Source organism: Ranitomeya variabilis, chromosome 4 (assembly GCF_051348905.1).
Source record: "Ranitomeya variabilis isolate aRanVar5 chromosome 4, aRanVar5.hap1, whole genome shotgun sequence".
In the NCBI taxonomy this organism is placed as follows: Eukaryota; Metazoa; Chordata; class Amphibia; order Anura; family Dendrobatidae; genus Ranitomeya; species Ranitomeya variabilis.
Window position 1 is genome coordinate 82,234,832 of NC_135235.1, and position 59,723 is coordinate 82,294,554.

The 59,723-nt window shown below is 45.7% G+C and overlaps 1 protein-coding gene across 1 annotated transcript; it reads left to right on the forward strand.

Annotated features, from left to right (window-relative positions):
* Window positions 1-12,535: 12,535 nt before the first annotated feature.
* On the forward strand, window positions 12,536-49,378 carry UBE2D1 (ubiquitin conjugating enzyme E2 D1). The gene is made up of 7 exons (XM_077258865.1): window positions 12,536-12,795; window positions 28,811-28,874; window positions 28,970-29,001; window positions 29,720-29,797; window positions 40,358-40,463; window positions 43,429-43,522; window positions 47,014-49,378. Exons 1-7 carry the CDS (start codon window positions 12,772-12,774, stop codon window positions 47,060-47,062), a joined length of 447 nt encoding a protein of 148 aa, XP_077114980.1. The 5' UTR covers window positions 12,536-12,771; the 3' UTR covers window positions 47,063-49,378.
* Window positions 49,379-59,723: the final 10,345 nt, after the last annotated feature.

Consider the following 59,723-nt stretch of genomic DNA (forward strand, 5'->3'; position numbering starts at 1 on the left):
ACACGGATGACATCCCTGTGTGTCATCCGTGTGTGGGACCTTTTGCGGACGTTTCAGCATGTTTTGCCCACAGACACACGGTCTGTGGAAACAGACTGACATGCACAGATTTACGTGTAAGGCCGGTGTCACACTTGCGAGTGCAATACGAGAAACTAGCGCGAGTCTCTCGCATCAATTCCCGGCACTGCCGCCGGCACTCAGGACCGGAGTGTGCGGCTGCATGTATTTCTATGCAGAAATGTAGACCCGCCAGCCCCCTTTACCCTAGTGCACCTTATCGGACTGGACACAGACGTGCCGCTACTCCAGGACACCACAGGCCCAGGAAACGTGATACAACTCTACCTCTGGCAGCCTACAAATTCACCATCTACCCCCAACTTAGCACACTACTTCTTACTGGGCACTGGAACATCACCTCTTTAGGATTTCCAGGATACCACAGTGACAGGATTTATACTAAAGGGATGGTCCTCCTGCCTTCCTTCCTTGCCATTTAGACTTTTGGAAACCAAGTAACCCCGTGAATAAGACCCTGGTGGGTCGAAACGTTGGGTTTGGTTTCGATTTACACGTACTGCTCGTACTATCCTGTGGCAACCTTTTTTTGTTATGACAATAAATTTGTTGAATACTTTTGCATCACATCTAGTCTGAGTGTGCGGTATTTTTTGGTATATGACGTTTTGGGCCACTTGGTCTGTCTTACCAGCACCTCTATTGTTTTGACCTGAGTGCATACCATTATTTTCCCTACCACACGTTCCATTAACACTGATGTCTGAAAGAGGCCTTAAAAGAGAGCTTGAAAACACCTGACATGTCGCGGCTTTGAGGTGGGCTCCGGCGGGAAGTGAAGAAGCGAAGCGCAGCAGTACTGCCAGGACAGGTATAGAACGTATACTTTATTTATTTATATCAAGCACCTTAATTTTATGACTCTTTGTAGTCACAGTATTATAGGTATGTTAGTAGTGTTTTTTTGAGGGCTCATTATAAAACTATAGAGTCATTACCTGTCAGGCGGTTTTCGGATTCTCCTATTCAGATTCCTGGGTTACTAACCCTATAGCACTAATGCACTTTCTATTGCTAGTTGGAGACATCTCTTTAGTTTAATCTGAGCAGATGAGGAATATCAGTTGTCTTACTGCTATTGGATTTTGTTGCACACTTTGGAATTAGATCCCTCTTTTTTGTCCTAGCACCTTTTCTTAGTTTAATTTTGTTGAATAAATTGTATTTTAATATTAATTTTTTGTACTTCACTTAATTTACCGGAGATTCATTGTGGGTAAATAGGGTTGGTATAACGCTAATAATAATAGCTTCTCCTCACTGCTGGAGACATATCTCCCAACCCTGGACCCCCACAGCTCATACCTCCCACTACTACCCCCTCCTATCGCTCCCTATCTGATACGAACTACCGCAATCTTTCCAACATAAAACCCGTGCCCCTGACGCCTACCCCCCTGCTCCCTCTCTCTGGAGCACTCTGGAATGCCCGCTCAATCTGCAATAAGCTTCATGTGATTCATGACCTTTTTCTCTCTCACAATCTTGCCTTCCTTGGCCTCACAGAAACATGGCTAACACCCTGCTGTGTTACGGCGGCCTCCACTTCACCCACACCCCTAGTCCCGGCAACAGACATGGTGGAGGAGTGGGTCTTCTTTCTTCTAACTGCACCTTTAACCAAATCCCGCCTCTACCCTCCCTTATCCTCCCCTCTTTTAAAATCCACTCTGTCTGCATCTACTCTCCCTCCAACCTACAAGTGGCCGTCATATACCGACCTCCGGGCCCGGCCACTGCCTTTATTGACCAATTCTCCACCTGGCTTCTTCACTTTCTCTCTGTTGACATTACCGCCATCATCATGGGTGACTTCAACATCCCCACTGATATCCCTCAGTCAACAGCATCCAAACTTCTGTCCCTTACATCTTTTGGACTTACTCAGTGGTCCTCCTCAGGCACCCACACAGACGGACATACACTAGACCTGGTCTTCACCCGTCTCTGCTCTCTATCTAACTTCACCACCTCCCCTCTCCCTCTATCCAACCACCATCTGCTCACTTTCTCATCCCTGTCCTCCTCACCGGTCACCCATGTCCAGCAACATGCGCACCCCCGCAGAAACCTTGCACACCTAGACTCCCACACGCTCTCTGACTCTATCCTACCACTGGCATCCATTTCCTCAGTCCACGACACAGACAGTGCCACTGCTTTCTACAATGCCACTCTTGCATCAGCTATTGACACGGTCACCCCTCTCTTTCATGGCAGAGTGCGACGTATCAATAGACAACTGTCATGGTTCTCAATGGCGAGAGAACATAGCCCAGCATATATGAGAACTAGCTCTTGGAAGATGGAAACTATACTGACCATGAACTAAACCTGCCGCACAACTAGAAGTGGCCGGGTAGCATGCCTACGTTTTTTATTCCTAGATGCCCAGCGCCAGCCGGAGGACTACCTAATCCTAGCAGAGGAAAATACAGTCCTGGCTCACCTCTAGAGGAATTTTCCCAAAAGGCAGACAGAGGCCCCCACATATATTGGCGGTGATTTTAGATGAAATGACAAACGTAGTATGAAAATAGGTTTAGCAAAATCGAGGTCCGCTTACTAGATAGCAGGAAGACAGAAAGGGCACTTTCATGGTCAGCAGAAAACCCTATCAAAACACCATCCAGAAATTACTTTAAGACTCTAGCATTAACTCATAACACCAGAGTGGCAATTTCCGATCACAAGAGCTTTCCAGACACAGTAACGAAACAGCAGCTGTGAACAGGAACAAAATGCAAAAACACACAAGGACAAAAGTCCAACTTAGCTGGGAGTTGTCTGGTAGCAGGAACATGCACAGAAAGGCTTCTGATTACATTGTTGACCGGCATGAAACTGACAGAGGAGCAAGGTTATATAGCGACTCCCACCTCCTGATAGGAGCAGGTGAACAGAGGGGATGATGCACACAAGTTCAATTCCACAAGTGGCCACCGGGGGAGCCCAGAATCCAATTTCACAACAGTACCCCCCCCTCAAGGAGGGGGCACCGAACCCTCACCAGAACCACCAGGGCGATCAGGATGAGCCCTATGAAAGGCACGGACAAGATCGGAGGCATGAACATCAGAGGCAGTGACCCAAGAATTATCCTCCTGACCGTATCCCTTCCATTTGACCAGATACTGGAGTTTCCGTCTGGAAACACGAGAGTCTAAGATCTTTTCCACAACGTACTCCAACTCACCCTCAACCAACACCGGAGCAGGAGGCTCAACGGAAGGCACAACCGGTACCTCATACCTGCGCAACAATGACCGATGAAAAACATTATGAATCGAAAAGGATGCAGGGAGGTCCAAACGGAAGGACACAGGGTTAAGAATCTCCAATATCTTGTACGGGCCGATGAACCGAGGCTTAAACTTAGGAGAAGAAACCCTCATAGGGACAAAACGAGAAGACAACCACACCAAGTCCCCAACACAAAGCCGAGGACCAACACGACGACGGCGGTTGGCAAAAAGCTGAGTCTTCTCCTGGGACAACTTCAAATTGTCCACCACCTGCCCCCAAATCTGATGCAACCTCTCCACCACAGCATCCACTCCAGGACAATCCGAAGATTCCACTTGACCGGAGGAAAATCGAGGATGAAACCCCGAATTACAGAAAAACGGGGACACCAAGGTGGCAGAGCTGGCCCGATTATTGAGGGCGAACTCCGCCAAAGGCAAAAAAGCAACCCAATCATCCTGATCCGCAGACACAAAACACCTCAAATATGTCTCCAAGGTCTGATTAGTCCGCTCGGTCTGGCCATTAGTCTGAGGATGGAAAGCAGACGAAAAAGACAAATCTATGCCCATCCTAGCACAGAATGCCCGCCAAAATCTAGACACGAATTGGGTCCCTCTGTCAGAAACGATATTCTCCGGAATACCATGCAAACGAACAACATTTTGAAAAAACAGAGGAACCAACTCGGAAGAAGAAGGCAACTTAGGCAAGGGAACCAGATGGACCATCTTAGAGAAACGGTCACACACCACCCAGATGACAGACATCTTCTGAGAAACAGGCAGATCCGAAATAAAATCCATCGAGATGTGCGTCCAAGGCCTCTTCGGGATAGGCAAGGGTAACAACAATCCACTAGCCCGAGAACAACAAGGCTTGGCCCGAGCACAAACGTCACAAGACTGCACAAAGCCTCGCACATCTCGTGACAGGGAAGGCCACCAGAAGGACCTTGCCACCAAATCCCTGGTACCAAAGATTCCAGGATGACCTGCCAACGCAGAAGAATGAACCTCAGAGATGACTCTACTGGTCCAATCATCAGGAACAAACAGTCTACCAGGTGGGCAACGATCAGGTCTATCCGCCTGAAACTCCTGCAAGGCCCGCCGCAGGTCTGGAGAAACGGCAGACAATATCACTCCATCTTTAAGGATACCTGTGGGCTCAGAATTACCAGGGGAGTCAGGCTCAAAACTCCTAGAAAGGGCATCCGCCTTAACATTCTTAGAACCCGGTAGGTACGACACCACAAAATTAAACCGAGAGAAAAACAACGACCAGCGCGCCTGTCTAGGATTCAGGCGCCTGGCAGACTCAAGGTAAATTAAATTTTTGTGGTCAGTCAATACCACCACCTGATGTCTGGCCCCCTCAAGCCAGTGACGCCACTCCTCAAAAGCCCACTTCATGGCCAAAAGCTCCCGATTCCCAATATCATAATTCCGCTCGGCGGGCGAAAATTTACGGGAAAAAAAAGCACAAGGACTCATCACGGAGCAGTCGGAACTTCTCTGCGACAACACCGCCCCAGCTCCGATTTCAGAAGCGTCGACCTCAACCTGAAAAGGAAGAGCACCATCAGGCTGACGCAACACTGGGGCGGAAGAAAAGCGGCGCTTGAGCTCCCGAAAGGCCTCCACAGCATCAGGGGACCAATCAGCAACATCAGCACCCTTCTTAGTCAAATCAGTCAATGGTTTAACAACATCAGAAAAACCAGCAATAAATCGACGATAAAAGTTAGCAAAGCCCAAAAATTTCTGAAGACTCTTAAGAGAAGAGGGTTGAGTCCAATCACGAATAGCCTGAACCTTGACAGGATCCATCTCGATGGAAGAGGGGGAAAAAATGTATCCCAAGAAGGAAATCTTTTGAACCCCAAAAACACACTTAGAACCCTTCACAAACAAGGAATTAGACCGCAAAACCTGAAAAACCCTCCTGACCTGCTGGACATGAGAGTCCCAGTCATCCGAAAAAATCAGAATATCATCCAGATACACAATCATAAATTTATCCAAATAATCGCGGAAAATGTCATGCATAAAGGACTGGAAGACTGAAGGGGCATTTGAAAGACCAAAAGGCATCACCAAATACTCAAAATGGCCCTCGGGCGTATTAAATGCGGTTTTCCACTCATCCCCCTGCTTGATTCGCACCAAATTGTACGCCCCACGGAGATCAATCTTAGAGAACCACTTGGCCCCCTTTATACGAGCAAACAAATCAGTAAGCAGTGGTAACGGATATTGATATTTAACCGTGATTTTATTCAAAAGTCGATAATCAATACACGGCCTCAAAGAGCCATCTTTCTTAGACACAAAGAAAAACCCGGCTCCTAAGGGAGATGACGAAGGACGAATATGTCCCTTTTCCAAGGACTCCTTTATATATTCTCGCATAGCAGCGTGTTCAGGCACAGACAGATTAAATAAACGACCCTTAGGGTATTTACTACCCGGAATCAAGTCTATGGCACAATCGCACTCCCGGTGCGGAGGTAGTGAACCAAGCTTGGGTTCTTCAAAAACGTCACGAAAGTCAGACAAGAAATCAGGAATCTCAGAGGGAATAGATGATGAAATGGAAACCAAAGGTACGTCCCCATGAGTTCCCTTACATCCCCAGCTTAACACAGACATAGCTTTCCAGTCGAGGACTGGGTTATGAGATTGCAGCCATGGCAATCCCAGCACCAAAACATCATGTAGATTATACAGCACCAGAAAGCGAATAACCTCCTGGTGATCCGGATTAACACGCATAGTCACTTGTGTCCAGTATTGTGGTTTATTACTAGCCAATGGGGTGGAGTCAATCCCTTTCAGAGGTATCGGAGCCTCCAATGGCTCCAAATCATACCCGCAGCGTTTGGCAAAGGACCAATCCATAAGACTCAAAGCAGCGCCAGAGTTGACATAGGCGTCCGCGGTAATAGATGACAAAGAACAAATCAGGGTCACAGATAGAATAAACTTAGACTGTAAAGTGCTAATTGAAACAGACTTGTCAGGCTTCTTAGTACGCTTAAAGCATGCTGATATAACATGAGTAGAATCACCACAATAGAAGCACAACCCATTTTTTCGTCTAAAATTCTGCCGCTCGCTTCTGGACAGAATTCTATCACATTGCATATTTTCTGGCGTTTTCTCAGTAGACACCGCCAAATGGTGCACAGGTTTGCGCTCCCGCAGACGCCTATCGATCTGAATAGCCATCGTCATAGACTCATTCAGACCCGCAGGCACAGGGAACCCCACCATAACATCCTTAATGGCATCAGAGAGACCTTCTCTGAAAATCGCCGCCAGGGCGCACTCATTCCACTGAGTAAGCACAGACCATTTGCGGAATTTTTGGCAGTATATTTCAGCTTCATCTTGCCCCTGAGACAAGGACATCAAGGCCTTTTCCGCCTGAAGCTCTAAATGAGGTTCCTCATAAAGCAACCCCAAGGCCAGAAAAAACGCATCCACATTGAGCAACGCAGGATCCCCTGGTGCCAATGCAAAAGCCCAGTCTTGAGGGTCGCCCCGGAGCAAGGAAATTACAATCCTGACCTGCTGTGCAGGGTCTCCGGCAGAGAGAGACTTCAGGGACAAAAACAATTTGCAATTATTTTTAAAATTTTGAAAGTGAGATCTATTCCCCGAGAAGAATTCAGGCAAAGGAATTCTAGGCTCAGACATAGGTGCATGAACAACAAAATCTTGCAAATTTTGTACCTTTGTGGCGAGATTATTCAAACCTGTAGCTACACTCTGAAGATCCATTTCAAACAGGTGAACACAGATCCATTCAAGGATTAGAAGGAGAGAAAGAGAGGAAGGCTGCAGTATAGGCAGACTATCAAGTGATTCAATTAAGAGCACACTCAGAACTAGAGGAAAAAAAAAAAAAAAATTGTAGCAGACTTCTTTTTTCTCTCCTTTCTCAGCCAGTAATTTAACCCTTTTTTGGGCCGGTCAAACTGTCATGGTTCTCAATGGCGAGAGAACATAGCCCAGCATATATGAGAACTAGCTCTTGGAAGATGGAAACTATACTGACCATGAACTAAACCTGCCGCACAACTAGAAGTGGCCGGGTAGCATGCCTACGTTTTTTATTCCTAGATGCCCAGCGCCAGCCGGAGGACTACCTAATCCTAGCAGAGGAAAATACAGTCCTGGCTCACCTCTAGAGGAATTTTCCCAAAAGGCAGACAGAGGCCCCCACATATATTGGCGGTGATTTTAGATGAAATGACAAACGTAGTATGAAAATAGGTTTAGCAAAATCGAGGTCCGCTTACTAGATAGCAGGAAGACAGAAAAGGCACTTTCATGGTCAGCAGAAAACCCTATCAAAACACCATCCAGAAATTACTTTAAGACTCTAGCATTAACTCATAACACCAGAGTGGCAATTTCCGATCACAAGAGCTTTCCAGACACAGTAACGAAACAGCAGCTGTGAACAGGAACAAAATGCAAAAACACACAAAGACAAAAGTCCAACTTAGCTGGGAGTTGTCTGGTAGCAGGAACATGCACAGAAAGGCTTCTGATTACATTGTTGACCGGCATGAAACTGACAGAGGAGCAAGGTTATATAGCGACTCCCACCTCCTGATAGGAGCAGGTGAACAGAGGGGATGATGCACACAAGTTCAATTCCACAAGTGGCCACCGGGGGAGCCCAGAATCCAATTTCACAACAGACAACCCTGGCACAATAACACCACTAAAAAGCTCCGGCAACTGTCCAGGGTTGCAGAGCGGCATTGGAAGAAAACACATTCGCAAGACGACTTCACTGCATTCAAACAGGCAACACTCGCTTTTAAATCTGCTCTCACCTCTGCTAAACAGGCCTACTTCACAACCCTCGTATCTTCCCTATCCTACAACCCCAAACAGTTATTCAAAACCTTTAACTTCCTCCTCCGCCCTCCACTGCCCCCTCCAATCTCCCTCATCTCTGCTGAGGACTTTGCAACACTTTAAAAATAAGATCGACCAAACAAGGCAAGTCTTCATTGTTCAACCACCACAACCACTTTGTATACCAGACCAATGCCCAAACCCCATAACCTCCCTCTCCAAGATCACTGAAGGGGGCTTAATTGTCTCCTCTCCAAATCGCACCTCACCACCTGTGCGCTTGACCCGAGACCTTCTCTGAAAATCGCCGCCAGGGCGCACTCATTCCACTGAGTAAGCACAGACCATTTGCGGAATTTTTGGCAGTATATTTCAGCTTCATCTTGCCCCTGAGACAAGGACATCAAGGCCTTTTCCGCCTGAAGCTCTAAATGAGGTTCCTCATAAAGCAACCCCAAGGCCAGAAAAAACGCATCCACATTGAGCAACGCAGGATCCCCTGGTGCCAATGCAAAAGCCCAGTCTTGAGGGTCGCCCCGGAGCAAGGAAATTACAATCCTGACCTGCTGTGCAGGGTCTCCGGCAGAGAGAGACTTCAGGGACAAAAACAATTTGCAATTATTTTTAAAATTTTGAAAGTGAGATCTATTCCCCGAGAAGAATTCAGGCAAAGGAATTCTAGGCTCAGACATAGGTGCATGAACAACAAAATCTTGCAAATTTTGTACCTTTGTGGCGAGATTATTCAAACCTGTAGCTACACTCTGAAGATCCATTTCAAACAGGTGAACACAGATCCATTCAAGGATTAGAAGGAGAGAAAGAGAGGAAGGCTGCAGTATAGGCAGACTATCAAGTGATTCAATTAAGAGCACACTCAGAACTAGAGGAAAAAAAAAAAAAAAAATTGTAGCAGACTTCTTTTTTCTCTCCTTTCTCAGCCAGTAATTTAACCCTTTTTTGGGCCGGTCAAACTGTCATGGTTCTCAATGGCGAGAGAACATAGCCCAGCATATATGAGAACTAGCTCTTGGAAGATGGAAACTATACTGACCATGAACTAAACCTGCCGCACAACTAGAAGTGGCCGGGTAGCATGCCTACGTTTTTTATTCCTAGATGCCCAGCGCCAGCCGGAGGACTACCTAATCCTAGCAGAGGAAAATACAGTCCTGGCTCACCTCTAGAGGAATTTTCCCAAAAGGCAGACAGAGGCCCCCACATATATTGGCGGTGATTTTAGATGAAATGACAAACGTAGTATGAAAATAGGTTTAGCAAAATCGAGGTCCGCTTACTAGATAGCAGGAAGACAGAAAAGGCACTTTCATGGTCAGCAGAAAACCCTATCAAAACACCATCCAGAAATTACTTTAAGACTCTAGCATTAACTCATAACACCAGAGTGGCAATTTCCGATCACAAGAGCTTTCCAGACACAGTAACGAAACAGCAGCTGTGAACAGGAACAAAATGCAAAAACACACAAAGACAAAAGTCCAACTTAGCTGGGAGTTGTCTGGTAGCAGGAACATGCACAGAAAGGCTTCTGATTACATTGTTGACCGGCATGAAACTGACAGAGGAGCAAGGTTATATAGCGACTCCCACCTCCTGATAGGAGCAGGTGAACAGAGGGGATGATGCACACAAGTTCAATTCCACAAGTGGCCACCGGGGGAGCCCAGAATCCAATTTCACAACAGACAACCCTGGCACAATAACACCACTAAAAAGCTCCGGCAACTGTCCAGGGTTGCAGAGCGGCATTGGAAGAAAACACATTCGCAAGACGACTTCACTGCATTCAAACAGGCAACACTCGCTTTTAAATCTGCTCTCACCTCTGCTAAACAGGCCTACTTCACAACCCTCGTATCTTCCCTATCCTACAACCCCAAACAGTTATTCAAAACCTTTAACTTCCTCCTCCGCCCTCCACTGCCCCCTCCAATCTCCCTCATCTCTGCTGAGGACTTTGCAACACTTTAAAAATAAGATCGACCAAACAAGGCAAGTCTTCATTGTTCAACCACCACAACCACTTTGTATACCAGACCAATGCCCAAACCCCATAACCTCCCTCTCCAAGATCACTGAAGGGGGCTTAATTGTCTCCTCTCCAAATCGCACCTCACCACCTGTGCGCTTGACCCCATCCCATCCCACCTCCTCCCCAACCTCACCACCACACTTATCCCATCCCTAACCCACCTCTTCAACCTATCACTAACTTCTGGCACCTTCCCTTCTGCTTTCAAACATGCCACAATCACGCCTATCCTTAAAAAGCCAACCCTCGACCCAACAGCTATGTCCAGCTATCGCCCAATATCGCTGCTTCTAAAATCCTGGAGCAGCACGTCCACGCTGAACTTTCCTCCCACCTCTCATCTAACTTGCTCTTTGACAATCTACAGTCTGGTTTCCGCCCCCATCACTCAACTGAGACAGCCCTGACCAAAATCACTAATGACCTACTTACAGCCAAAGCTAACAGATAATACTCCATACTCCACCTAGACCTGTCCTCTGCTTTTGACACAGTTGACTACCGCCTCCTACTACAGATCCTCTACTCCTTTGGTATCAAAGACCTCGCCCTATCCTGGATCTCCTCATACCTTTCCAACCGCACATTCAGCGTCTCCCACTCCCACACTACCTCCTAATCCCACCCTCTCTCTGTTGGAGTCCCCCAAGGCTCTGTTCTAGGACCCCTACTCTTCTCAATCTATACACTTGGCCTGGGACAACTCATAAAGTCCCATGGATTCCAGTACCACCTTTATGCTGATGACACTCAGTTCTACTTTTCTGGCCCTCTTTGCTGTCCATAATACCGGAGTGTCTATCAGCCATATCTTCCTTCTTCTCCTTTCGCTTCCTCAAACTCAATGTGGACAAATCTGAACTCATCATCTTTCCTCCATCTCATAGATCTTCCTTATCTGACCTATTGCAATTAAGGCTTTTTCCCGTACCGGAAGTCCGCTGCCTTGGAGTAACCCTTGACTCTGCCCTGTCCTTCAAACCGCATATCCAAGCTCTTTCCACCACCTGTCGCCTCCAGCTCAAAAATATCTCCAGAATCCGTCCTTTCCTCAACCGTCAATCTACTAGAATGCTTGTGCATGCCCTCATCATCTCCCGCCTTGACTACTGCAGTATCGTGTTCTGTGGCCTCCCTGCTAACACCCTTGCATCTCCCCAGTCCATAATTAACTCTGCTACTCGACTAATTCATCTCTCTCCTCGCTACTCCTCTGCAAATCTCTTCACTGGCTCCCTTTCCCTCAGCGTGTCCAGTTCAAATTACTAATACTGACCTACAAAGCCATCCATAACCTGTCTCCTCCATATATCTCTGAACTGATCTCCCGATATCTTCCCTCACGTAATCTCCGGTCCTCCCAAGACCTCCTTCTCTCCTCCACACTTATCCGGTCCTCACCCAAGACTTCTCCAGAATATCCCCCATCCTCTGGAATTCTTTGCCCCAACACATCCGACTATCAACCACATTCGGATCTTTCAGACGGAACCTGAAAACCCATCTCTTCAGGAAAGCCTACAGCCTGTACTGACCCCGCTGCCTCCTCATCACTACCAGAGCTACCGCTCACCAACACCGGAGCTCCCGCAACCCCCAACCTACTGTCTCCTTCCCCATAATCCTGCAGAATGTAAGCCCACAAGGGCAGGGTCCTCGCCCCTCTGTATCAGTCATGGTTAGTTTGCTTACTGTAAGTGATATCTGTATTTTGATGTAACCCCTTCTCATGTACAGCACCATGGAATCAATGGTGCTATATAACTAAATAATAATCTTTATTTTTATATAGCGCTAACATTTTTCGCAGCGCTTTACAGGTTGCACACATTATCATCGCTGTCCCCGATGGGGCTCACAAGCTATATTCCCTATCAGTCTGTCTTTGAAAATTTGTGAGGAAATTGGAGAACCCGGAGGAAACCCGCGCAAACACGGGGAGAACATACAAACTCCTAACACTAATAAAAATCTATTAACCCTCCACTCTTGAGACCAGGCAGGATTTTCAGTAGGAGTATATTGGATAGTTGCTGGTTGTTATTAGCACTTTGCAGTTGTGGCCGTTTGAGAACTTGAGGTAAAGGCGCGTTTCGTTACTCAGGGAAACACATTTCCGACGCCGTCTAGATATTTATTTACACTTTCATGTGCTGACAAAGAAATGGCAGCAACAACTATGCTTTGTTCCTTTGTCGTATTCCAATAAAGTTTCGTTAGTGAAAAAAAAAACCCCGCCGCAGACTACAATTCCCGAGATGCCGCCTCTGACGTCATCCATTGAAAGCGGAAAGAAAAACGTCGTAAAAAGCCCCGCCTTCTGACGCCAAGCTCCGCCCACAGTGAATCAGGATACGCGCCGGCAGCTCTCGTGAGTGAGTCGCTTCCTCCTGAGAGAGCAGAGCCGCAGTGACAGGCCCGCGTCACCCCGGTCACCAGCACTCCCGTGCCGTCCCTCCCGTAGCAGCCCGCCGTCCAGTCTGAGCTGCCGCTCTCCAGCTGAACTTCTCCATGGCGCTGAAGAGGATACAGAAAGTAAGTGCGACTGGGGGGGAAACAATGGAGGCCGCCTGTGCTGGTGCTCTGTCATCTCCATCCATCTCCAGTCAATCACTTCACTGTTGGAGCGCCCCCTTGTGGTGGCGTAGTGTAATTACTACCCTCCAGCACGTCATTTGTTTGCAGTCCTCTATAATGACGTCACTGCTGTCATCCAGCATGGCCCCTTCCTATATATATCTATGGGGGGATACTGATGACCATCATGTCTGCTGGGTCTGAACACTGTAAATCCGGCTGGTCTCTCAGGTCATTTGTTTTGGGCCTTGGTCCTCTATTTGATATACTCTGAGCGGTTCCCTCGTGACATAGTCCGGGTTACACACTCTGGGCCATTGCCCACGGAGATCTGGGCCCACCGGGAGCTTCCTACTGCCGGCCATATGCGTGTTCTCTCCGCCATAAGCATGTATGCCCAGTTAGGCTGAGCGTGCATGTGGTTTCTGCAGTATGCGCTGTTGGCCGGACTCCTCTGATGGCGGCTTATCTCACCAAGTGGAACAAAAGAATTGGGTGTTTAATTCAATGTGATCCTTTTATCTTCTTGGAAAAATGAAGATGGACGTGGTCGATTCTGCTGAGATCAGTGGCGTCACAGGACCTTCCTCTAATGTGCGTTGGGGCCTGGAGGGCGATACTGTGAAAGGGTTTCCCACTACATTGTAAGCAGTGTTATGGCTGGTCCAGGGGGTATAATGCAAGAAAAGCCCTGTGCTCTCCTCCCCGAGGTGTGCCGCACCTCTGTGCCCACAGCCGTCACCCCTCCACACTGGTGGCATCAACATCCGGTGGGGACCCCGGTACGGGACTGCTGCGGCCAATCGGTGGCCTCGGAGGGTCTACAGCCTCCTTGTCCCATCCACATTATGCCCCAGTCATGTATGGTCTCTGCACATGGTTCAGATCAGGAGGACTTGGAGCGGCACTGGTGTAATGACTTGGTATAAAGCTGGCGCTACGCGGTGACTGTCCCCCACGGGTGTCACAGCCTTAGATCACTGCGTGTTACTGCTATGTCACATAGTACACTGCTGCTCACACACCAAGGCAATAGAAGGTACATTTTGTGGGTCTTGCTAATTAATCAATGAATTTATAGGGGACGTCCACGTGTGCCGTAAACTGAGTGCAAAACATCTGTGGTGATTCTGTGGCAAAATCTGTATGAGTTTCATGCTGATTTGTTATGGATTTTTCCGCTGATTTCCCTCTTTACATTGCAAAATGTAAACGCCAGAGGGACTGTACCTCAGGTCGGTCCCGGCATGGATTCCACTCTTGTTTTTATGCAGCCTATAGATTTGGCAAAACATTTTCCACCCATGTATAAGGTACTTGGTCAAAAAACTTTGCCAAAATCCTGAACAGGACGGTAGAGATCAGCCAGTCCATAAAATACAAGGAATGAAGTAACTTTCCAATCATTTGTTTTATACCACAAATTTATGGGTCGAACCTAGCGATGAGCGAATGTGCTTTGGGCAAGGGGTTATCTGAGCATGCTCAGGGGTTAACAACAGAGTTTTCAGCGTGCTCGAATAATGTTAGTCCCCACACCTGCATGTCTTGGGGCTGTTCAATAGCCACAACACGTGTGTGGACTGCCTGTTTGTTAGGTGGCAGCAGCAACACATGCGGGGACTGCCTGTTAGGCGGCGACAGCAGTAACGCATGCGGGGACTGCCTGTTTGCTAGGCGGCGGCAGCAGCAACACATGCAGAGACTGCCTGTTAGGCGGCGGCAGCAGTAACACATGCGGGGACTGTCTGTTAGGCGGCGGCAGCAGTAACACATGCGGGGACTGTCTGTTAGGCGGTGGCAGCAGTAACACATGCGGGGACTGTCTGTTAGGCGGTGGCAGCAGTAACACATGCGGGGACTGTCTGTTAGGCGGTGGCAGCAGTAACACATGCGGGGACTGTCTGTTAGGCGGTGGCAGCAGTAACACATGCGGGGACTGTCTGTTAGGCGGTGGCAGCAGTAACACATGCGGGGACTGTCTGTTAGGCGGTGGCAGCAGTAACACATGCGGGGACTGTCTGTTAGGCGGTGGCAGCAGTAACACATGCGGGGACTGTCTGTTAGGCGGTGGCAGCAGTAACACATGCGGGGACTGCCTGTTAGGCGGCGGCAGCAGTAACACATGCGGGGACTGCCTGTTTGCTAGGCGGCGGCAGCAGTAACACATGCAGAGACTGCCTGTTTGTCAGGTGGCGGCAGCAGTAACACATGCGGGGACTGCCTGTTTGTCAGGCGGCGGCGGCAGCAGCAACACATGCGGGGACTGCCTGTTTGTCAGGCGGCGGCGGCAGCAGTAACACATGCGGGGACTGCCTGTTTGCTAGGCGGCGGCAGCAGTAACACATGCGGGGACTGCCTGTTTGTCAGGCGGCGGCGGCAGCAGCAACACATGCGGGGACTGCCTGTTTGTCAGGCGGCGGCGGCAGCAGCAACACATGCGGGGACTGCCTGTTTGTCAGGCGGCGGCGGCAGCAGTAACACATGCGGGGACTGCCTGTTTGCTAGGCGGCGGCAGCAGTAACACATGCGGGGACTGCCTGTTTGTCAGGCGGCGGCGGCAGCAGCAACACATGCGGGGACTGCCTGTTTGTCAGGCGGCGGCGGCAGCAGCAACACATGCGGGGACTGCCTGTTTGTCAGGCGGCGGCGGCAGCAGCAACACATGCGGGGACTGCCTGTTTGTCAGGCGGCGGCGGCAGCAGCAACACATGCGGGGACTGCCTGTTTGTCAGGCGGCGGCGGCAGCAGCAACACATGCGGGGACTGCCTGTTTGTCAGGCGGCGGCGGCAGCAGCAACACATGCGGGGACTGCCTGTTTGTCAGGCGGCGGCGGCAGCAGCAACACATGCGGGGACTGCCTGTTTGTCAGGCGGCGGCGGCAGCAGCAACACATGCGGGGACTGCCTGTTTGTCAGGCGGCGGCGGCAGCAGCAACACATGCGGGGACTGCCTGTTTGTCAGGCGGCGGCGGCAGCAGCAACACATGCGGGGACTGCCTGTCTGTCAGGCGGCGGCGGCAGCAGCAACACGTGGAATTGCCTAACTACCACAAGACATGCAGCCACAGGGACTTGAACATATTTTTCGAGCACGCCGAAGACACTTGGTTGGCACCTGAGCATGCTCACTCATCATTAGTCAAACCTAATACATTGAAGGGGTGTTCCGCTCTATATAAATGATCACCTATTCACTGGAGGGCCGCTCATTGTTTGGTCGATGTAGGTCAAGTGATCAGCATGGAATGACCATTCACAACAATAGTTCTGTTTAAAAGACCTGAAGGTTTATACACATAGTGAAGTTAGTGACTAGAAGACACGGTTTAGTTCTATAAAAGAGCATTGCACACAGTGATGCCACAAAAAGGAATTATTGCACAGAGAGATAATGTAAGGTAATGACTTGCGGTAACCAATGAATTCGATTTTAAAGAATTTCTCCATTACTAAACAAAGTAATTTTAGAGCCGTTTTCTGTTTTAAAGGTAACCCCTATTTGTAGGATAGAGGATAACTATATAATTGCTGGGAGTCTGACCTTTGCGGCCCCCACCATTCCTTAGTCCTGGGGCTGTGAAGAGGCTGGCTGAATGAAGCTGTTGATTGATCATGCTGCCGCTCCTTTCATTCCAATGGGATCCACGAAGACCAGCCGAGCGCTGCACTAGGCAATCTCCAGTGCTCCCATTAATGAAGCAGTGCTGTGCAGGATTGACTAATGTCCCATTCAGTCACGGCACTAAAGAGCACTGGTTTTCAGGATTGGAGGGGGCCACAGTGGCTAGAACCCGAACGATCAAAAATGATATTTCCTCTCCCATGGATAGAGGATGACTTTCAAACTGGGGACCATCCCTTTAATAACCCCAGGGCAGTTTAATACATAAATAAGCCTGTACTCCCCTCCTAGTCCTGAACCACTCCTCCACACCCTGTACTGTCCCCCATCTCTGCACCTGGTGGTGGTCACCACATGGCCTCTGGTGGGCTCTCACATTTTGTCCTCAGATGGAATATGATGGCTGCAGCGCTCATGTCACTCCCTCTGCCGGATGGTAATGTTGGTGGGCAGAGGAGCTGCACCCTGTGTCCATTAAAGTTTAATAGTGGAGAAACCCTTTAATATCGACAGATCATGTCATAGTTACACACCGCCATTTTACAGCATGTTGCCAAATACAGTAGGCGGCAGTCGCATTGCTGATACAGACCTATAATGTTATCACGGCGTCAACGCCAAAAGTAATAAAACTATTGTCTGTCATGTTCTATGATGCAAGGAAATAAAGTATAGGCGTACAAATGGGATGGAAGCAATGGGCCATTAGTCACACGATGCCTACGTAAGGGTTTATGGTGCCACGACCAGTAGTGGATACAGTCATCAGGATGACGTGCAGCAGCCTGTGAGTCGGCCCTCACTCCTGTGTTGGAGTAATCTGTTGCTCTGTACTGTCTGTAAGGGATGTGCAGATGATCAGGAATTGGCAGCGCTTTGGACACAGTGAATGTTCGGTGTATGCAAAGTTCTGCCGGCTATTGACCGCAGGTGAATCCGCATGTGGTCACCGTGCGGATTCACCGCTTCCACTACATTGTACCTCCGGCTCCAGCATATTGCCCCCAGTCAGACAGTGTCACTGACTGTCCAGCATTCTGGCCCGCCCGGATCGCCGTTAGGTTAGCAAAAAACAAAAAAAAAACCGTTCTCCTCACCTGACCAGCGCTCCAGGCAGCGAGCTCCCTCCAGCAGCGCGCACTCGCCAGCGACTGACAATGACACGACGGCGACGTGTGCGCTGCGCCTGCGGCCGACTTCAGCTGCCAGCCTCCAATTGGCTGGCGGCTGTTGTTAACTATTGACGTGCGGGCGCAGCGTGGGAAGGGGCCCGGTGAGCAGATGAGACGGGGCCCGATGCGGGTCCCCTCTCTCTGCCCACCGGGCCCATAAATGATACGCCAGCATGCTGAGGTCTGGAAAGACACGCCGCATGTCCGTCTCCGTGGGCGTCTCTGGACTCATAGTGGACATAGGATTTCTTGAAATCCCATCCTCTATGCTGTAACATCTGGACGCTGTGGGTCGGATGCAGCACAAGAACAGTGTCCAACCCTCAGCGTTTATTAATCGTGTACACGAACCCTAAGGCTATGTGCACACGTTGCGGAATGGGGTGCAGAATATTCTGCACAAAATCCGCGTCTCTTGGCAGAAACCGCAGGTGCAGATTTGCCGTGGATTTTATGCGGAATTGATGCGGATTTTCTGCGGTTTTTACCACTGCGGACTTCTATAATGGAGGGGTGCAGAAACGCTGCAGATCCGCACAAAAGTGACATGCACTTCTTTTAAATCCGCAGCGTTTCCACACGGATTTTTCCACACCATGTGCACAGCTTTTTTTTTCACTATTAATTTACATTGTACTGTAAATCACAGTGCGCATCTGCGTGGAAAGATCCGCACTAAATCCGCATCGTGTGACAGTGCACATAGCCTTAAAGTCCCCTCTGAAGTTTAAAGTGCTTCAGCATATGTTGGTGCTATAGATACAAAAATTATAAGTAGTGCATGCCACAAAATTATGAATTGAGTAAGCTATATGTGGCATGGCTGGAACTTGTAGTCCTCAATTCTGTATACAGCATACAACAGTGCAAAACTGGCAATAAAAAAACCAATGACTGAATGGAAGACCAGTGATTGTGTCCACCCCAATGTACATGTTGGCTGACAAGCCTTTGTCTGGGGGATGCAACTTTGTTAAATATAATAATAGTAGTAATAAAAAAAAAAAGTGGTGAAAGTGTCAATTTTTAAATCCCTCTGCATGAATCCCATGTGGGTGCAATAACTGCCTGTGTAGCTAACGAGGGCGCTTGGCTTCCTGAGAATACATTATACCCCTGCACTGAGCTCACCAGTGACTTTCTATAGCTTTACCTCCTGATAATTTGGACGTGAGCTTTTTATGGACAGTGTCCATAGTTTGACTTTTCTTCTGTAATTTAGGGTTTGGTGCTTGCCTGAGGATATGCTAAATCGTGTCCATAGGCATAACTTTAGCCAATAAAGACCAAAACAATGTCTATGCCTTGACTCCTCAAGCCCAACAAAATCCACACTTTTTTTTCTCTTTTTTTTCTAAGGTTACGTGTCCACGTTCAGGATGGCCGGCGGTTTGGACGGTGCGGCAAACAGCTCCGCCCCCTTCTGTAGACGCGATGATGCCGTGTGTGTTCATTGTACACATCCGGAATCATCGCACCCCACACATAGGGCCCTGTGTTTTACCTTGCGGCGGCGCAGCGTCGCTGCAAGGTAAACGGACATGCTGCGATCTAAAAAGACGCGCCGCATGTCCGGAATCGCAGGGCTGCCGGGTGCGTGTTACCACGCATAGTGGAGACAGGATTTCATAAAATCCCCTCCATTATGCTGTAACATCTGGACGCTGCGGCTCTACGCAGTGTCAAATACGCAGCGTTTCCTGAACGTGGAAACATACCCTAACAAGATTTTAAAACCCCTTAAGCTGATTAGCCTCAGGTCAATACTTTGAAGATTGCGTGGAATCTGCATCAAACTTGACATTGAAGTCAAAAGGCTACAAATAAAACCGAGTGGGGAGACAAAGCTTCAGAACTGCGAGATCTGGTATGAATGTATCCTTGGGCCACACAAAGTGCAGTTTTTCTGCTACTGATCTAACTGCTATTCTGTGATGTTTCCCAGTCTAAACGTGCGTGTGTTGTGTGGGGGTCTCGCTGTGGATTTGCTTTGGATTTCAATCCTATATTTCGACATCTGCGGTGAGATTTTGTTATTTCTCAGCCTTAGGTAACCACATTGTAAGGTCATTTTAAAGAATCTCCCCCAAATGTATTGTACTGTTATCTACTGCAGGTTTTCAGCACCGAATCTGTCACATCTGAACATGGCCTAATAACGTCAGCCGTGTAGGGAGTGGTTTCTTTATTCCTGACTGCTAGTCTATGTAGTGTATATAGTCTTTATCTGCCAGAGCTGCTCTGACTCCATTCTTTGCCTGTGATTCACTGTCATGAGTAACCCCTGACTGGCCAGGAATCTGCCCCGAGTCATCAGTCTGTAGATATGCAGGCTATTATGTTGGATCATCACCATCTTGGATAAAGAAGGCTGTTTCCTGGTTGAAGGGTTTTCAGAATTTATTGAACAGCTTGCGAGTCAATGAGCCGTGAGGAACGTTCTTGAGCTGCAGGTAGGGGATGTGAGGTGAGGGCTCATGAAACTTCTCATTTTTTAAAGGGAACCTGTCACCCCCAAAATGGAAGGTGAGCTAAGCTCACCAGCATCAGGGGCTTATCTACAGCATTCTGTAGATAAGCCCCCGATGTATCCTGAAAGATGAGAAAAAGAGGTTAGATTATACTCACCCAGGGGCGGTACCGGTACGATGGGTGTCGCGGTCCGGGGCCTCCCATCTTCACACGATGACATCCTCTTCTTGTCTTCACGCTGCGGCTCCGGCGCAGGCGTATTTTGTCTCCTTTTGAGGGCAGAGCAAAGTACTGCAGTGCGCAGGCGCCGTGAAATTTTATTTATTTAGGTTCAGGGTCTCAGTGTACAGCCATGCTGCAGTATACAAAGACCACAAAGTTATATGAATCAACCCCAACTTATTAATCAGCTCTAGTATAGTATACTTGTAAAATAATTTGTAGAATTGGACTAATCCAGAAGCCAAATTATTGTATTTTTTTTTTTTTTTTTTTTTTTAGTAGGCAGCACTTAAAGGGATTGTCAAGTAAGATGGTCTTATAAGGCTTGTACTGAATTTTTCTTTTAGACACTTTCTGCACCCTGTCTTTCTCAAACGGCATGAATCGGTGATAAAGTTGGCACAATTTAAGACTGCGTAGTCCACGTTTATACTGTTTAAAAAAAACAAAAAAAAACAAAAATTATATGAATACAGGTTGTCCTTCTAATGTTTGACTGACTGTGACCCAACTTTTCCCAAATGACAAAAAGGGTGGTTCTTGGTAAATTTCAACATGCATTCTCCTTTTATTCTCAATGGTGATGAGCCTCCACGAAAGTAACTTCTTCCCTCTCGTATTTTAAGATCCCGTGCTTGCGCTCACGCTCTGAGCGTGCATAGATATAGGTGAGTCGGGAAGCTGGGCTGTTGGTTGAACGCCCTTTAGGCCAACAGTGTTGTAAAGTGTGTAGCCACCTCTATGGCCTCGTTTAACCTTGAATGATTTTGTAATCGAAACCAGTGTTATCAGTTGCGCAGGGAGGGGTCCCATCGTTGGCCCACCACCAATTACATGTTTAATGTAGTATGGTATTGTAAAAGAGGCTTGCAGAATTTTTTGATCATTGGTAGAACCCGTATAAAATATTATGGAGTTGCTGTTCCCTAAAATATTTTTTTTAAAGTCTCTTCTAAGCAGCCACTACCTCCCCTCTCTCCAGTTCTTTTCTTTTGGCTTTGTCAGAAAAGCTTTTTATGAAAATAACTTTTTTTTTTTTTTTCATTCTGTACACTGTCCAGGTACTTCAGGGATAATCAGACGGTTTGGATGATATTTGCTTCATCTGAAACTGGGTGTAACAAGTACATAAATGCCTGGACTCGCGGATTTACATCTGGGCACTCGGCCCATTTCTCCAGTCCAATTGCTAGATGCTTGTTTAGTTAGAACATGCTGTTTGTAGCCAAAACAATGACCGTTCTCTCTCTTCATGTGTGGTCGGTGGGGTATAGAAAATCTTCTTGGGCTCTTGCTGTAATTGTAGTCTGGTCCTTTAGTCCGTACTTTGAATGTAATATTTCCATCTCCTACAGTGACATGTAAAAGTTTTTTTGTTTTTTTTTCATCTTTTACATTTTTAAAACTTACAAAGAGAAAAATGGGCCAATGCAGCAGTTTGGGCAGTCTACATGGTCAGTACGCAGTAGCAACCCCCTTTTGCAAGTATCACAGCTTGTAAATAATTTTTGCAACCAGACAAGTCTTTCAATCCCCCTGCACCCTCGCTTTTACCTGCCGCGTCCGCCTAATGATAATCCAATGATGGAAAATAAAGGACTTTGATTGTAACAATACTTGGTGAGTGCCACATCTTCTTTTCCTTCTATTGTATATGGAACTATTAATGGCTCTATGATGATGAGCACCGCGATATAGTAGTGAAGGCTCTACCATCAACACACGACCACATGGATTATATCTCTTACAAACACTATTCACCATCTGACCTGGTGCCATTCGGTCTATTTTTTTCAAAAAAAAATTACTTTTGGTTTTATAGCCCATTCCAGCCAAGTGCAGGTCTATGATCTTGTCCCTGACATCCTTATAATGCTCTTTGGTCTTGCCCATGTTGTAGAGGTTAGAGTCTGACTGATTAATTGAGTCTGTGGACAGGAGTCTTTTATAAAGGTGACTATGTAAGACAACTGTCTTTAATGCAGGTAACAAGTTGATTAGGAGCGTCTAACTGGTCTGTAGGAGCCAGAACTCTTAATGGTTGGTAGTGGATCAAATACTTTTTTCTCACTGCAAAATGCAAATAAAATTATATAATTTATACAATGTTTTCTGGATATTATTTTTGATATTCTATCTCAATGCTAAAATTAACCTATCCTTAAAATTATAGACTGTTCATATCTGATAGTGGGCAAGGTTATAAAATCAGCAAGGGATCAAATACTTATTTCCCCTACTGTATCTTGTTTTAGCCTTCTCCGGCTTCGTGTCCCTCCACCATTTTTGTTTTCAGAGTGCAAGGCAGCTGCTTAGAGAACCCATTACTGCTGGGTTTTTTTTCGGCATGAGCTTAGAGGAGGTTGGGTTTTTATAAAGGTGGTAAATCTGCATCACCTGTCTTCCTAAAGATGGTAGTGAACAAGCCATAACTCTTAACAGGTGCTATTAAAGCAAACCTGTCAGCAGGATTTTGCTAAGTAAGCTATAGGCATTGTCATGTTGGCGTTGGTGCACTGATTTAAAATGATACCTGGGATGAAGAAATCCATCTTGTGGTTCTTGTGTAATCCATGTTAGTTTTCTGTTAGAGATTCTCATGCTTCAGGGTGGAACTATAGGCAGAGTCTTATTTTCCTGCTCTAAGCCGGAGAAACCAAGGAGCGACCTGGCCACAGGCCGCCCCACATCACAAACCACAAAGAACCACAAGACTGATTTCTTTACCCCAGGTATCATTTTAATCAGGGTAGCAATGCCAACCTGACAATGCCTCTAGTTTACTTAGCAAAATTCTTCTGACAGGTTCGCTTTAAGGTCTGAATACTTGGTGAAAGTTATCTGAGCGCACACCACAGTAATAATATATCATCCGTCCCTCCGTCCAGTCGTCCATCCTCTGTACTTTATGGCCAGTTTGAGTGTTGAAAACTGTTTCCATTTACTGATAGAGCCCAGGCCTTGGAGCTGTTACATTGAAACAGATCATATATGTGAGTGGTGCAGTATTCACCGAAGGCTATAATACCAACATCACTGGGGATGTCTCTGTGCTCCAGCTGTAATGTCCTCAGCAGTTTGCCAGTGGGAGTGGGCAGTGTCAGAATGAAGTGTATTCAAGAAGAACAGTGTAATTGTCTGCTACATACTGTACACACGATAGAGGCCTTCTTGTAATGCCACTCAATACCACATGCCGTACTACCTGATGTCATTTATTAAAAGAAAAAATATATACCGGTATATTATACGAAAACAGTGTTTCATGATGCAAGTGATTGTGTATCTGCGCATTAGAAGGAGCCGCGGGAGATCAACACTAAGTATTCGTTATTCTACAGCACTTTCCATGGGTTATTTAATAAAGGCGGTTGAACACATTTTACACCAGCCATGCAAACCAGATAGTGTAAGGTTTGACAAAGCGTGTGCTCTGTATGGGGAGAGTAGGCCGCGGTCACACATTTTTGCCGGCAGTTGATCTCCCCTGATACAATAAGAATATGTTCACAATCTGCGGATTTTGCTGCGGATCGGCATAGTTTCCGCAGCTGCTGATCCGCAGCAGTTTCTCATGCGTTTACAGTACAATGTAAACCTATGGGAAACGAAATCCGTAGTGCACATTCTGCGGAAAAAAACACGCGGAAACGCAGCGGTTTATATTCCACAGCATGTCAATTCTTTGTGCGGATTCTGCTGCGGGTTTACACCTGCTGCAATAGAAAACTGCAGGTGTAAACCCGCAGCGGAATCCGCAATAGAAACTGTGATAAATCCGCAGGAAAAACCACAGCGGTTTTGCCCTGCGGATTTATCAAATCCGCTGCAGAAAATTTCGCAATGGATTCCCCTGCGTGTGCACATGGCCTAAGAATCTAGTGTTGAGATCCAACTGCTCAAATCTTCATTCATTTATCATCAGTCGGGGGAGTTGGACTCAGTACACATGAGATATTGCCCAATTCTACTGAAATGTGACTGGTTTCTTTAGAAGTTTCTGTAATGTTACCAGAAGAGGGGTCAGTAAAGGATATTTATACACTTGGTGAGTTTGCGATGATGACAGAAGTAATGTTCAAGGGGTTTTCTACCACTTTGACATTAGCGACTTATCTTTAGGATAGGTCCTCAGTGCTGGATCCCCCAACGATCAGATGTTTGCAGGTGTTGGATGTAAAAGGTGTATGGGGCTCAATACCCTCTCTAGTGGTCGCTGCCAGGTACTGAAGATCAGCTCCTATTCTGATGGGACCCCCCTCCCAATGTGACCCTGATGAACTAAGTGTTGAGAAACCCCTTTAATGCCAACTTGTCTTTGCCACTTGTGTGTATTTCTGGCCTTGCGGTAAGGTTCACATCGGGCATGTGATGTTTGCACTTCATAGTTTATACACTGAGGTCTTATCTTCAATTGAATATTTCCCGATACAGCTATGAGCATAAACTGGTTTTGTGACATTTTTCTTTTCCCTAGGATGAATAATCTGCAATCGTTTCCCTCTGGCTTATAAATGAGTGGTCTGTGTAATATAGGAAATTACCATAAATGAATTAACCCCACAGGGCCGTTATTTGGTGCCCCTAGAGTTTGGCTGCCAGTCCATTCTTTTATGACTATTGACTAATGCTTTCCTACTATGGAAGGAAAAACAAAAAAAAAAATCCACCCAGCTCAGACTGGGATAACTGCACTTTTAAATAGGCAAATGTACAGTAATATGCCACAAAAAACAAGTAAAAAGATAACGACCCCTGAACTCGCCGCAGGTTAGAATCTGGTTGGCGTCCGTGGCCAAGAGGAAAGATTGTATAGAATACAGGGTAGATTGTGTCCAGGGTTTATAGGGGCAGGAGTTGGGTTGTTAAGGGATGTAAATGACTACTAAAGCTAGGTTCACATTTGTACATTTGCTGTGTCGGATGTATACATTAAACATACAGCACACACTTGCATACGTTATCTACATCTGTCCAAATTTTGATGTATATGTCCATCTCTGTCTAGATGATAAAAAAATTATTTTTTAATTTTTCTCAACTGGCTTTCAATGGTAGACAGGGAACGTGTGGTTTTTAGATACATGGAAACGTTCTGCTATAAGTTTCAGTAGGTCTCCAATTGATGATGGAGAGAGAAAAAAAATTAGACATCTGTCATGCGGTGTTTTTGGACCCTAGAGGTGTCTCCATCTATGGATTGCTGTGTTTTTTTTTTTTGGCTGCGTTTTTGTTGTCTCTTGGGCATGTTAATAAAGTTTAGTGGCCCCAAAAAAGCATGATCTAGATTTTTGCAGCAAAAACTGATACCTGCGTTTTTACATTTACCCATTGTTTCCTATGGGTGAATAACCGCTGAAAGAAGTGACATGCTGCCGTTTTCAAAAACGCCGCAGTTATCCAGATCGGTCCGGAAAATAAAACCTGTGTGCATGATATTTCTGAAATATTCTACACTTTGATGGTACTGTAAAACGCAGCTTAAAACTTGCATAAAAAAAAGCTGTAAAAATGCAACATGTGAACATAGTCATAGGGTATGTGCACACGATGCAGATTTAGTGCAGAATTGGTGCAGATCTGCAGCAGATTTTTCTGCAGCAGAAACGCTGCAGAACTGCACTGTGATTTACAGTACAATGTAAATCATTGTGAAAAAAAAAGCTTGTGCACATGGTGCAGAAAAATCTGCGCAGAAATGCTGCAGATTTCAAAGTGCATGTCACTACTTTTGTGCAGTTCTACAGCGTTTCTGCACCCCTCCATTATAGAAATAAAATCTGCATAAAAAACGCATAAAAAACGCAGCTGCGGATTCTGCCAGGAGATGCAGATTTTGTGCAGAAAATTCTGCACCTCTTTTCTTACGTGTGCACATAGCCTTAGAAAGCCTTCTCTCTAGAGATGGTGGGAATTGATTCGCAGGGCAGGTACAGCAGCCACATCAGTCTGTGGCCACTGATGGGAACCTTTTACCGTACTGTATCCCTGGCTTCTTTTTCATTAGCCAGCCTAGTTCAACATCATCCTTGCAGTGTGCCACATGTGATGTGCCAGGCCGGCCAATCAAAAGAAGAGTTGTGGAGGCTGACGGGTAGAAGGCAGGTCTCAAGTCTGCCATCCAACGGCCAAAGATTTCCGATGTGGTTGCTGGACCGGGTCCTGCGAATTGATTTGCACCATCTCTACTTCTGTGCCATTGTCATTCAATATATGGAGGCTGAGCATTGAATTGATACACATCCCCCAGTAATTTAGCGCAGGTACAGTGGGAAGGTGCTGCGTGTTTCACTCCTGTAGGCAGCAGCCACATATCTAGTCACATACCCCTCTATCTGCTGATATTGCAGTCTGCAAGTCGTATGTATATATCTTGTACTTTATTTCATGAAGTTCAGCTTCCTTTTCCCTCCTTATCTTATCAGCCTCCATCTAGATTTCCAGAATTCAACTTATTCCACTGCGATTTGAAATAAATCCTATGCTGCATTAGCACGTCATCGCACGGATGCTTGCTGTGACGGTCTTCCCCTCCACATTCTATGAAATAAGCTACCGTAATTATAGGTATACAGTCGGGGAGGCTACGCTGTGATATGCTCCATTATAAAAGTGTCTCACAAGAGTTGTATAATCATCATCAGCAACTGTGATAGAAATTTGTCTCCCCCCTTGTGGAGAGTGTGGTGTAGTCTTGCAGTTTCTGACTTCTGGGACCTTCACCGTTCAGCAGAACAGGGCATTAGTGATTTGGCATTCTGTAAACCGACCACCTGCTCCATTATTTATTTAGTGATTTATTTATTTTTTATTTATTTATTTTTATTTTTTAACTGGGATAAAAATTCCCCATTCTTCTGATCAGCACAGGTCCCAGAGGACAGACCCTCATTGATCAGCAAGTTATCACCTTTGTATTGATAACTCGTTTTTACCAGACCATCCCTTTTTATAACTTTCTCCCATGATGCACTTTCCAGAGGAAATCCACACTATTTCTGTGTTTTTACGAAATGTGTGAACATCCCCTTATAAATCTTTGAACGCTTGTTCCTCGTTTCACATGATTTCTTTGTAGTCCTGGCATAATAATGCTTTGCCATGTAGAGCGATTTTCATAGTCTTCCATGAGAAGATTGCCGCCTTTTGGTTTTTGCTTACCCTGATGTGAATCTGCACAATCTGGAGAAGTTCTGCGCTGCATATATTTTCGTCTTCATGTGTCGGGGGGTAAAGTGTGAGGCTGCTAATAGCTTTTCTCCCACCTCGCTGCTTATAGATGGGAAATGTCACGCAGAGTCGTTTGGTTAAATTTTTCTTTCTTAGATGTATTACGTTATCAGAGCTGTAAAAGGGGGAAAAAAAAATTAAAGCCGAAGGCTGCCGAATCTTATCTATCATATTTTTCTTTCTTAAAGGATACTTCATAATCTACTTACTGTGTTACCGTTGTAACGATGGTTCCTTGTAATTGTAGACTTGCGTTTTTAACAGTCCAATCCATCATATGCAGGGGTTTTCTTTTTCACTTTTTGTTTGTCTTGTATTTGTTGTGATTTTTTTTTTTTCTTTCACCAATTTCTTCTACATAGAATGAAACCTCGTGCACTAACAGAGCAAAAAAAAAAAATGCTTCATTTGTGGCTTTACTTTTCTTTGCACCTCTTTTAAGTCCTATTCTGCTAATATGATACAAATTTCAGATGTATGGTACATAAAATCAATCAGGTGGAGTAAATTTTTGCAAATAATTGTGACTTTTTAACAAGTCACAACATCTGGAACCTCAAACTTTGCCGACAATGCAAACATTAAAAAAAAAAAAAAAAAGCCAAAATGTAGATAAGAAAAAAAGGCTCAAACACAACAATGAATCGGCCCACGGTTTGCATGATGTGACCTGTGTAAAAGCAGTAAGGTGGTGGGTGCTGATTTGGTCACTTTGACTGCAGATTGGCCAAAGCATATGTTGGTGAAAGGGAAAATCTTCCATTAGATTTGGCTCGTGAATTCCTATAGCTCATATGATTCTGTAAAAACTACTGAAATGCTACTGGCCAAGAAATAATTTTGCAAACCAGCTCAAGATGGCCTGTCACTTTTCAGAAAAATATGTACTGTACATATCTATAATTTTTTTTTTTTTGGGTATAAATGACACTATTCCCCTTTAATCCGGTGGTTTTTTTTCCCTGAGATATGGCTCCTTATTCCTTGTATGTAAATCTAGTCGTTGGTCAACTGGGTGTGGTCTTCAAGGAAACACCCATAGAATTGAATCACACCCACTTGCTACTAACAAGACTATCTACAGCAAAGAGAGGGCCAGATCCCAGGAATGGAGAGGCACAGACACAAAAAACCACGCCAGATTCAGCAGGACGGCAGCATTTAGATCTGGTAAAATTACGTTTATGTAATGATATATGGGCCCTCTTTTTTCCATTTTGATAAAACTTTTTTTTTTTTTCTCCCTTTTTAGGAGTTAACCGACTTGCAGCGTGACCCTCCGGCTCAGTGCTCGGCAGGACCAGTCGGCGATGACTGTAAGCTGGATACAATTTGCAGCTCTTTCTTTTACCACTTTATTCTCTGTGTAGTGTGATAATTTTTCTAACTTTTTTTCCCTTTTGTTTTGCAGTGTTTCACTGGCAGGCAACAATTATGGGACCTGTAAGTATATCATTCACTTATTTATCCCCTTTTATGGCTTTCAGGAATAAGAGCTTGTGCATAAATAGTGGTGCATGAACCTCATCGGGGGTCTGGAATTTAGTCCTCATCCTTGGTGCCAGTGATTTTTACGATCTGTCCCCCAAAAGCAATGTTTGTAGGGGAGATATTTTTTTTTTTTACCTATTGGATTATTGAGGTCCAAAGCTTGGGCTTTACATCCAAGTATAGAATTGTGTTTTGTTTTTTTATTATATGCCAGAACGGTTTTAATGAAAGGCAGATGTGATTTTAAAAAATGTAGTAATTTTATAGAGAATTATAGCAAGTTTTTTAAGGAACGCCATAAGTGTCTAGTAAGTAGGGGATCTGTACCTGCAGGATGCGCGGACCCCTCTCCCGCCTCGGTGCAGAGCCCTCCGGTCATGTCTGACAGCTCTGTAAATGGATAATCCACATGAACTCTTGGCTAATCATTCTTTTCTCTAGCTGTAACCATAGAAATTAATAGACACACGACATCTATCCATTTATTCACCACTACACCCAACAGGATCGCTTAGTGATGCCCCTTCTCTGAAGATGGGTTCATGGGATCGATCCCTCAGACGTTTATGGCATGTTGGGGAGATAATTAATGTCTTATGTAATACCGCTTTCACTTGTATGTCTGTTAGACTAAGTATGTGTTGATTATTGTTTTTATTTTCCCCCATAGTCTGACAGTCCTTATCAGGGTGGGGTCTTCTATCTCACAATCCAGTTTCCTACAGATTATCCGTTCAAGCCACCAAAGGTATGAAAATGCACTCGATACGGCAGAGTATATTGTGCTATATGGTTGCAAAAACAGAATCTCCAGGGCCGTCACCGGAGTCTTTACGCTTTGTTGCCCCTAGAGTATGTGTTAATGTATTCATGTGACCCGATCCACTGACCACAACTGTAATCTCCATCTGCTCAAGAAGCTCCACGAGATCCCACTCTTAACTGACGGCATCCGCGGCTTTTCTTTAGATTAACTGTCCTGGCATGACCTTACATGTACATCAAAGCATCGATAATGACATCGCGACTGCCTGGCTAATCAAAAGGAGAGCCTAAGAGTTGGTTCTCATGGCTTTAATCCAGTGGCCCTAAATTACTCATCTAGCTGGTGGACCAGGTCACGAGTATCGCTTTGGACCAATTCTAGCTACCACTATTGTCTATATAGCAGAGCTAGTCCTTAGATAAGCAGGGTGATACAGCCTTGGTGCAGAATATATGCCGCATTTCCTGGATATGTCATTTAAAGAGGTAATTTGGCTCCACTCGACTCTGTATGGGGAAATGAATGTGGCGGGTGACCTTACATCTAGATATGTTGGCTCATGTGCACAGGTGGCAGGGATCACACTTCCACCTTTCCCATTCTAGTTCTTCATATTCTTCATCATGACTCTGGAGGAAGGTAAGCATTGTGTGTATCTGACATACGGGTGAATAAGGCACTAGCTTTCGGTTAATATTTGGAGTGCTGCTTTCTTCTGTATTGTCTGCTGGAATCAGAGGCTTGGAGTTCCACCCCCCGCCTCTCCCGGAGTAAGCCTGTTCCTGACTGTCCATAAGTCAGGATCCCGGTAGGATGTTTACCTTACCTAGCGAGCTAAAATGTTTTGTCCTAGCCCTCCGGATTAGAGGACAACTTGACAGAATGTTGGAGACTGTATTCCCAAATATGTATTCTGTAAAGGGAGTCCATCACCAGGTTTTTGCTATTTAATTAGAGAATTACATGATGTAGGAGCAGAGACCTTGATTCCTGCAATGTATCACTTGCTGGTTTGTGTGCAGTTATTTTGATACAATCAGGTTTTCTCTGATGCAGATCTACCATTCCTCAGAATATTTACAAAAAACAGTCAATCAGTGGTTAGGTGGGGTTAAGCACAGCAGGAGGACTAAGGAACACGAGACACCTAGTCATGTAGTGATTATTTCTTTCTCGCTTCATTGGGGGACACAGGTAACCATGGGTGTATGCTGTTGTTACTAGGAGGCTGACACTATGTAAATATAGAAGTAGCTCCTCCCCGGCAGTATACACCCTCCGACAGGCACCAGGCAACTCAGTTTTTGCTTAGTGTCTGTAGGAGGCGGACCTGGATCTAACCCCAGATCCGCGTTTCTTTTACAGGGATTTATTGTTTGTTATTAATCATTTCCCCTTTCTTTTTCAGACTTTTTTTCTTCAGGGTAACGGTGCAGTTTTCTCACCCTGTTTTCCCCACTTTGAGGGGCCGAGAGAGCAGTGTGGTATCACCCACATCGCACCCTCTCTGACCCGCTGGGCAGGACCTTGTCCCCTGTCACCCATTCGGTTGTTCAGGGTGAGCTTCTTCCTCGGTGGCCGATCCTGCCCGTTTCCCCTCCTCATCCCTCTCCTCGGAGTGGGCTGAGAGGAAGATGGCGGTCACTTCCAGTGACCCTCTCCCCCTGGTTAGGGGTCGATGCCGTCTTCTGCTCCGGAGAGTTCATGGCGCTGGAAGGAGGACTTCTTCCAGGACCCTCTAGTCTACAAGGGATCCTGATGGTTCCTCATCTCCAGGTAGGGGATCTTCAATCAACAAAGCCCCCCCCCCCCCCCCCCCCGCCCTCCTTCCTTCCCCCACCCTGCCCGGCAGCGATTTCCATATATCCTACCAGGCTTCCCTTTTGATAGGGTAGAGGGTCGCATTTTCAGGCGCTGGGACGCGCTAAACCGCGGGGAAAGGGCTTCACATAACGCCGGCACTCTTTCCCTCCTTTTTATTTAAACTTGCAGCGCGCCCGCCATTCTTTTCTGTCTCTCCCGGTTTTTTCCTCCTTTTGGCGCTTGAGCGCCCTCTTGTGGCGGCCGGCAGTATTGCGGCCAGGAGTTCCCGTTTTTTCTTCACTTTCTTTTTTGCGCTTGAGCGCCCTCTGGTGGCGGCCGGCAGTATTGCGGCCGGGAATCTTTCATCATTGCTGGGGGCATTTCTTCTGCTTCCCCCTTCAGCGCTTGTGTCTGCCCACAGCGTCGCGCTGTCTCAGCGCTCTTTCTACCAGCACACCGCATGGGACAGAAGATTTTCGGGGGAACACGGGCACCTGCAGCTACCGCTGTCGCTGTTTTCCAGCAGGCTCAGCGCTACTGCTCTCTCGGGCTCTACTCCTCCCGTCAGTTCTTCTCCGCTCCAGGACCAGGTAATATCCACCTATGTCCGACCCCACCCCAGCCTTTGCCACTATGGCCACCGTCCTGCGTTCCTCCCACCATGTCCATGTCCCGCTTCTCTCTAATGCCACCAGTGCCACGAACGCCTCACATGGCGATTCGCTCGCACCTGTCCTAGACCCTCACAGGGGCAGACCGGACAAAAGAGACAGAAAACGGACCTTATCTAGATCCTCGTCCAGTTCCCTGGACGGGATTCCCCTTTCTGCCCGTTCCCCCTCCTCGCAGGTGGACGGCGGGTCTGATCTATCCTCTCAGTCGGAATCTGACTCTGATGCAGATCTGACTTCTGGAACACAGGAGATGGTTGATAGCCTTAAGGCCCCGTCTCACATAGCGAGATCGCTAGCGAGATCGCTGCTGAGTCACAAGTTTTGTGACGCAACAGCGACCTCAGTAGCGATCTCGCTATGTGTGACACGTACCAGCGATCAGGCCCCTGCTGTGAGATCGCTGGTCGTGTCGGAATGGCCTGGACCTTTTTTTGGTCGTTGAGGTCCCGCTGACATCGCTGAATCGGTGTGTGTGACACCGATCCAGCGATGTCTTCACTGGTAACCAGGGTAAACATCGGGCTACTAAGCGCAGGGCCGCGCTTAGTAACCCGATGTTTACCCTGGTTACCAAAAAAAACAAACAGTACATACTCGCCTTTCGGTGTCCAGGTCCCTCGCCGTCTGCTTCCTGCTCTGACTGAGTGCGGCCGTACAGTGAGAGCGCAGCACAGCAGTGACGTCACCGCTGCGCTCTGCTCTCAGTGTACGGCGGCACTGTCAGAGCAGGAAGCAGACGGCGAGGGACCTGGACACCGAAAGGCGAGTATGTACTGTTTACCCTGGTTACCAAAAAAAACAAACAGTACATACTCGCCTTTCGGTGTCCAGGTCCCTCGCCGTCTGCTTCCTGCTCTGACAGTGCCGCCGTACACTGAGAGCAGAGCGCAGCGGTGACGTCACTGCTGTGCTGCGCTCTCACTGTACGGCCGCACTCAGTCAGAGCAGGAAGCAGACGGCGAGGGACCTGGACACCGAAAGGCGAGTATGTACTGTTTGTTTTTTTTGGTAACCAGGGTAAACATCGGGTTACTAAGCGCGGCCCTGCACTTAGTAACCCGATGTTTACCCTGGTTACCCGGGTGCTGCAGGGGGACTTCGGCATCGTTGAAGACAGTTTCAACTATGCCGAAGTCGTTCCCCTGATCGTTGGTCGCTGGAGAGCGGTCTGTGTGACAGCTCCCCAGCGACCACACAGCGACTTACCAACGATCACGGCCAGGTCGTATCGCTGGTCGTGATCGTTGGTAAATCGCTATGTGAGACGGGGCCTTTATTTCGGCTATCATTCAGACACTTGATCTTAATCAGGATGAAGCAAGCTCTCAGGACGTCTCCGTTGCGTTTAAACGGATTAAACGTCCTTCTAGGTTTTTTCCTAATCACAGGGAGTTTGACAACACTACCTCTACACACTGGGAAAATCCTGGCAAGCGTTTCCCTGGCAGGAAACTGCTTGACGTGTTATACCCTTTTCACTCCGACCTTGTTTCCAAATGGTCCGAGTCTCCTAAGGTTGACCCGCCCATCTCCAGGCTATCCTCACAGACGGTTCTGTCTATCCCAGACGCGGCTTCCCTTAAGGACCCCACGGACAGGCAAATCAAGGCATTAGCAAAATCGGCATTTGAGGCTTCCGGAGCCTCCCTCTGCCCTAGTTTCGCCTCGTCCTGGGTAGCCAAGGCTGTGTCGGCCTGGGCCAAAACCCTGCGCAGGGGCTTTTTGGCCTCTGCTCCTGCTGAGAAACTGTCTGAATTGGCGGAACCGATTTCTCTTGCGGGGAAATACCTCATGACTGCCTCCCTTGATTCAGCGGCCTGCTCCACCAGGGCTAACGGCAACATTGTGGCCATCTGCCGGATTCTCTGGCTAAAAGCGTGGAACACTGACCCCGCTTCTAAAAAATCCCTCACTGGTCTGCCCTTCCAGGGTTCTAGACTCTGCACGTAGCTGGATCAAATGATCTCGGACGCTACGGGTGGTAAGAGTACCTCCTTACCCCAGTCCAAGCCGAAACGTCCCTTCAACCGTAGGGGCCCCCAGTACTTTCGGTCCTTCGCCCCCTCAGGAAACCCCAACCAGGACCGTTCCTCCTCACAAGGGGACCGAAGGAAACCTTTCAGGCCTCCACCGCGCTGGAGGGCTAAGAGCCACCCCGCAAGACCATCTGGATCTCGGGGCCACAGGTTCTCTAATAAATGACGGGTCACCCCCACCTGGAAATCCCTCCAGGGTGGGAGGCCGACTTCTCCTGTTCTCAGAGGTGTGGCTTTCGGTAGTCGATGACGCCTGGGTCAGGGAGATCGTCACTTCGGGCTACAAGATAGAATTTTCTTCACCCCCCAGGAAGACGTTTCCTGCTCTCTCGTCCTCCCAAACAGCCCTCCCACCTCTCAGGACTTCTCCAGGCCGTCGATTCGCTCCTCGCCTCAGGAGTCGTAGTTCCGGTGCCTCATCGCGAGCGGATTTTGGATTTTTACTCAAACCTGTTCGTGGTTCCAAAAAAGGACGGTTCTCTCCGTCCAATTTTGGATCTCAAGCGGCTGAACCGCCATCTCCGGATTCGGCGTTTCAAGATGGAATCTCTACGTTAGGTGATCGCGTCCATGGAACTGGGAGAGTTTGTGTTCCGTGGATATCCGAGATGCGTACCTTCACGTCCCTATTTGCGTACGACATCAGAGATTCCTCCGGTTCGCGATCCAAGGTCATCACTATCAGTTCAGGGCCCTCCCTTTCGGTCTGGCGTCTGCGCCCAGGGTCTTTACGAAGGTCATGGCAGCGGTCATGGCCATCCTACGTTCAAAGGGGATTCTGGTAATCCCATACCTCGATGACCTCTTGATCAAGGGTCCTTCCCGTCGGGATTGCAGCCAGAGCCTCCAGCTTACTCTGGACACGCTTCTTCGCCTCGGCTGGATAATCAATTACCAGAAGTCTTCCCTGATTCCAACTCAGTGGCTGGAGTTCCTGGGCATGGAATTCGACACCTCTCTGGCTCAGGTCTTTCTTCCCAAAGAGGTTCCTTTCTCTTCGTCAAGGGGTCAGGGCACTAAAGAGCCCGAATCCTCCGTCTCTCCGCCTTGCCATGAGGGTTCTGGGAAAGATGGTCGCCTCCATGGAATCGGTCCCCTATGCCCAGTTCCACTCTCGTCCCCTCCAGCTGGCCCTTCTGTCGGCCTGGGACAGGAATCCACTTTCCCTGGATTGCCCGTTTCGCCTCTCCCCCAGAGTGAAACAGTCTCTCTCTTGGTGGGCGCTGTCCACCTCCATGCTGCGCGGGAGGTCATTCCTCCCTCCCCGCTGGCAGGTGATCACCACCGACGCCAGTCTCCAAGGTTGGGGAGCAGTTTTTCTCCACCTCACGGCCATGGCTGGACTGCTCAGGAGGCGCGCCTCCCTATCAACCTCTTGGAAATCGGAGCCATCTTCCTAGCCCTCATCCGCTGGGAGTCTCTCCTTTCAGGGAAACCGGTCCGCATTCAGTCGGACAACGCCACGGCCGTGGCTTACATAAACCATCAGGGAGGGACTCGCAGCACACAAGTCATGGCGGAAGTGGCAAAAATTCTGCGTTGGGCGGAGGATCACGTTCCCTGTGTCAGCCGTCCACATCCCAGGGGTTGACAATTGGGAAGCCGACTTTCTCAATCGCCAGGGCATCGTGGCGGGCGAGTGGTCTCTTCTCCCCTGCAATCTTCAGCCAGATTTGCCAGTGGTGGGGCGTCCCAGACGTCGACTTGATGGCTTCCCGGGCAAACCACAAGGTTCCCCAGTACGTCTCGGGATCCGATGGCCGTCGGATGCGACGTACTCGTGATCCCGTGGACTCAGTTCCAGATGCCCTATCTGTTCCCACCCCTCCCCTTGATCCCAAGGGTCGTAAAAAAGATCAAGACAGAAGGGGTCCCCGTACTCTTAGTAGCTCCAGATTGGCCTCGCAGGGCCTGGTATGCGGAACTGGTGAACATGCTATCGGATGTTCCGTGGAGGCTTCCGGATCGTCAGGACCTTCTTTCGCAGGGGCCCCTCTTCCACCCGAGTTCTCGGTCTCTGAATTTAACGGTATGGCCGTTGAGGCCGCGGTCCTGAAGGACGCGGGTTTTTCTCATAGCATCATCCAGACTATAAGGGCGAGAAAACCGGCTTCCTCGCGTATTTATCACAGGTGTTGGAAGGCTTTTTTCCGGTGGTGTCAGGACCACAATCTGTTTCCTATGACCTTTTCTCTTCCATCTCTTCTCAGTTTCCTTCAAGCGGGTCTAGATTCGGGTCTTTCCCTTAGCACCTTGAAGGGTCAGATTTCCGCTCTGTCCATTCTTTTTCAAAAGAGACCTGGCCTCCCTGCCTCAGGTGAGAACCTTCATCCAGGGGGTCGCTCATATAGCTCCCCCTTATCGTCCTCCTGTCGAGCCTTGGGACCTCAACCTCGTTTTGGTTGCCCTCCTCCAGCATGCGCCTTTTGAACCGATTCAGGACATTTACTTCTCGCTTCTATCCTGGAAGGTGGCCTTTTTGGTCGCCATCACCTCCATTAGAAGAGTGTCGGAGCTGGCGGCATTATCCTGTCGTTCTCCCTTCCTAGTCCTTCATCAGGACAAAGTGGCTCTTCGTCCGGTTCCTTCCTTCCTACCAAAGGTGGTTTCGGCTTTTCACATCAATGAGGACATTGTCCTCCCTTCCTTGTGCCCTTCCCCGGTTCATCCCTTGGAGAAATCTCTTCACAAGTTGGATGTGGTCAGGGCTATCCGAATTTATCTCGCCAGAACTGCCTCTTTTCGTCAGGCCGATTCTCTGTTCATCGTCTCGGAAGGGCGGCGAAAGGGGCTCCCCGCCTCCAAGTCCACAATTGCTCGTTGGATCCGTTCGGCGGTTCTGGAGGCATACCGTGTTCAAGACAAACTGCCTCCGTCGGGGGTGAAGGCCCACTCTACCCGGGCTGTGGGAGCTTCCTGGGCAGTTCGTCACCAAGCTTCGGCCTCGCAGGTTTGCAAGGCCGCAACGTGGTCATCCATTCTCACTTTTGTAAAATTTTACAAGGTGCATACTCAGGCTTCTGCGGACGCGAGCCTGGGTAGGACGATACTGCAGGTGGCGGTTTCTGACCGGCCGACCTAACTCCTCTTTTTCTGCAGAATATCCCGCCCTAGGGACAGCTTTTGGACGTCCCATGGTTACCTGTGTCCCCCAATGAAGAGAGAAAGAAAGAGAGAGGGATTTTTGGTTCTTACCGTAAAATCTTTCTTTGAGCCTTCATTGGGGGACACAGCACCCTCCCTTGGAGTTGTACCGTGTTGGCCAATTGGCCGTTGTTGTGGGTTGGTACATAGGTTGAGTTTTATATTACCTGTTCCTACTACTGCTTTTGCACCAACTGAGTTGCCTGGTGCCTGTCGGAGGGTGTATACTGCCGGGAGGAGTTACTTCATTTGCATAATGTCAGCCTCCTAGTGACAACAGCATACACCCATGGTTACCCGTGTCCCCCAATGAAGGCTCCAAGAAAGATTTTACGGTAAGAACCAAAAATCCCTCTTTCCCACTGCTAAAACACTGATTGCATTGAAACAGCAAAACACAGCCCAGTTAGGCTACGTTCACATTTGCGTTGTTGTGTGCTGCGTCAGCAACGCACAACGCACGCAAAAACGCATGCAAAACGCAGCGTTTTGTGACGCATGCGTTCATTTTTTTTAGCGCAAAAAAATGCAACATGCTGCGTCCTATGCGCCCTGACGCTTGCGCCAAAACGCATGCGTCACAAAACGCAACACAACGCATGTCCATGCGCCCCCCATGTTAAATATAGGGGCGCATGACGCATGCGTCGCCGCGGCTGCGCCTGACGCAACGCAAATGTGAACGTAGCCTAAGTGATACATAACACTGGTCAACAGCATTTTTGGTGCCAAAGATATTTCATCGAATTTAGGGTATTTTTGGGGTGCTGATTCTGAATATGTCATCAGTTTTGCCAGATTGGCTCAAGTTTTTGAGATTTTTGGTATCTTATTTATAGCACTTGTTGGTAAATGCGACGCATCATCTCATTAATTTCTTTGGATTAGTACTTGAACTGAGCAGTTCTCAATATAGTTTTGTGTTAGTGTTCTAAAAGTTTGTTCATAGCTTGATTTTTGCACTAACTTTATGTTGTTGTCTGTTTTCCAGTGAAAAGCATGAACTCCTCAAGAAGAAGTTGTCTTAACGATCCAGACTCATTCTGTTACATTTGTGGTGAATACACACTGCCAAAACATAGAAGAAACATAACAGACTTCGTAAAAAAAGTGTATTTTGCCTATTTTGGGGTTATGCTTGGGGACCAAGACAAGTTTTGGGCACCACACATAGTGTGCAAAGCATGTATCGAATTATTACGAAAATGGAGCAAAGGACAAAGAAAAAGCTTCAAATTTGGTGTTCCAATGGTGTGGAGAGAGCCAAAAAATCATCATGATGACTGTTATTTCTGTGCAGTGCAAGTGCAAGGATTCAATAAGCATAAGAAACGAAAATGGGAGTAACATGGAATCTGCAAGAAGGCCTGTCCCTCATTGTGAAGATGTGCCTGTACCTGTGTTTACCATAAATAACAGTCATCATGATGATTTTTTGGCTCTCTCCACACCATTGGAACACCAAATTTGAAGCTTTTTCTTTGTCCTTTGCTCCATTTTCGTAATAATTCGATACATGCTTTGCACACTATGTGTGGTGCCCAAAACTTGTCTTGGTCCCCAAGCATAACCCCAAAATAGGCAAAATACACTTTTTTTACGAAGTCTGTTATGTTTCTTCTATGTTTTGGCAGTGTGTATTCACCACAAATGTAACAGAATGAGTCTGGATCGTTAAGACAACTTCTTCTTGATGAGTTCATGCTTTTCACTGGAAAACAGACAACAACATAAAGTTAGTGCAAAAATCAAGCTATGAACAAACTTTTAGAACACTAATTAACACAAAACTATATTGAGAACTGCTCAGTTCAAGTACTAATCCAAAGAAATTAATGAGATGATGCGTCGCATTTACCAACAAGTGCTATAAATAAGATACCAAAAATCTCAAAAACTTGAGCCAATCTGGCAAAACTGATAGCATATTCAGAATCAGCACCCCAAAAATACCCCAAATTCATTAAAATATTTTGGACACCAGAAAAAAATTTTTTTTTTGTTGACCTGTGTAATTGATATTTGAGTCTCTGCCCTTAATCATGCTGCTCACAGATTCGCTTCAAAGGATATGTCCACTTTTGCAGTTTTTTTTTTTTTCTTTATTCATTTGATTACTAAATGTAAAGTTAAGTAATCGAAGTTGTAAATAGTTTTCATAAAGAAAACAGGTGCAAAATGGTACATTTTCTGAGTGTCTTTTAGTTGATAATATACCTGAATGCTTTGCAAAATGGTTAAAAATCCATCAGAGCGCCTGCTCCGTTTTGAAGGCCTTCCTCCCTTCAGAGTTGGAGATATCTGCACGGAAAAGGGGGGGTGGGTGAGAAAGCATGCGCAGATTCAAGGAGGGCAGAGAATACAGGCTATACAAACGGAAGAAAGCACTTGAAGATGAAATGAATTCAAAAAATAGAACTAATGAAGTAAGCAGCACCCCAACATCCAGCCTGTATTACTGATGGGACATGTGCACAAAAGACAAATCTGACACTTAGATAAGGCTGCAAACTGCGGGTCAGGAAGTCTGAAAATGAACGAAGGAATGACGATTGCAGACTGAGACTTGGTGCAGTTTTATTAACTATAGATACCCACTAACATATGTAGAACACTTTTTTGTCCATGTCAATGTTGTCCATAACATTTCAGCTTTATAGGCGCCCTTTTCCAAATCTCAATCACTGTGGATGAAATGATCATTTTATGAACGTAGTTATCGGCTTTTTCATTCTACTATGTTCTGTAGAGCTAACTAAACAGCTATGTTTTTACCCCCGTGCTCCTATTGCAGGTCTGACGTCGTACCTGTGGGTGCAGAATGAGCAATTTATTCCGTATGTTGCACTGATCATTATTATTTATTTATTTTTTTTTTTTTTCAGGTGGCATTCACAACAAAAATCTATCATCCAAATATAAACAGTAATGGAAGTATTTGTCTTGATATTTTGAGGTCACAGTGGTCCCCAGCCCTGACCATATCAAAAGGTAAATGACACAATGTGATATCGCCAGATTCATTGTCATCTGTCGGCCCATTAGGAAGAAGCCAAGCACCACTGCGGTTACCAGCGCGGCTTATTAATGCAATCACATCTGTACATTTAGATAATGTAACACATTTACCACTGCAGTGACAGTAACATGGTAGATGGACAGAAGATGGGAAGGGAAACGGAATCGCTCAAAAGTTGGTGCACTTGATCCGGTGGTGCTCCAGTTAATGAACTGTTGCCCGGAGGGCACCCCGATGCAAACCTTTCTTGGGCAAGGACTGTAATGTTTCTCCATTTGAGCTCATTATCATCTGTATTGGAGGCAGTGCATGTAAACCACTCGTCCATGTGACATATTTACCAAAATCTGATTCCCAAGCTGTCCAGGATGAGTGTTACATCAGAGATACTGTGTCAGAGGCCATATTGGGCTTCGAAGTGAAGGCTCTTACCTGGCAGGTGTGTGGTGGACTGAAGTAGATTCATAAATAATATATTGTTATATTAAAGGGGTTTCTGCCTTTGCTTTTTCTTCATACCCCCCACTGATCACCGGCAGTGGAGAGCACACCGTTTCCCTTTCAGTGCCACCAGTCAGAATACCATACGTTTGGTAGTGGCTCTGACTATTTTTGCAACTCATTTCAGGTTGAAATGGGCTCAGCTTCAAACCTGTTCAGTACCAAGCACAGTCACAACACGATGTACAGATGTAAAAAGTGTGTAGCTACCCGAAGGAGTCAGATGATCTGTGCGGGTGCCAAAAGTGAGCCCTAGTAATGACCCACAAGTTTTGTTTTTTGGATTAATTTTTAATTGTGAAACAAATTCAAGAATGCAGCCAAAACTCTGCTCACCACTGCAAAACCGTGCGGCAGTTATCCATTGTGGTGAGCAGAGTCTATCCCACACTGGTCGTACTCAACAGAATTTCTTTAGTGCACAAATTACTATAACTTTCCAAGTAAGGACACAACAGGTGGCAATAAAACATGCTTGACATCCTACTGAAAGACATTTGGGACGGGTACTGAGGGAAGTGCTGCAAGGTTTTTTGTTTTATATTTTTTTCATTGCTAATCGGTAATGCTGAGAACCCTCCCTGTGATGTTTGTTTGGCTGAAAGTGGCTTTAGCTTAATGCTTTCTCTAGATGTCCATGTTAGTCGAATTCCAGGCACTGTACAGAGTATAGGGCACAGTTTAATGTAGCACAAATTGTCACATTTAAAGGGAACCTGTCACCCCCAAAATCGAAGGTGAGCTAAGCCCACCGGCATCAGGGGCTTATCTACAGCATTCTGTAATGCTGTAGATAAGCCCCCGATGTATCCTGAAAGATGAGAAAAAGAGGTTAGATTATACTCACCCAGGGGCGGTCCTGCTGCGGTCCAGGTCCGATGGGTGTCACGGTTCGGGGCCTCCAATCTTCTTACGATAACGTCCTCTTCTTGTCTTCATGCTGCGGCTCCGGCGCAGGCGTACTTTGCCCTGTTGAGGGCAGAGCACAGTATGGCAGTGCGCAGGTGCCAGGAAAGGTCAGAGAGGCCCAGCGTCTGCGCACTGTAGTACTTTGCTCTACCCTCAGCAGGGCAGACAAAGTACGCCGGCCCAGAAGCCGCAGTGTGACTACAAGAGGATGTCATTGTAAGAAGATGCGACACCCATCAGATTGGACCGCCCCCCCAGGTGAGTATAATCTAACTTCTTTCTCATCTTTCAGGATACATTGGGGGCTTATCTACAACATAACAGAATGCTGTAGATAAGCCCCTGATGCTGGTGGGCTTAACTCACCTTTGATTTTGGGGGTGACAGGTTCCCTTTGAAGGGAACCTGTCCCCCCCCCCCCCCCCAGGCGTTTGAAACTAAAAGAGCCACCTTGTGCAGCAGTAATGCTGCATTCTGACAAGGTGGCTCTTTTAGTTATTGGTGCTGTACCTGCAGAAATAATCCGTTTTGTAATTTGTCCCAAATACCTTTCTTCAGTCAAGGAGGCAGGCCTTCCCCCCCCCCCCCCCCCGCTGCAGATGCCACACAGCCGTCACTCAGATCCTCTTGGCGCCGGGCGCCACCTCCTCATCTCTGTTTTGAAATGAGCCGGCGCCTGCGGTCTTAGCTCCTGCCTTGGGCAGGCACAGTGAGCGCTGCCCGTCTGCCCTCATATGCAGTCCAGCTGACTGCGCCTGTGCAGCCGCCCTGCCTGTGAATCCCCGCCCCGCAGTGTCTTCTGATTTATTCACATTGCCAAGAGGATTTGAGTGACGGCTGTGTGGCTTCTGCAGCAGGGGGGGGGTGGGGGGAGAAGGCCTGCCTCCTTGACTGAAGAAAGGTATTTGGGACAAATTACAAAACGGATTATTTCTGCAGTTACAGCACCAATAACTAAAAGAGCCACCTTGTCAGAATGCAGCATTACTGCTGCACAAGGTGGCTCTTTTAGTTTCAAACACCTGGGTAGGGGGGGTGACAGGTTCCCTTTAATTTTGGCATCCATATAAACCTATTAGGGTAAGTTCACACTAGGTGGTTTTTCACCAGGTTTTTTTTTCTTTATACATTTGCTGTGGTTTGGCATGCTAGATTTGCCTCTTGTGCATGCAAAGTTTAGTGTTGAAAAAAAAACTTCTATTCTATAGAATCAGGTTTTGGCACAAGAAAACACAGAAAAACTTAATATCTTCGTTTTTTTTTTTTTCCTTCAGTGTTTTTTAACCCTCTTTTGTGGGTGAAAAACACTGAAAAAATGATGTGTTGTGCTCCATTGTGCAAAAAAAAAACACTCAAACGCAATATCCTGATGACACAAAAAAGCTGTGCACATGAGACTTCTGAAACCTCACTTTGCTGGTACTGAAAAATGCAGCTGAAAATTTGCAGAAAAAAGCTTAATTGCCTAGTGTGAACTTAGCCTTAAATGCAATACTTGTGTTCTCCAACTTGTTTTTTATTTTCCAGTGTTGTTGTCTATATGCTCCCTACTTTGTGATCCCAACCCAGATGATCCTTTAGTACCAGATATTGCACAGATCTACAAGACAGACAAGGAAAAGTAAGTTTTAATTCATTTTGTAACCCAGCTCCATCAAACACTTTCCAATTGGAATACGGCCTAAAGATATGTTTTGTTTAGTTGCTTTGTCTTGAGTTTTTCCACCAAGGGTATGTGCAAGATGGATTCCTCCTAAAATCTGTTTAAAAAAAAAAAAAAAAAAAAAAAGTTTGAACGTATTTTAGCCACATTAGAATTCAAATTTAGCCAAGCGGCTAAGTGACCTTCACCGTTCTTCAGGTGTCTTCTCCATATTTACAACTCAATGGGAAGGCTGAAGAGATGTCCACATTATGCCCAATCATCTTTTGAGTGTTTTTGTGTCAAACAGCTCCTTTTTCATTGTTGAATGGAGAATACAAAACAAATGCTGAAAATCAGTAAGCAAAAATCAATGATGCAAGTACTCAGGAAATTACCAGAAAGGTACAAAAATGCTGTGTCCTGTGGAGTCCTTCTCTTGAGGAAAATTTGGTGGGTTTGCCCGAATGTAAAAGATGTCATGGGCACATTTCGTAATAGTTGTGACTCCTGTTTTCTTATTAGCCTGAGATCCCAAACATTGATCTGACCGACACCATACTTAAAGGGACTGTCCACTGCTTTTTCTATTGAGTAAAACAAAAAAGCAGTACTACCCAAAAGTAACAGACAATGTACACTAATCTACAGCTTCCCAGATGCTTCTCTCATACCTCTGTTAGAGTCCACAACCAGTCTCCTCGCTTCCTCTTCTGACAGATGGCTGTTCTGCTGCCAATGATTAGCTGCAGCAGTCTCATGTCTGTATAAGAGAAGGATCTTATTCCCATAAACAGCACTTGTAGATATTGTCCATCCTGTGGGCAGGTAATATGATTGCTGGGGTTTCGGCTGCTCACACCTCTACGGACCTTGAAAATAGGAGGTCCAATGTCACCTGGTGGATGAACTGATCCTATAGACAGTGAATGGAGCAGTAGGTGCACATGTGTACTACCTCTCCTTTCAAAATGCTGACTTTTGGGATACACCCTCATGAGGGATGGAACTCTTAGCAGGCAAAACCCCTGTAATCATAAAGTCCTCATCCATCCTGTGGAGAGTTAATGTTTGGGGAAAAAAAATACATACTTTAGTAAATGATCAATGTAGAACATATAGTTGGGCGTGGCCCTGATAAAATTAAAAAAAAAAAAAAAAGCCTATGTTCCCCTCCCGTGTCAGCACTCGCAGTCCAGGGGTTTTCGTGTGGTTGGGCAGTGGGGTCACGTGTCATACAATCAGTGCTGGCGTCACTGTCCCCATCCTCGGATAAATTGAATGTGTAGAGGAAGTCCGGGCTGCAGCTGCTCTTGGTGACAATGACGCCAGCGCTGATTTGACACACGGTACCCAGCGCCCAACAGCTGCACAAAAGCCCCGACACCGCAGGAATGGCGCCGGCACAGGAGGTGGGTAGAAGGTGGTTTTTCTTGTTTTTTCTCGGGTAATGAGAAGGGGGTTGTCCAAGTAGTGGACAACCCCTTTAAGAACATTAGAGTAATGAGTGACAAATCATAGAAAGTTCCGATGACCAAACAGGTGATAGTTTCCATAGCATAGCATCATATTGCCCAATAAAGTTATGGGAAAAATATATACAGTTGTGGCCAAAAGTATTGACACCCCTGCAATTCTGTCAGATAATACTCAGTTTCTTCCTGAAAACGATTGCAATCACAAATTCTTTGGTATTATCTTCATTTAATTTGTCTTAAATGAAAAAACACAAAAGAGAATGAAGCAAAAAGCAAAACATTGATCATTTCACACAACTCCAAAAAATGGGCCAGACAAAAGTATTGGCACCCTCAGCCTAATACTTGGTTGCACAACCTTTAGCCAAAATAACTGCGACCAACCGCTTCCGGTAACCATCTATGAGTTTCTTACAATGCTCTGCTGGAATTTTAGACCATTCTTCTTTGGCAAACTGCTCCAGGTCCCTGATATTTGAAGGGTGCCTTCTCCAAACTGCCATTTTTAGATCTCTCCACAGGTGTTCTATGGGATTCAGGTCTGGACTCATTGCTGGCCACCTTAGAAGTCTCCAGTGCTTTCTCTCAAACCATTTTCTAGTGCTTTTTGGAGTGTGTTTTGGGTCATTGTCCTGCTGGAAGACCCATGACCTGTGAGGGAGACCCAGCTTTCTCACACTGGGCCCTACATTATGCTGCAAAATTTGTTGGTAGTCTTCAGACTTCATAATGCCATGCACACGGTCAAGCAGTCCAGTGCCAGAGGCAGCAAAGCAACCCCAAAACATCAGGGAACCTCCGCCATGTTTGACTGTACGGACCATGTTCTTTTCTTTGATTGCCTTTTTTTTTTTTTTTTTCTCCTGTAAACTGTGTTGATGCCTTTGCCCAAAAAGCTCTACTTTTGTCTCCTCTGACCAGGGAACATTCTTCCAAAACGTTTTAGGCTTTTTCAGGTAAGTTTTGGCAAACTCCAGCTTGGCTTTTTTATGTCTCTGGGTAAGAAGTGGGGTCTTCTTGGGTCTCCTACCATACAGTCCCTTTTCATTCAGACGCCGACTGATAGTACGGGTTGACACTGTTGTACCCTCGGACTGCAGGGCAGCTTGAACTTGTTTGGATGTTAGTCGAGGTTCTTTATCCAACATCCGCACAATCTTGCGTTGAAATCTCTTGTCAATTTTTCCTTTCCGTCCACATCTAGGGAGGTTAGCCACAGTGCCATGGGCTTTACACTTCTTGATGACACTGCGCACGGTAGACACAGGAACATTCAGGTCTTTGGAGATGGACTTGTAGCCTTGAGATTGATCGTGCTGCCTCACAATTTGGTTTCTCAAGTCCTCAGACAGTTCTTTGGTCTTTGTTTTCTCCATGCTCAATGTGGTACACACAAGGACACAGGACAGAGGTTGAGTCAACTTTAATCCATGTCAACTGGCCGCAAGTGTGATTTAGTTATTGCCAACACCTGTTAGGTGCCACAGGTAAGTTACAGGTGCTGTTAATTACACTAATTAGAGAAGCATCACATGCTTTTTCGAACAGTGACAATACTTTTGTCCACCCCCTTTTTATGTTTGGTGTGGAATTATATCTAATTTGGCTTTAGGACAATTCTTTTTGTGTTTTTTCATTTAAGACAAATCAAACGAAGATAATACCAAAGAATTTGTGTTTGCAATCATTTTCAGGAAGAAACTGAGTATTATCTGACAGAATTGCAGGGGTGTGAATACTTTTGGCCACAACTGTATGTGGCTAGTAGAGCACAATAAATTGTCAGGTATACAAGTAGAACTGTTAAAACTGGAGTAATGTGAAAAAGGGGGATTAAATTGTGCAGTTACCTGTATCCATCTCCTCCTGCTGGAATGGTGCCTGGCCCCGACATGCGTTTTGGCGTTAGCCTTCGCCAGGGGATGACAGTTTTTGTTTTTGTTTTTTTTTTAATGATAACGTTTTGCCAGTAAACTTCTTTTCTCATTACAGATACAACAGAATAGCAAAAGACTGGACTCAGAGATACGCAGGCGTGTGAAGCTGTCCTTTCCTATAGTCCAGCGTACTGTACATTCTAGGTTTTTCAAGATTTGGGGCGCAGTTTACTGTTTCAGAGGCCGAAACAAAAAATCTTTTTTGAGTTTGACCTTTATGTACTTCTCCAGAAGTTCCAAAACTATGTATAAATATCAATTAAGTGGGAATCTCACTTTTTGCATTAGGGCCCAATAGACTGGCCACACAAAGTGTTAAAAGTTTCATATTGAGAGCTGCAGCAGACATGATTTGGGAGTATTTTCCTCGTGTGTTTTAGGCATTTTCTTTAGTGCAGAGTATTGTCTTTGGTCCTCGTCATAACCATGATCAAGTTAGTCAATAAGTTAGATAATCTTCACCTGAATATAACACCTGCAAAATGGATTATGTGGCCTTATTGCGTACACTGGAGAAATGCTATGAATGCTTGATCCTGCTAGATAAAATCCACTGGTGGGCACCACTCACAAATCTGCAGATCTGATATGTGGGACAGAGGACACCGCAGTGTTTGGCTATGAGGACAATTTGCTGACATTCCTCTCTATACGCAGCTTGTTTTTGGAGCCATATTATGTGGATTGTGTAGCATGCATGACCACAGCTGCTGCCTCTTTGAGATGTTTTTTGTGTCCAGTTTTGTAGGCCTTATTATTGGAAGTTTTAACACTTCAGGTGCCAATTCTAATGCCCCCTAATTGATAAATGTGAAAATCCTTTAAGTTACTGTTTCAAAGTGCTGATCATTTTGTATTTTTATTAGAGAAATTGATGTAGAATGATTCACTACCCAATGTACATGTTTGTTTTTTTTTTGTCTGATCCCATTCCCAAGTCAAGTTTGCATTTGTTACATACTCAAAGCCCCTAGGACAATACATGAAAGGTTTATGTACACTATTTTTTTTTTTTTAATTTATATATAAATGTCCCAATACATTGGAGTCCCAGCTGCTATGCAGACCTATATGCTTCCTTGGCTATAACATACAATGAAACCTTATATAGTCTGAGCCTGAAGCCTACTCCCATGTGTCACCTACTTTTTGCTGAGAAACATTTGCTAGGTGAACCATAAGTAGAGAACAGATGCGGAATCCGACTACACGGGGTTTGTTGTCTGTTACCATGGCATCACATAGAAGCTATAGACATAACATAGTAGCTGGCTATTTGAATCAAAACTGGAAAGTTTATTTTTTATGCATAGTTGGTGCAATAAAAAAGGTGCTAAGGTGGATATTTCCTTTTAAAGACTATCTGACACCAGTTTTTTGATGCCCATCAAAGCAGCATAAAGTAGTGGCAGAGACACTTATTGCTATGTCATTTACTCTACTTTTTACCATAGTTATGATAAAACACTTACTGGCTGCAGCTCTGCTAGTCCTCTCAATGATGTCCTCCCTCTATGCAGCTCTGTATATTCAGAAGCCCTGGCTATCTCACCACTGATTGGCTGCTTTTTGCCTACGCAGCGCGTAGGCAGAAAGCCGTCAATTATGTGTTTTGAGTTAAACACAGCTCCTCACTGAGAAGACTAACAGAGCTGCAGCAGATAAAATGGAGAATTCATCAAAACTACACCAAGAACCCCAGTAATCCCAATGCTTTAATTGAGGTCTGTCCGTTTTTATGCTGCACTCAGAATGGGAAGTATAAACCCGTCTTTTGAGTCCCTTTAAGAAACGTGAGTGAGTTGTTCACCTATTTCTGTAGTAAAATATCAATCTATGGGTACTTTAAATTTTCTGTACTTTGCAAAAGACATTTAATGCTGTTTTTAAGACACCTGAATTTCCGCCTCTCCTAATGATACAAGCTTTGAGGACGTTGTCTGTGTTGAGATTTGGTTCTGTAGGTTCACTATTTAATTTGTATTTTTTACTGTATAGTCTTAATTTAATTTAACTTTAAGTAAACTCATTTAGGTGTTTTTTGTTTTATTTTTAAGCACGTCAAGGTGAAATTGTCTAAAAAGTTTAGACTCCATGTGAAATTACAGATTTCTTAAAAACTTCAAATGATCTTTGCACTTAAAATTCCTGATCCCCTAGTTACAGGGGAGAGTTTATTCTTTTTCAGTAATTTTTTTTTTTTTTCATTATTTTGCTGCATATTCGACCAGTTTAATGCAATGTGAACACGAGTTGCACTGCTGAGAAGAAAACGTGTATCTTTTGTTTCTAGCTCTTTTTGCATTTTTATTTTTCTAGTTTGATTTTCATATGGACAATATAATACAGATCACAAATCTTTTACAAATCTTACTGTCGCTTTTTCCATACAAATAAATAAAAGTGCATTTTTCTACTAATTCTAATGTGTTTTGTGTTTTTTTTTTTGTTATTATTTTTTTTAATTCTTGAACTAGTTTGACCTAGTTAACCCTTTAACTGCCAAGCCTGTTTGCACCTTAGTGACCAGGCAAGATTTTACAATTCTGACCAGTGTCACTTTGTGGTAACAACGATAGAACGCTTTAATGGATCCCAGTGATTCTGATATATATACATATATATATATATATATATATATATATATAGAACTTCATGTTGGTGGTAAATTTAGGCTGTTTTTTTTTTTTTTTTTTTTGCGTTAATTTGTGAAAATATCTGAATTTTGAAAATTTCACAATTTTTATGCCCTTAAATTAGATGATTATATCACATAATAGTTAATAACATTTGCCACATGTTTACATCTGCATCATTAAAAAATTTTTTTTGTTATGAAGTTAGAAGGATTGAAAGTTTATCAGCAACTTCTCACAGAATTTACAAAACCAATCTTTGTAGGGACCACATCACATTTTGAGGGGTCTATATGACAGAAAATACCCAAATTGACACCATTCTAAAAACTGCACCCCTCAAGGTGCTCAAAACCACATTTCATAAGTGTGTTAACTCTTCAGGTGCTTCACAGGAATTAAAGCAATGTGGAAGGAAAAAATTAAATTTAAATATTTTCACTCAAAAAATGTGGAGCTTGGCACCAAATTTTTCATTTTACAATGGTAACAGGAGACAATGGACCGTACAATTTGTTGTGCACCTTCTCCTGAGTATATGGATACCCCATATGTAGTGGATAAGTATTGTTTGGGCGCACAGTGCGCTGTTTCACTTTTAGAGTGCAAAATTAGCGGGACTCATTAGCAGACGCCATGTTGCGTTTGCCGAGCCCCTGATATGTGGAAACCTCCCACAAGTGACCCCATTTTGGAAACGAGGCCCCTCAAGGAATTTATCTAGAGGTGTGATGAGCACCTTGAACCAGCAGGTGCTTCGCAGAAGTTTATAACTTTGAGCTGTAAAAATGGAGAAGAGAGAAATTTTACAGCAAAAAAATTTGGTTTTGCCCACGATTTATTTTCACAAGGTAACAGGAGAAAATGGGGCCATACTTGTTCTGCAATTTCTCCTGACTATACTGAAACACCAATGTATTTGAAAACGACTGGGTGTGTACGGCTCGGAAGGGAAGGAGCTCTAACAAGTCCAACTCTAACTGATTTCTGAAGCTCCGTTTCGGCTGGAATAGATTGCGGATGCCATGTCACATTTGAAGAGCTCCTGACAGAAAAGCAGACACCTCCACAAGTGATTCCATTTTGGAAACTACACCTCTTGAGGAATTCATCGAGTGATGATGTGAGCATTATTAATAGTGATCTCCGAGTATTTGTTATTGCTCGGAGATCTAGTTTTCATCGCCTTCATGGTTTACGGCTTCCAGATACCCTGAATACATGTGAGGAGTGCCTGTTTCTTAGGGAATTACCACATGTATTCAGCGTATCTGGAAGCCGTAAGTCATGCAACTGAGGCGCTGAAAACTAGATCTCCGAGCAATAACAAATACTCGGAGATCAGCCAAGCAACAAGTATACTCGCTCATCACTAATTATTAACCTTCAGCCGATTCAGAATTGTATAATATTATGCTGGGTAAATGGAAAACGACCTTTTTTTTTTCTCTAATAAAATGTTGCTTTGGTCACAAGTTTTTAATTTTCAAAAGGATAAGAGGAGAAAATGAATGGTGCAGCCAATACCCCCTTATGTGGCCGAAAACTACTTTTGAAGCACATTGCAAAGCACAAAAGAGAAGCGCCATATTGGAGTTCAGATTTTGCTGGACTGGTTTGAGGGTGCCATGTCACATGAACACTTGAATTCCCCCCCACCCAAACTGACCACATTATGCAACCTATACCCTCCCCAATGAATCTATCTAGGGGTGCAGTGAGCATGTTAACTACATTTGTCTTACAGAATTTTATACCATTGGGCAGTGAAGAGAGAATAACCACTAAAATGTTTTGGCCCCAAGATTTTAATTTATTAGTTTTATCACTGATATATTTTTATGCTTTATACCGGTCAGTGCTGCACTGTCAGCAGCCTCATAGTCTAACTGGTGTCGTAGCTGGGTGACCCGGATGTCGTTGAATTGCTATGGCAAGGATTGGGCCCTTACGATGGTATTGAGGGGGTGCCAATCTGAAGGGGAGAGGGAGCACTCTCCCTGCTTTCTAAAATGGTGCAGTAGCCATCGATCGTGGCATTCAGGAGGTTAAACGGCCCGGGCAATGCGAGCACTGTGCCTGGAGGTTGCAGCCTAGGCTGAGCTTTCTCTTAAGCAGAATATCCGGGAAGCGATCATGCGGGCACTAGGCCTATGCCTGCATGATCGCTATGACTAAGGCTGGTTTCACACTTGCGTTTTGATCTGCAGCGTTTTAGCGCTAAAAAAAGCCTGCGTTTTTTTCCTATACTTAACATTAAAAAACGCATGCGTTTTTTAGCGTGCGTTTTGACGCGTTTTCGGCAACGCATGCGTTTTTTGACGTGTGCGTTCATTTGCAGAAATGCAACATGTAGTAATTTCTAGCGGCGTTTTTTTGCCGCAAAAAAACGCATGCGTTTATTCGCGGCAAAAAAATGCATTGCTGTCTATGTAAACGCATGCGTTTTTAAGCACATGTGTTTGCTTGCATGCTTTTTAACGCGTTTTTACTGAAAAACACAAGAAAACACAAGAAAAATCAAGAAAACCCTAACCTTAAACACAAGAAAAAACAAGAAAACCCTAAACACAAGAAAAAACAAGAAAACCCTAACCCTAGGGTTACTAGGGATCCTAAACCTAACCCTAAGGTTAGGATCCCTAGTAACCCTAGGGATCCTAACCCTTAGGGTTAGGATCCCTAGGGTTTGGATCCCAAGGGTTAGGGGTAGGGTTAGGGTTTGGATCCCTAGGGTTAGGGGTAGGGTTAAGGTACCGTCACATTAAGCGACGCTGCAGCGATAGCGACAACGATGGCGATCGCTGCAGCGTCGCTGTTTGATCGCTGGAGAGCTGTCACACAGACCGCTCTCCAGCGACCAACGATGCCGAGGTCCCCGGGTAACCAGGGTAAACATCGGGTTGCTAAGCGCAGGGCCGCGCTTAGTAACCCGATGTTTACCCTGGTTACCAGCGTAAAAGTAAAAAAAACAAACAGTACATACTCACCTGCGCGTCCCCCAGCCTCTGCTTCCTGACACTGACTGAGCTCCGGCCCTAACAGCACAGCGGTGACGTCACCGCTGTGCTTTCACTTTCACTTTAGGGCCGGATCTCAGTCAGAGCAGGAAGCAGACGCTGGGAGACGCGCAGGTGAGCATGTACTGTTTGTTTTTTTTACTTTTACGCTGGTAACCAGGGTAAACATCGGGTTACTAAGCGCGGCCCTGCGCTTAGTAACCCGATGTTTACCCTGGTTACCAGGGTAAAACATCGCTGGTATCGTTGCTTTTGGTGTCAAACACAACGATACACGGCGATCGGACGACCAAATAAAGTTCTGGACTTTATTCAGCGACCAGCGACATCACAGCAGGATCCTGATCGCTGCTGCGTGTCAAACTAAACGATATCGCTAGCGAGGACGCTGCAACGTCACGGATCGCTAGCGATGTCGTTTAGTGTGACGGTACCTTTAGGGTTTGGATCCCTAGGGGTAGAGTTAGGGTTTGGATCCCTAGGGGTAGGGTTAGGGTTTGGATCCCTTTATCACCTTGATGGTGGGGGGTGGCTTATCAGTGACCTGGTGACCAGGACATTCTAATAAAAAGCTACCCCTAACCCTAGGGATCCTAACCCTATCCCTAACCCTAGCTAATTCTATTAATAGTGTGTTTTCTAGTTGATTTTGATGATTGGCAGCTGTCACACACTTCTCAGCATGCGTTTAAAAAACGCAAACGCGGGAAAAAACGCATGTAAACGCGGGAAAACGCTGTGTTTTCCCACGGGTTTTTTTTGGCGCAAAAACGCATGCGTCTAAATAACGCAGCGTTTGCATGCGTTTACATGCGTTTTTTCACATGCGTTTTTAAAAAAAAACCGCAGATCAAAACGCAAGTGTGAAAGGGGTAAAAGGGGTTTTCCCACGATTCACTAGATCTTGGAATAAAAATAAGTTCCACAATAGGAAGTGATTAAAAAATAATGTCCCTGTGCCGAGAGTCTTATAAATGTGTCCCTGCTGTGCACTGTGTAATGGCCGTGTCTGACTGTGCAGGAACATGGGCTGATCATACCACAGCTCCTGGGCAGGAGAGGAAGCAAAAGAGAGTATACAGACGTTGATAGAACTGTATGACTGTTTTTTCTTTTATCTTTTTATATTTTTCTATTATTGATACCATTTTGGAGTACTTACAAATCTCGTCTCCCGCGATCTCGATCTGCGCATGTGCTGCCTCCCGGCACTGGAAATCATAGAAGGACTGCCGGGGCTCTGGCCTTTCACAAAATGTCAGCAGAGCCCCCTGCAGCACTGGGGACACAGCGCAGCACCATCACCGGCGTGCCTCACATTGGAACACCCCCTCATCCCAGCCTGCGGCAACGTTCCACTCCTGCCTCTTCCAGCAGGGACCCTGGGACCTCACTTCACCGCAGCCACCACCCCGGTAAGTAATAAGACGCATGGATTATAAGAAGCACCACCAATTTATTAAAGAAAAAAACCTTTTTTTTCCCCTATTTTTCTCATGAAAATTTTTCTTATAGTCCGAAGAATACGGTAATCTCTGGCGTTTTGAATGTGTCTTGTGTCATCTTATTTTTATTTGCAATACAGCTTTTTCATATGGAGCATTTGCATACTTCTGCCTCTGTTCAGTTTCTCCATACAGGAGGCATCTTGAAGCCGTAATCAGCAACAAAGACTTTTGTATGAAGTTTTAATTACCGTATATTTCAGTTGGTGTTCAATACTTCTTCCCTGTGTAATTTCTCATTATTACACATAACTTAATGTATGGACATCTATAGATTATTTCTTTGTGTGGATTGGATGGGTTGTTACTGACATCTGAGGGGAATTTCATGTCAATAGCACCTTTAGAAATATATTTCCTTAGAAAATTGTTGACGTGTTCAATACTTATTTCATCCGCTGTATTCGGGATATTTCTAGCAGAGAAGAAAAAAGTTTAGAACAGTAACTGCATTTAGATGGTTCTTTCCCACCCACTCGTCTGGTGCGCACAATGGCACACACAGAGGAAGACATAATCGATATCAAAATGTAAACCTCTTTATTTAACCCTCTTTGGTTGAGGTTTTGGGTGTTGTACCCCAATCCCATTTGTGCTGCTAACCGTAAAAAGGTTTTGCCACCGTTCCTGTTAGCAGGGTGGAAAAGGGGATTGGAGAAACTGGATTAGAAATTTTGTAGGAGGCAAAGGAGAGTCCAGTTACAGCACTTTGTGTTTTAGTAGTAATTCCTTTAGACATTTCTATAAGGGGGCACTAAAGTGATGACGTCAGAACTCCCCATTGTTAGTGATGAGCGAATATACTCGTTACTCGAGATTTCTCGAGCATGCTCGGGGGTCCTCCGAGTATTTTTTAGTGCTCGGAGATTTAGTTTTTCTTGCCGCAGCTGAATGATTTACATCTGTTAGCCAGCATAAGTACATGTGGGGGTTGCCTGGTTGCTAGGGAATCCCCACATGTACTTATGCTGGCTAACAGATGTAAATCATCCAGCTGCGGCGATAAAAACTAAAACTCCGAGCACTAAATAATACTCGGAGGACCCCCGAGCATGCTCGAGAAATCTCGAGTAACGAGTATATTCGCTCATCACTACCCGTTATACCAGTATTAGAAAGGATCAGTCAACAGCGGATTGGATGGTTTCATCTGTACCCAATTATTTCTATTAAGGTCATTGTTTCATTTTACTGGAACTAATTTCCCCATTATAAAGCCCTGGGTGATATACTTTACATCTGGAAATCCCTTGCATCTAGGGAAAGTGGCACTGGGCAGGGGTCTCTTGGTATTTGGAGGATTTGTACTGAAGGGCTCTACATACAGTAGCTTTGTGCTCTGCAGGATACTTTTATACTGTGATGAAGTTATAGAATTAATTGGAAAGTTGAAGATTTTCATCCAAAATTGGACCCAAAATCTTTAATTATTTTCTGTAAGAAAAGAGAAGGATCAGGTCATCATCATATGAAATTCTTACAATATAATAGAAACCGCTATGTGCCATGTTAAATGCTTCAGATCCATATATATTTGACATTTCATATAAAGCTGGAATGTCGGTCATGTTACCATACTGCAGAAAAAAAGACCATTAAGGCCCCGTCTCACTAACCTGGCCGTGATCGTTGGTAAGTCGCTGTGTGGTCGCTGGGGAGCTGTCACACAGACAGCTCTCTCCAGCGACCAACGATCAGGGGAACGACTTCGGCATCGTTGAAACTGTCTTCAACGATGCCGAAGTCCCCCTGCAGCACCCGGGTAACCAGGGTAAACATCGGGTTACTAAGCGCAGGGCCGCGCTTAGTAACCCGATGTTTACCCTGGTTACCAAAAAAAACAAACAGTACATACTCGCCTTTCGGTGTCCAGGTCCCTTGCCGTCTGCTTCCTGCTCTGACTGAGATCCGGCCGTACACTGAGAGCAGAGCGCAGCGGTGACGTCACTGCTGTGCTCTCACTTCTCACTGTACGGCCGGGAGTCAGTGAGAGCAGGAAGCAGACGGCAAGGGACCTGACGGACATCAGATGGTGAGTATGTACTGTTTGTTTTTTTTTACATTTACGCTGGTAACCAGGGTAAACATGGGGTTACTAAGCGCGGCCCTGCGCTTAGTAACCCGATGTTTATCCTGGTTACCAGTGAAGACATCGCTGGATCGGTGTCACACACACCGATTCAGCAATGTCAGCGGGGCCTCAACGACCAAAAAAAGGTCCAGGCCATTCCGACACGACCAGCGATCTCGCAGCAGGGGCCTGATCGCTGGTACGTGTCACACATAGCGAGATCGCTATGGAGGTCGCTGTTGCGTCACAAAACTTGTGACTCAGCAGCGATCTCGCTAGCGATCTCGCTATGTGAGACGGGGCCTTTAGGTACAGAGGTTTTTTGATGTTTCTAGCAGTAGGCAATGACGGTCACGGGCTCATGGTGGTATGAGCTTTCTCCTAGAACAACGACCCTTTTGATGAGCCTTCAAATATGAGGAAACGCGTTGAGGGGCAAGCAATGAATGATAAGTTATCTCTATACTTATGATCACTTTTCAGACTTTAGGCTCTTCAGAATCTATCTATGTCCTATACCCTTATTATTAACCCTGACTTTGAGGGATATTCTGATTAAATCATGGTCTGTCAGGGTTACTCCGGGAGAGCCACCGTCTGAGCAGGGGTGCCACATCTCGTTTATTATTTTTAGGGTGCCAACCTCTGCAGCTAGGCTGTACCAGTTTGGGGATTCACAGGGTCCTTGTATTTTGGTGGATTAATCCATATCCTCACGGTATTCTAGTACTCTTAGGTATTTTAATGGTATGTGCCCATGATCAGGAATAGTAGCGTTTGGACGCAGCATATTTTCGCAGCGTTCTACATACACATTTGTCTTGTAGAACTATGCAGATTTACCGCATCTAACGACCGTCTATTCAGTGAAAGTACGCAGAGGAGGCAAGCGGCTCCACTACAGAAATGAACATGCTGCGTCTCTTACACCCGCACAGCAGGTCAGTTTGCACAGTGTTAAAAAAGCACATTGGGCATGAAATGTCTCTAAATCCCATCCACTGTGCTTCTAATGCAGAATTCAGCATTTTGGAGGCAGCGAAAAATAAGCTGTGTCAAAAACGCTATTATTCCTGATCATGGGCACATAGCCGTTTAGGCATTTTTTACTTTTTCGTGTTTATCATTTGCACAGTCTTTTTTAAAGATCTACAATAAATATTTACTTTAAGGGAATTGCATGTTTCCCATATTTATTTCCGCACTTGTGAATAAGCCCATACACCAATCGTCCTGTTCTTGCTTTTGCCAAGTGATATACTGGCCCAACATGGACTAAGAAGGCAGCCATAATGTGCCACAAACAAAGCCGAATTTTCACTTTTGCTAAAAGGCGTCTGATGGAACATTGCGTGGACAATCTGCTTCTGTTACCGCTCGCTGTAAGCGCAGAGCGACTGCGCCTGTAGACAATAACCTGCCACATGCAGAGGATACAGAGTAATCCATTATCACCTCCTCCAGGATCACAGCTACTCCGAGCACTGAATCTTAGCACCGACTTCATTACACAGCGCTATAACCCTGCGCCCTCCGTCCAGAGACATTTATTTGTTTAGAACACGTTTACACAATTCACCAACACTGCATCTGTTTTGTCACCTAAAACACAAAGATTATTTATTTATGCGCTGCTATTCAGTTCCTGATCCGAGATCTTGAGAAAATCACTATATGGGGAAATGTGTTTTTTTTTTCTTTTAGATCTTTACAACACAAAGAGATTCTTGTCGGAGATCAGAAGCTTTCCCACCAACAAAGTACATTTTAATTAATAGATCTTGGAATAAATTCCACAATTGGATGTGCTAAAAAATTCTGTACCTGTGCTGAGATAATCTTATAAATGTGCCCCTGCTGTGTACTGTGTAATGGCTGTGTCTGAGGCCATGTGCACACGTTCAGTATTTTTCGCAGTTTTTTCGCTATAAAAACACGAAAAAAACGCTTACATATGCCTCTTATTATCTACAGTGTATTCCGCATTTCTTGTGCAAATGTTGCATTTTTTTCAGCGAAAAAATCGCATCGCGGAAAAAAAAGCAACATGTTCATTAAATTTGCGGAATTGCGGGGATTCCGCACACCTAGGAATGCATTGTCCAAGACAAAAGAAAAAAATGAGCTGCACAGCCTGTTTTTTACCAATTGATCAACAGCGGTGAGTGGTGACAAGCTGACTGAAATCTAGGAGGTGCTCGCATGGAGAATAGAAACAATCCAGAAAATCATAACAGAAAAATGCGGCAGCAGTCACCCAACTGTGGTCCAATTCTTTATTTAGAACATGAACAAATACAGCTTTTCGGTCCGAGGGAGTGCAGTTGGATGGGAGGTGAGCAGGTGAATGACGACAGCTGTTTCGCGCTGATCCAAGCGCTTCTACAGGTCTCAAACCTGTAGAAGCGCTTGGATCAGCGCGAAACAGCTGTCGTCATTCACCTGCTCACCTCCCATCCAACTGCACTCCCTCGGACCGAAAAGCTGTATTTGTTCATGTTCTAAATAAAGAATTGGACCACAGTTGGGTGACTGCTGCCGCATTTTTCTGTTATGATTTTCTAGGAATGCATTGATCTGCTTACTTTCTGCATGTGGCTGTGCCCACCATGCGGGAAGTAAGCAGATTATGTGCGGTTGGTACCCAGGGTGGAGGAGAGGAGACTGTCCTCCACGCACTGCGCACCATATAATTGGTAAAAAAAAAAAGAATTAAAATAAAAAAGAGTGATATACTCAGCTTCGATGGCCCCGGAGTCCTCCTGCCTGTCAGCGCTGCTTGCTGCCGCTTCCGTTCCTATAGATGGTGTGTGTGTGAAGGACCTGCGATGACGTCGCGGTCTTGTGATTGGTCGCGTGATCGCTCATGTGACCGCGACGTCATCGAAGGTCCTGCACACACCATCTATAGGAATGGACGCCGCTGAGGAGATCGGCTGTCTGCAGGTGAGTATAACCATTTTTTTTATTTTTTATTATTTTTAAACATTCTATCTTTTACTATCGATGCTGCATAGGCAGCATCTATAGTAAAAAGTTGGTCACATTTGTCAAACACTGTTTGACAAGTGTGACCAACCTGTCAGTCAGTTTTTCAAGCGATGCTACAGATCGCTTGGAAAACTTTAGCATTCTGCAAGCTAATTACGCTTGCAAAATGCTAAAAAAAACGTGAAAAAAACGCAAAAAAAACAAAAAAAAAAAAACGGATTTCTTGCAGAAAATTTCCAGTTTTCTTCAGGAAATTTCTGCAAGAAATCCTGACGTGTGCACATACCCTGACCGTACAGGGACATGGTCTGATCATACCACAGCTCCTGGGCAGGGGAGGACGCACAAGAGAGTATACAGACAGGACAGCATGCGGTCACAGCTGATTCTTTCAGTGAGGCCACGTTCACACAGACAGTATTTTACATCAGTATTTGTAAGTCAAAACTAGGAGTGGAACAATCAGAGGAAAAGTATAATAGAAACGCGTCACCACTTTGCCTTACAAATACTGAACATGTGAACGTGGCCTCACCGAATGT

What these genes read in the sequence shown, in the direction of transcription:
- UBE2D1 (XM_077258865.1), top strand. Translation starts at nt 12,772, where the DNA reads ATGGCGCTGAAGAGGATACAGAAA. An exon ending in CGCTGAAGAGGATACAGAAA is followed by an intron (nt 12,796 to 28,810) that starts GTAAGTGCGACT and finishes CTCCCTTTTTAG; the next exon opens with GAGTTAACCGACTTGCAGCG. An exon ending in AGGCAACAATTATGGGACCT is followed by an intron (nt 29,002 to 29,719) that starts GTAAGTATATCA and finishes TTTCCCCCATAG; the next exon opens with TCTGACAGTCCTTATCAGGG.